Source organism: Bos grunniens, chromosome 18 (genome assembly GCF_055505025.1).
Source record: "Bos grunniens cultivar Pamir isolate PY7600 chromosome 18, Bosgru_T2T1.0, whole genome shotgun sequence".
NCBI lineage: Eukaryota > Metazoa > Chordata > Mammalia > Artiodactyla > Bovidae > Bos > Bos grunniens.
Genome location: NC_141182.1, coordinates 25,036,854 through 25,106,289, shown reverse-complemented (window position 1 = coordinate 25,106,289; position 69,436 = coordinate 25,036,854). Strand labels below are relative to the sequence as shown.

General features: G+C 51.3%; 2 protein-coding genes and 1 long non-coding RNA gene across 17 annotated transcripts; all 3 read right to left on the bottom strand.

The window, feature by feature from the left end:
* Window positions 1-3,905: 3,905 nt before the first annotated feature.
* HERPUD1 (homocysteine inducible ER protein with ubiquitin like domain 1) lies at window positions 3,906-15,051 on the bottom strand. Of its 3 annotated transcripts, none has more exons than XM_086350777.1 (8): window positions 13,605-15,051; window positions 11,866-11,943; window positions 11,702-11,776; window positions 10,637-10,767; window positions 7,788-7,910; window positions 6,890-7,240; window positions 5,483-5,588; window positions 3,906-4,671 (listed from the first exon to the last, which is right to left on the bottom strand). In XM_086350777.1, exons 1-8 carry the CDS (start codon window positions 13,647-13,649, stop codon window positions 4,507-4,509), a joined length of 1,074 nt encoding a protein of 357 aa, XP_086206903.1. In that variant the 5' UTR covers window positions 13,650-15,051; the 3' UTR covers window positions 3,906-4,506. The 3 variants fall into 3 exon arrangements, with proteins under 3 accessions (XP_086206903.1, XP_086206902.1, XP_086206904.1); XM_086350776.1 differs by having other exon boundaries at window positions 14,830-15,051; XM_086350778.1 differs by lacking the exon at window positions 3,906-4,671 and having other exon boundaries at window positions 7,044-7,240; window positions 14,830-15,051.
* A 3,906-nt stretch (window positions 15,052-18,957) lies between these two features.
* On the bottom strand, window positions 18,958-19,424 carry LOC147353276 (uncharacterized). Its single transcript, XR_015145499.1, has 2 exons — window positions 19,344-19,424; window positions 18,958-19,175 (listed from the first exon to the last, which is right to left on the bottom strand). It is a non-coding gene; the product is annotated as an uncharacterized LOC147353276 (long non-coding RNA).
* Window positions 19,425-26,978: 7,554 nt separating this feature from the next.
* SLC12A3 (solute carrier family 12 member 3) lies at window positions 26,979-67,097 on the bottom strand. Of its 13 annotated transcripts, none has more exons than XM_086350750.1 (27): window positions 66,771-67,097; window positions 66,176-66,322; window positions 64,701-64,776; window positions 63,952-64,047; window positions 63,511-63,650; window positions 63,011-63,121; window positions 61,875-61,986; window positions 60,954-61,084; window positions 55,865-55,949; window positions 54,743-54,897; window positions 54,354-54,461; window positions 53,801-53,924; window positions 52,164-52,265; window positions 51,106-51,261; window positions 50,344-50,443; window positions 48,854-48,965; window positions 48,179-48,319; window positions 47,058-47,164; window positions 45,190-45,272; window positions 44,054-44,131; window positions 43,318-43,419; window positions 41,101-41,212; window positions 38,340-38,426; window positions 35,272-35,407; window positions 33,782-33,849; window positions 28,744-28,843; window positions 26,979-28,125 (listed from the first exon to the last, which is right to left on the bottom strand). In XM_086350750.1, the coding sequence occupies exons 1-27, from the start codon at window positions 67,050-67,052 to the stop codon at window positions 27,895-27,897; spliced, it is 3,282 nt and encodes a 1,093-aa protein (XP_086206876.1). In that variant the 5' UTR covers window positions 67,053-67,097; the 3' UTR covers window positions 26,979-27,894. The 13 variants fall into 13 exon arrangements, with proteins under 13 accessions (XP_086206876.1, XP_086206878.1, XP_086206879.1 ...); XM_086350752.1 differs by having other exon boundaries at window positions 44,054-44,110; XM_086350753.1 differs by having other exon boundaries at window positions 44,054-44,107.
* Between the last annotated feature and the right edge of the window lie 2,339 nt (window positions 67,098-69,436).

Here is a 69,436-nt window from a genome sequence, read left to right as displayed (position 1 = left end):
AGAATCTCTGCTTAATGGGAGGGAGGTGGGAGGGGGGTTCAGGATGGGGAACACATGTACACCCATGGCTGATTCATGTCAATGTATGGCAAAAACCACTACAATATTGTGAAGTAATTAAGCTCCAATTAAAAAAAAAAAAAGAATCTGTACTCAGCGGGCTGTTAGTAAATCCAGCCTGGGCTTCCCTGGTGGCTCAGTGGCAAAGAGTCTGCCTGCCAAGGCAGGGGACATAGGTTTGATCCCTGGTGTGGGAAGACCCCATATGCCACAGGGCAACTACTGAGCCCGCAAGCCTAGAGCCTGGGCTCTACAGTAAGAGAAGCCACCACAATGGGGAGCCTCAGCACTGCAGCTGCAGGGTAGCCCCCACTCACCGCAACCAGAGAAAGCCCGCAGCAACGAAGAACGAGCATAGCCAAAAATAAACTTAAAAAAATTAACAAAAAATAAATCCATCCTGATCCAACTTGCTGTTGCTTCCACCACTAGCCCACACCCATTAATAATACCCATTCTCACCCCACCCTGGAATTGGCCGTATAAGTCGGAAAAATCATGCAGTTCTTTAGGTGTGCCACACAAAGCTGTTCACTTCTTGAGACCTGCTGGGACTTGAGTCTGATAGTAGATGTAGAAGCAAAGGGAGGTGAGGGAGGTGTAGGTCTTGAGAAGACTCAGCCGCTTCTCTCAAAGGAACGCCCTCAGGGAGGCCGTTACAGTTTCTTCACCTAAAGGGTTAACTCCCTTAGAAATGGGTGAGAGAGCTTCTTCTGACAAAGATGACTTGGACCCTTTCTCTATTAGCCAGACCATAGATCCGCTTGGCTTCTGATCCCCTCCCTAGCCATCTAGAGTATTTACCTCCATTGCTCATTATGGATGTATAACGTCACTTCTCACCAAGCACCTGTTTGCTGCATAGAATGCCAAACAAATTGTCCATTAACAGTAACTTAACTGCATTTCCCAGAGAAGGCAATGGCACCCCACTCCAGTACTCTTGCCTGGAAAATCCCATGGATGGAGGAGCCTAGAAGGCTGCAGTCCATGGGGTCGCTGAGGGTCGAACATGACTGAGCAACTTCACTTTCACTTTTCACTTTCATGCATTGGAGAAGGAAATGGCAACCCACTCCAGTGTTCTTGCCTGGAGAATCCCAGGGACGGAGGAGCCTGGTGGGCTGCCGTCTGTGGGGTGGCACAGAGTCGGACACGACTGAAGCGACTTAGCAGCAGCAGCAACTGGATTTCCTCAGCCGTGGCACATTTTTCAGTCCTGGGCAGGTCCACAGAAGGGAGAGGCCACAGACCACACACCCTCCTTCGAATGCACATCAGTATGTTAAATGCCCTAGGAGCCCTGCAGTGAAGGAACCCACCAGCTTGTGTCGACTTGCGGCTTCCAGGTTTACCCGGCTGTGAGATCATTTTCCTGAGGCCTCCCAGGTGGCTCAGTGGTCAAGAATCCACCTGCCAACGCAGGAGACGCCAGTTCAATCCCTGGGTGGTAAAGATCCCCCAGAGAAGGAAATGGCAATCCACTCCAGCCTTCCTGTCTGGAAAATCCCTTGGACAGAGGAGCCTGGTGGGCACAGTCCATGGGGTTGCAAAGACTTGGACACAACTGAGCGACTGAGGACGAGCTCATTTTCTGGAATGTTCCTTCTATAGAACTGGGGTTCAAGAAAACACACCCTGGAAAAGACACACTTAAAAAGCAATGACGGCCTGAGCTAACATTTGGGGATTTTTTTGGTTTATGCTTTCAGCTTTTTAATTGCTACTTAACAACAGAGACTCAAACCAACAATTTCCAAAGTATTAACAGTGGTATGCAGTACATTCTTGTGAGTGCACATTTAGTAACTGTCGTAGAAACAGTTCTGCCATATCTCACACCCATCAGAAGTCTTTAAACCTTGACTCTTGTCTGAAGGCTCCTCTCTTAATGTGGTTAGGGACAATCTGAACCCTTGTCAGCTGTCCTTAGGAGCACCTTCCTGGAACTATTCTGGGCCTGTGGAATCCAGAGTTTAACTGATGCAACAGGACACCACAGGGAGAGTGAGTGGCCTCACCACTTCAAAAGCAGGAGCCCAGCACTGCCAGCTGCCTGGGGTTCCGGGCGTCTTTTCCAAGCGATGCTGCTCCTGCTCCATAAGACGATAGGCTTCTCCACTCGGGATTTTTAAAATGACCTCGTATCAACTCTTAATGACCGCTTTGATCAATGGCCAAGTACGCCAGGATCCAGCTCCATGGTGGGAGGGAGCCTCACCTCTGCGCTCTCGTTTCGGCGGGGACCCCTCTCTGCAGCTCCTCAGTGTCCTCCCATCACCCACTTCTCACTCGTAAAACGACAGAACCTCCAGTCTTGAGTTGCTTCTTCCTTCAAGCAAATATTGCCTTTGTAACTCGTTAATCATCGGTGGCTTCTGACTGGTCAGTCCTCTGGTTCCAGAGGTCTGGTGTTATTTCAAACTCTATGCTATTTTATTTTACTCCTTACATGATTATCTTGGTTAGCTTTTTAAAGCACAGTCATAGATAAAATTGGAGTCCTTTCCAGGTGGTGATAGTGGTTAAGAATCCACCTGCCAGTGTAGGAGACACCAGTTCGAACCCTGGGTTGGGAAGATCCCATGGACAGAAGAGCCTGATGGGCTACAGTCAATGGGTTGCAAAGAGTCAGACACGACTTAGTGACTGACCATGCGTGCTCACACACAAACACATACATAAAACAGCTTTGCCTCTACCCAGCATCTGGCTATGAATTGTTCAGGGAATGTTTACTGGATGTCAATGATGTTTCCAGTCATCATTGTAAACAGTGATGTTTACATGAACATGACCAAGACTTCCCTAGTGGCGCAGTGGATAAGAATCTGCCTGTCAGTGCACGGGACACAGGTTTGATGCCTGATCTGGGAAGGTTCCACATGCCACGGAGCAACTAAGCCCATGAACCACAACTACTGAGCCTGTGAGCTGCACTTACTGAAACCCGAAAGCTCTAGGGCCCATGAGTCGCAACTGCCGAGGCTGCATGCTGCAATTACTAAAGCCTGCGAGCCTAGAGCCTGCGCGCCACGAGAGAAGCCACCTCAGAAGAAGCCTCGCACCGCAGCGAAGAGCAGCCCCGCGAGCCTAGAGCCTGCGCGCCACGAGAGAAGCCACCTCAGAAGAAGCCTCGCACCGCAGCGAAGAGCAGCCCCGCGAGCCTAGAGCCTGCGCTCCACGAGAGAAGCCACCTCAGGAAGAAGCCTCGCACCGCAGCGAAGAGCAGCCCCGCGAGCCTAGAGCCTGCGCGCCACGAGAGAAGCCACCTCAGGAAGAAGCCTCGCACCACAGCGAAGAGCAGCCCCGCTGCCGCAGCCAGAGAAAGCCTGTGCAAAAAAAAGCGACAAAGATCTAGTTCAGCCGTAAATAAATGATCGTGACCATGACACAAGAAGCTGATTTACTTTGCTGAAAACAACAGTCCCAGGCCTTTAGCATTCTACTTACAGCATCATTCATGTGAAAAATACACAGCACTTTACTTTTCAGATTAGTCTCAAAAATACTACTTAAAGTCCAAGAGTAAAGCTCAGCATGACATGTGAGCAGGTGAAAAGTACTTAAAGCCACTAACTTTAAATCAGGGGAATTTAATGCTGATGGGTTACAATATAAGCCAATATTATTTAAATCAGGAAATGGGGAGTGCAGGGCAAACACAAGCATAATCTCAGTAAGTTGAAACTTCCATGGCTTTACCTTATCTTCTTAATCAGTACAAGCGGTCCTCTTATAAAAAGAAGCAAAATATTCAGTTACTCAAAAATCGGCAGCTCAACTGCTGACCACCCAGTGACGACAGGCAGAGAGTAAACAACTAAGATGACAGGAGTCTCTGCCAGGGTCATTCATAGTAAAACTTTATTGAACAGAAAATCCAGCAAAGGTTTTCACCTCTGCAAAGCTCCTCTTGGTTTAAAGTAAAGCACTGCATTTTAAAAAGCAATTATACATAAGTCTTTCCTAGAAAAGTCCTGCTAAAACATGTCTAGCAATTTCATTGATTATATAAAGTAGTACACTTAGTGTAATTTAAACATTCCAACAGGAATCAAATCGTACCAGCAGAACCGTTTCTGCGTCTATGACATCTATGTACAAACACTCATGCAGACACACACATCTGGAAAAGTTCCTCAGGCATAAACATGCGAAACTAACGCCTTCTACTTACAATGCCTATTAAACTACAACAGTATATATTAAAGCTCTTCAGAATAAAGACATGAGAAGCCTGTAGGCATTTTTTGTTCATCAATTTGTATCATGGCTTCATGTCTTACTTTCCGCTTTTGCGTAATCACAAAAGCATATCATCCTCTCTGTAGATTCTTATACTATTTCTGTGCCACTGCCACGTCCAGGTAAGGAAATCGAGCCAGAATCAGATGACCCAGTCCACTCCTGTCAAAGCCTCCAGCAGCCAGAGGGGAAACGCCGTCAGTTTGCTATGGCTGGAGGGCCCTCTGGAAGGAGAGAGGCAAAGAAAGTCTTGAAGACAAGCCAGGCTGTGCTCATAAATGAAGGGCTGGTCTGCTCGTCACCCCGTACATCCCTGTCTGGAGGGAGGTGGCTGGGATCTTCACTTTCAGGATCAGGGCCCCCCTGTAGGGAATAAACCACAAGGAGAAAACAATTAGGACTGTGACAAGCACCCAATAACATTAGTCGAGGGCAGAGTGACTCCCTGCGTCCCCGCCCATAAGCCAATCGATGCAGGCACAACCCCGGGGATGATGTCCCACGCTGGACGGAGCTCCTCCTCCAGCCTCCACAGCACAACTGTGCTGAACACTCTCATGGTTTTCAGTATCCCTGGCCACAGTATCAAATGAAGTAACTAGATCTTCAACTATTATTAAGTTAGTAATCAAGCTTGACACTTCATTAAACATGGATATTTTTCTAATTTTGGCAGTGTTCCGAGTTAAAAAAAAAAAAAAAAAAGCAACTAAAACTGGATTCTAAAAACAGATACTACAGTGGTACTTTATATTAAAAAGAATCTCCTTTAGGATTGTGCATTAAATTGCCTTATAGAAATCCTATTTCTGTATGTTACTTTCCAAGAAATCTATTCTGTGAGAGACAGGCATATGTTCCCAACTCTTAATTAGAATAACTCTCCATTAGCAGTTTCCATGGTATAATACATTGTTACTGAGCATGAACACTCAAAATAGTGAGCTTCAAAAACCATTTACATATGCCAAAATGCAAATTGCCACATAACAAAAATACCTGACAGATTTTGTGACAGTGTTTTAAAAATAGCTACTGCTCTAAGAATAAATTTGAAAAAATCTTGAAATATTTAGTCTAATAAAATGGAAAAACCACAAGGTATTTAGAGATGAAGGACTCCAGGGCCTGGCTCTTCACACCGGGCTCGGTGGGCTCCATGGGAGCTCCATACCTGGAAGTTATTGTTGGGGTCTTGATTCACAGCCTCCTGAGGACCACCATCATTCGGGAAGTTCTGAACTGGCCTCTGCCGAAATGGAAACCACCCGACGTGATGCCTTCGAAGGAAGCACATTAAGTCCATCTTAGTGAACAGAGTGAGATGTACTCAAGAATTTAAGGGCCCTCTTGATGAGATGAAGTCCCCCTCGCTCCCCTCCTCTCATCAGAACAGGACCCGATTAGAAGCTTGCAACCAGACCCATCTGCAGACACATTCTAGCAGGCCAGGTGGGATGTGAGGTGCTTGATGGTCACTATGGAAACTATGCCTTTTTCATCATCGTGTGCCCAGCAGCATAAAGAGCACTTGGCACACAGTGTGTGCACGATACATACTTGCTCACCTGAACCAAACCTTACACTTGAAAACTTGAACAGAGAGGAAAAGAGGAAATACACACACAGCTGTGACTATATGTCATAACATACTAATAAGACCGAGATTTAGTCACCTAAATATATGATTCTACAGACTATAGAATTCAAAAAATTACCTAAAAGTTTTATCTGGAAAATCCACTTAAATCCAAGTATTGAAGCAAACATGACAAAATATTAACCATGATTAATACTGGGTGTGAGTACTGAATGCATTTTTCTAAATATTTCTTTTTTAAGATTTTCAAAAACTAAAACAATCCATTTTTCCTATAGAGGAAAAATGTCTTCATTCGGTTTCGCCACAAGTAAGGCTGTATCACTCCAGGCCAGGGCTTCCCCACTTTGGCACTGCCGATGTCCCAGGCTGGGTGTTTACTGAGGGGCTGAACCGTGTACTGCAGTAGTTTAGCAGCTATCAACTAGATGCTGGTAGACCACCTCCCCCCATCATCCCCGCTGTGAGAGTGAATAACGTCCCCAAACACTGCCAAATGTCTTGAGGGTAAGGGTTAGGGTTAGAGGGAGATGTAAAACCATTCTGGTTGAGAACTAGCACCATGGATACAGCCAAACATCAGGCCGGCAACAGTTCCCTGACCCTTTAAGACTATGCCACAGCCAGTGGCCTTCATCCTAGAAGGCAGCTGTAGCCTGGTAAAAGAGAAATATGTTCTTATTCAACACAGACACAATTTTTCTTTCCATGCCTCCGTATGGAAAGAAGCCTGGCAGGTAGCTTAACTAGAGGAAAAGAAGAGAATGTTGTTCTTGTATCAACATAGATGTAATTGTATTGTCGGCAATACACAACCAAGCCATCGATTCTTTACACTGAAAATGCCAGAATGACTTATTAAATATACCTCCTTAAATATTGACTGAAACTGCTCAGAAGAGGAAAGTCTGTACTTGGTTTGAGTCACCACATAGTGTAATTTGTAGTAGAGAGGGAATAAAAGCGAAATCATCTGCTTACAGGTACATAACCACGGTGGCCCCCATGACCATGAGGAATCGGCTCAGGGAGGAGTAGAAGTAGAGGATACTGAGAAACACGGAAAACGTAGCGGCTGAGTAGGTCCAATCCAACCAATCTCGATTTATCTCATCATCTTCTTCCACAATGGGGCCTCCTTGAGCATTCATCCGCAGATTCTGATTGGCCCCAGGGTTAACCACCACTTGTGGAGCAGCGTTCTGATTGGCGGGCTGGTTTTCAGCTGGAAACTGGTTGTGGATTGGGGCTGGAGTAGGTGCAGTGACCACAGGTATCTCTTGCGCACTTGGTGCGGGGACAAAAGCCCCTGATGCAGCAGTGGCTGCTAAGCTAAGGTAAAAACAACAGAGGCAGATACTGTTGAGACCAAGGCATCCTGAAGGCTGGTTCTCATCATCTCATTTACATCTTTTACTATTAAGAATTATAAGTAGGGATATACAAATGACAATTTTTAACTTAGCGAAGAACTTCTTTACTAGCAGTCATATTTTTAAAAGCTTTTCTGCTCCTAAGGGAAGCCACTTGGTAAATTTCATCTGGAATTAAACACCAAGGCTACCATAAAAGTACAGAGTAAAATAGTAAATTAAAAATTTCAAAAACCATTAAAGATACCACAAATTGAAAAGGAAGGAACATATTCTACATAAAGTCATCAAACCATGGATCACACACAAGCACACCTGTGTCAATACACAAGTTAGTAGTTACCATTTACACTGTTCTGCCCACAGAACCAGACACAATAGGACTTTGCAGATAATAATGAAAATACACTCATTCCTCCACTTCTAGCTTTACAGGACACATGGACGAGAGCTCCTTCCATTCCCGGGAGCCCTGGCCACACCCAGCACGGCGGGGAAACACTCACTACTGCATGTAGTACTGCCGCGCGTACATCTGCTGGAACCAGGACAGCTGCAGCCACCCGTAGGTTGTGTAACCCGAGAAACCAGGCCCCAGGCCTTGGAACGCCGGCTGGGCTGCTTCAGGCCTATGAAAGATGTTAAAAAATGCTCGTTTTGAGTTGGCTTAGTATGAATCAATGAAAACCAAGTTTAAATCACAATCAGGAATTCAAAACAGAAGGAGACAGAAGACTGGGCTTTGTGACAGTTACACGTAATTTCTGGGCGAGGCACCAGTGCAACACGATCACAGAAGGTACTGACGAAGCCCTCCTGCCACGGTCTGGATCCCATGGGAAAACAAGGGCCCTCGCCCAGCACCAGGGTCTCATGTCATCGCCCTGACGTACAACCAAGCCGGACCTTTTCAGTCTGAGTGGATCCCCACCCTTATTTTAGACTTGTGGAATCTCACTGGAGGTCTGCTGCTGCTGCTGCTAAGTCGCTTCAGTCGTGTCCGACTCTGTGCCACCCCACAGACGGCAGCCCACCAGGCTCCTCTGTCCCTGGGATTCTCCAAGCAAGAACACTGGAGTGGGTTGCCATTTCCTTCTCCAATGCATGCACACATGCAAATTTGCTTCAGTTGTGTCTGACTCTGTGCGACCCCATGGACAGCAGCCCACCAGGCTCCTCTGTCCACAGGATTCTCCAGGCAAGAATACTGGAGTGGGTTGCCATTTCTTTCTCCCACTGAAGGTCTAAACCCCACTATTCATCCTTCAGGGAGCAGCTCAAAAAAGTCACATCTCTCCAAAGCCTTTTCTGCAGGAAATACTCCCCTTCTCCTAACACCATTTCTCTCCCAACCCTAGATCTGCGATATAAAGGGGGCAGAGTTACGTGCACCATCACCCAGCCACGCTTACTGACCACTTGTGCCCTGTGAGGCCACCAGGCTGCTATCTCACTGGATCCCCAACGAGTCTGTGGAGCTCTCCAGCCACGCCATTTACAGAGGGAAGCCAGAGGACAGCTCAGGGAGGACAAAGGATCTAGATGAGGCGGCCGAACTCCTAAGTAGTAGGGCTGGATCTAAGCCCTGTTTATGTGACACCGAACTCATGCTTTTGTCATTTAGCACAGCCTGGGGCAGGGTGTGTGTGGGAGTCATCTTCCGCCTGTGAGCCCTACACAGTGAACTCCTTTGGCATCACATCACAAAATACAAACTACCAGACCTGCAGAAGACCAGGAGTAGTTGTGTGGTCATCTGTGCGGTCATCTCATATCCTTAAACAAAGGTGCAGGCACCATCTGTCCAGTAAGTATGTGTTGGATGAAATCGACAAGTTTTATGACGGTGAAATTCACAGAGATATGAGCCTCAATTTTCAAATCATACAGTCAAAGAGATGCAGTTTTAAGAGCATCTATCCAATAATGGATTCAATTATCCAACTTGTTCACTGACAACAGTATTTTAACCAAATTCCATACCCAGAGTACTTTTAAAATTGTATTCTAACACAAGTATGTCATGTACGATACTGTTTTTAATTATTTAAAGATTCAAGGTTCTAATGTATAATGCAGGGAACTATACTCAATATCCTGTGATAAACCATAGAAAATAAAAATTAAAAAAGAATGTATCTATGTGTATAACTGCGTCACTTTGCCATACAGCACAGATTGGTACAACTCTGCAAGACGACTATGAGTTCATGCTCAGTCACGTCCAACTCTTTGCTATGCTATGGACTGTAGCCCTTGGGGCTCCTCTGTCCATGGGATTTTCCAGGCAAAAATACTGGAGTGGGTTGTCATTTTCTCCTCCAGGGGATCTTCCCAATTCAGGGATCGAACCTGGATCTCCTGCACTGGCAGGTGGATTCTTTACCACTGAGCCACCTGGGAAGCCCCATGTCAATAAAAATTGCAAAAAGATACAGTGTGCGTATAGAAATGACAAAATAAAGTATTTTTGTTAGCTCTGATGAGGACACTCCAGATACACAAGGTAACTACAAGGTTTTTAGAGTTATATCCTGAAGTATATGGGGATGAACTGACAATGTCTGAGAATTATTTTTAAATACCTCAGGATAAAGGAAAGGAGGAATAGATAAGGCAAGTATGGCAAAACATTTTAATCATTACATGAAGATTCATTATACAGTTCCCTCTACTTTCATGTATATCTGAAATTTCCATTAAGAAAAAAACCAACACTTCATTCCTCAAACGCCCGACTAGCAACAATCAGGTATGGAAAACTAAGAAACAGAAGGCAGGGGACTCAGAGAGTAAGAGAATTTCAACTCATAATTAATAAACTGTTTTTTTCCCATAGGACCTTTCCTAAAAAGGTGTTCTAAGGGCTATGAAATACAAACAGCACATCATTTAGACACTTCTGGCTTTGGCTCTAAAGAAAAGCTCTAATTGCACCCCCTCTTCGAGCTCCACCAACACAGTTCCTGGCAGAGCATTTCTCAAATGATACCTTCACCTTTTGTCACCCACTGTTACGACAGACAAAGCACAGAGCCACTCAGCAAAGCGGCTGCACAGTGCTGACAACAGCTGTTCCCGCACAGCAGCACCGACTCCACCGTGAGGTCAGTGCCGTGCCAGGCACACCCCCGCAAGAGAAGGAATGCCCAGATCTGCATGATGTGGCTCTCTACTTTTTAGATGTTCCTAAAAGGCCATATATGAAGTTAAATACATAAGAGATCTTTAAAGTGAAGCCCTTATAAAGCAAAACTGTGTCCCTTTTAAAGTTCCATGACTCACAGTACAAACACAGCTTATTCGCAAGTTGATGCAACTGATGCACCTTCATGTTCTTTATGACAACACTCACCTTGAGATGCTCTCCCATCCAGAGGGAGAAGGGTTCCGAAGAACCTCCCGCTGCCTTAAACCATCGCTTGAGGAATCCCCAGGGGACTGTCCCTGATTAAGACCAGTGGGCTGCTCTGTGGATTCAGCAACCTAAGTGCAACGTGAACACAAGAACAAAAGGCCTGATGCAACTGTCTGAAATCAAGCTTCAAGGCTTCTTTCCCTGTGAATGGCTTATGCCTCAACCCTGACCTCTGAACTTGACAAAATCAAATAGACTGCAATGTTACATAAAGATATTCTGAAATTTTCTCAACACAGTATCAATACAGAGATACTAAATCTATACTTTTTTCCTGGAGTAGCTATGCTGTAGTTTCACTAAAATCTTCCAATGAAGTTATCATTGCTGAGAAAGCAATAGCTTCCTATTAATGCTCTATTCATCTTATGGTGTTAAATTTACTAAATCAAGAAATTAAATTTGACTGATAAGGCTTATAAATACAACACAGACCTGAAGTATTTCTTTTAGTATATTCAGATGTTTCAGGATGTACTGCTGTAATGCAAATTTACAGTGTATCACCACATTAGAATATTAATAGAGTATATTTGAACTAACACTGTGAAATGAAAAACAAGGGACTTTAACCATTTAACATGAGTCTTTATAAAGACTGTGGTCTTTTCCTATCCCAACAAATGAAAATTTCCAAGGAAATAGTCACTTTTTTACTCTATAAATATGAATGGTTCCTTAGAAGAAATTTATTATGTGCTAAATTCATGACTGCCTTGCTAGTTTGGCGAACTGGACACCAAGCCACTATAGGTCAAACTGTGTCCCAGAAAAGAGTATACTGCAGAACTCCACTTTTCCACTACAAGACTAATAGAACAGTCTACTTCTATTACAGTAAACTCTCATTTGTATTGATAACAGTTTATTCCTGATTCTCACTGGGGAAGAGACAAAAAGAGATAAAAAGGCTCGCTTATGAGTTTAACCCAACTTCCTTTATTCTCCCTTGACAGTCTGAATGACACAAACTGCCATGCAGTCATGAAAAAGCAGACATACCTTGGCACCGGCTTTGGGCATTTTTGAAGTACTCTTCACATTGCACACCAGATGCATAACATGCCGTTTTTCCTGCTGAAAGTAATAAGGAAGTACTTTAGGACTTGAATTCAACCCGGTTAGTGCTTAAAAACATTCAAAAAGTTAATAATATTAAGTGATACCTTTGGAAGCAAGTCCCTGAGACACTGGTGATCCAACAACAGCTTCCCGGAATAAATTAACCTCTGGTCCTCTGGACGCTTATGGAAAGAAAGAGTAGCACAGGTCAGCACTTAGCCCTGCAAGTTCCCAAACAGAAGACATGGTTTTATACCAATATTTAAATTTTTTCCCCCAGCATCATAGGAGTACATTTTTCCAAAGGCCCCATATACTTTTATTTAGAAAATTCTCAATAAACTGATTTCTAACATGCAAACAAATTTAGGATGGCAAACTACATCCGGTCCACAAAGCCTATGGCAACCTACGTAACTTCTTAACTCCTAGGGAGACCGCTTTCTGCCACAAAAAGCACCAATCTGGAGTTCCTACAGCAACCGACTTCAAAACCTCCTTTGGTCTTAGAGAAGTCAAAGTTAGCCTTCACTAAAACCACAGAACACTGTCCCAAGATAACATGAAGCAGTTATAAACTTAAGTCCTCCAAGAGACTTTTCCCAACATACAAACGCAGCTAGAGAGGGGATGCTGTGGCAACACTCCACACAACCCTGTGAGATATTTAGTATGCCTATTTTAACATGGGTTAGATCTCTGGGTCAGGAAGACCCAATCCAGTATTCTTCCCTGGAGAATTCCACGGACAAGAGGAGCCTGGCAGGCTACAGTCCATAGGGTAGCAACGAGTCGGACATGACTGAAGCACCTTAACAAGCAATTCTAAGGGGGGGGCAGGGGGGAGTCTAAAATTCACTGGTCCAAGGTCACCTGCTGCTAAAGTCAAGATCCCTAACCCTCTTCTCCATTCCAGTGATTTTAAAACCACAGTGGTGCCACACACTTTTATACAGATCTCACTTTTAAAATCTATTTTTAATTCCCTTTAAAACTGGACTTAAAGGCTTCAAACGATATACACCAAAGTCAGTACACTGGAGTGCACCACCAACTTCTTAACCTACTCTTGCCAGAATAACCAACTATGCAAAATTTGGAATAAATCCATTCCTGTGAAGTAGCCAGAGATACAAAGCAAGCTGTTTAAAACAAAACAATAACAGTATCTATTTATCTGTGTAAATCAGGATTTTTTTTGACACTGGGCAAGTATAACAAACTACAGAAATATACTGAATGTTGGATTCACCATCATTCTCACCAACTGAACTTTTTAAGTAAACGCTATACGCTTGGATTTGTAAGTGTTATTGCATAAGTGGGATCCTGCATTATTAAAGCGTTCCACACTAGGAAAGGTGTGAAAACCACAGGTGCCTGTGATTTGAGGCCTGTTAAAGGCCTGAACTGACACTGGTGTCTTTACCCAGAATGCTGATTTGAAGAAAAATATATTAAGCAAACCACTATCAAAAGTAAGGCTTCTCACATTACAAAGCAAACAACGAGTATGCTTCAGCCATAATTTTTAAACACAAATTTACATACCCCAGAGACCTTTTACTTACAACTTGAGGTCCTCAGACTTAATAAGAGTGATGCTCCTCACCCCGGGAAGCCCTAAAGGAAAGCTCTCTTCCAAAACACCGCCTTTCACCAAATGATGCAACAAGAGCCTACACCTGCCTCGCCAATTTGTGTACCTAATAGCCATTCTCACAGCAGCTTAACACCTGGTTTCTTGGAAGCAACTATGGTGACCTTGCAAACAGTGCCAGAATGAAGAGCTTCTTAAACAAATAAGTAAATTTCAAAAGAACGGCTCAGGAGGGACACTCACACTTCCACCTTCTTGACAACACGGAGCAAAAACAACCTGACCCATGAGCCGTGGCACGTTGTAACGCTTCAGATCAGATCAGATCAGTTGCTCAGTCGCGTCCGACTCTTTGCGACCCCATGAATCGCAGCACGCCAGATAAGGAGGCACAATTTCACAATCTCGTCCTGACGTGATGCCCTCTCCTGTTTGATGGAGGCGAATTACAGCCGTGGGCAGCAAAGAACACTGCTGACACTTACATAATATTAGAGTAGAAAGTAAATACAGGAAGGTCCAGTTCATGGCTTCCATCACGTGGTAGGGAGGGAGGGCTGTCGCTAAGGGTGATGTTGACAGATGTGTCAACCAAAACAAAGCAAGGAAATCTCTGTAATTGTGGGACCAGTCTTTAAAACCCAGACTCGGGGAGGTTCCTTCCACCTATTTGCGTTCTAAGTCACTCTTTACCAGAAAGCGCACGAGGCTCCTCCCTGGGACTAGGCAGAGGCTGCGGAGTCCAGCTCACAGGGAGGGGCCCCCGTGGCGGAAGGTGGACGGGGAGGGGAATAGCCACGTCCTTGCTTCTGGGTGTGGGGCCTTAGGTACACACGGCCCGGCGTTCACCATGCTTCTCTATAGCCACTGACCTAGGCTTAGCCCCTGCACTCTCCTCTCCGCAATGAGAGGCCACATCAGAAAACTCATTCTGCAGCCTTCACGTTTTCTTATTTCCTTATTTCTTTCTAATTTAATCGGATACGATCCTAAGCAGGAACACGTCGCTCTGACGTTTGGGGAAAACTGAGGTTTGGAGGATGAAATTATTCACCCAAGGTCAAACTGCTGTTTCAGAGGCTTGGCTAAGGCTGGAAACCAGATCTAGGGGACGAGAAGGAGTCTGGAGAGGTATACGGCAGAGTTTGGGGGCCTAGAAGGCGACGTGACAGGGGAAGGCGCCCCGTCAGGAAGGCGGGGCGATGGCGGCCTAGAAGGAGGAAGTGACAGTCACGGGGCCAGGTCAAGGGACGCCTACGGCGGCAGGGCACTAAAAGGGGGAGACCACAGGCCTGGGAAACTGGATTTGGGGGGAGCAGCCATTGGAGGCCGGCCGGCGAAGGGAAAGGGTACGGGGAGAGGGGAGGTGGACATGGCCTCTCTAGGGGGGAGGGGCGCGAAGAGCGCTGCGAGGATGACAGCCGGGGTTGAGGGATGCTGGCAGCGGGAGTCGGGGCCCCCCTCTCACCGGGCGCTCGGGGTAGACGCGGCTCAGATGGGCCTTGAGGCGGCCCACGCTCCAGCTGCGGTCGGCGCTCAGCTCCAAGTCTCGGTGGCGCTGGTTGGGGCTCTTCACCAGGAGCGTGACGGGCTCGGGCTCAGGCTCCATGTCGGCGGCACCCCCAGACAGCAGGGAGGAAGCGTCCCAGCCGCCAGCAACCCCCGCAACGACGGTTCCAGTCTCCGGGGCGCGCGCCCCCGCCTCCCGCACCTTTTATAGACACCCCGCGCCCAGACTCTGCGGACAGAACCCTTTGTGGCTGTCGCCCATTGGCTGACGCAGAGGCCCCTGCCCTAACGTGGCCCAATCGGCGCCCAGCTCCGTAGGCGGAAGGGCGGGCCAAGGCCCGTGGACTCGGGCTGATGCAACCCGCCGCGGTGGCGTCACCCGGAGTCGCGGCTGCGGCTGGGGACCCCGGGTTCGGAGACCATGCTGGGGTGCGTGCTCCCCGCGCGGGGCGCCTCAGCCCTGAGGACACTGGCTTGCTCCGTGGCTCGGGTTACTCAAGGCCGTTTAGGGAGGGTCGTCCCTGCAGACTCCCGGTTTGGCGGCCCCTGCAAATTGTTTCCTCACAAAGCAGCACCCCCGCCCCTTTGCCCCCAGTCCCACTTACTCTTTCCCTTCCCAGGGGTGGCCCGAGACGTCAGGCCCCCAGGGCAGGCCGAGCCACCCCGACCCTTGCCGCGGCTCAAAGAACTGCTGGGCGAACCCAGTTTGCAGCGCCCTAGGAGGGCCAGGAAGAAGGGCGGATCCTTCCTGGGTTAAGGATACAGGAATCTGAGCCCATGTGGCCTGTTCATCTGTGACCTCAGTCTTGAAAGTTACACCCCTAATGTGGGACATCATACTAATGAGTGGCAGGCAGGGCATAGTCCTGGTTAAGCTGGGGGCTGTTCGAAAAAGTCCTCAGTCTATAGGATACTAACATATGCTTCCTTGAAACGGTCTGAGGAGGGAAGGCAGGATTCTGTTATCCTAAAAAGTGACCTCAAAGACCTTGCTGCTGTAGACCCTCCCTCTCTCTGTAGGAAAAAAGGTCTTGAAAAAATAAAACTGCCATTGTGCTTAGCCCATCCTTGTTCCAATCTTGTTGGGCTATCTGTTTTGCCAGGTGTCAGAAGTTTGGCAAGGGCAAGAGAGGAACAGGAGGAACCTGGTCTGGTTGGCGGATGTAGTGCCGGGTGGGTGCAGTGCCACAAACGGGGTGGCTTAAAGGACAGAAATGCATTAAGTGTCTCACAGCTCTAGAGGCTAGAAGTCTGAGATCAAGGTGTTGGGCAGGGTTCGCTCTTCTGAAGGCAATATGGGAGAATCTCTTCCCTGCCGGCAATCGCTGGCATTTGTTGGGGTGATGCTGCATCCTCGCCATTTCTGCCTTCATGGTCACCATGTGTCATTCCTCCCCCCGCCCCCAGTGTTCATGCCCTCACATCATTTTCTTTATGCATGTCTCTGTGTCCCAGTTGCCCCCTCTTTTTTATAAGGACACCAGCCATATGGGATTAGGGTTTTACCCTAATGACCTCATTTTAATTGATCATCTGCAAAGACCCCATTTCCAAATACAATAACATACATGGGGTGCGGGTGGCGGGTGATGAAAGTGAAAGTTACTCAGTTGTGTCTGACTCTTGGAGACCCCATGGACTATACAGTCCATGGAATTCTCCAGGTCAGAATACTGAAATGGGTAGCCTTTCTCTTCTCCAGGGGATCTTCCTAATCCAGGGATCGAACCCAGGTCTCCCACACTGCAGGCGGATTCTTTACCAGCTGAGCCACAAGGGAAGCCCAAGAGTACTGGAGTGGGTAGCCTATCCCTTTTCCAGCAGATCTTCCTGACTCAGGAATCAAACTGGGGTCTCCTACATTGCATGCGGGGATTCTTTACCAACTGCGCTATCAGGGAATTGGAGGACGCTGTTCGATGCATAACAATCAGCCTTAATGTAACACAGAACAGGGGTGGTTTCCATTTCAGCAGTCTTTGTACCAAGAAGGGAAGTGGAAGGCTTTGGAGATTATTGGCCCCATGCTGAACTTCCTGTGATTGGTTTTTGTCAGCTGAGAAGGGCTCAGTCCCTTTTTCATCCAGGCAGGCTTCACCCGTGTGACACCTGTTGGGCCCTGCTCTTGGTTTAATGTCCTTCTGAAAATATTGAATAAATTTTGAAGTCCTGCATTTTCATTTTTCACCCGGTCTCACAAATTATGTAGCTGGCCCTGTTTTTCATACATCAGGATGGAAAAAAATGACTGGTTATGATCTGGTAGTCTTGCAACTAGTGAGAAGCTGACCAGTGAGGCCAGACCAGATAAGACAAGCAGAGGCCTTGGAGGAGGCAGCCAGGCAGAAGATAACAGCTTCATTGGGTAATTAATGATGCCACATAACGTGGTTTCCTGTAGCCGACAGTGAGAAGAAGCAGGTCCCCTTAAAACGGCACATCCATTTTCACTCAGTAGAAAGAAAGTAAAGGGGCGTGTTTTTTCCTAGGGAAAAGGCAAGTGGATTTCTTGATTCCCTGTTGAGTTCTCTCTCTGAGACAACAACTTGTAAAGGACTTCTGTGATTCTGCCTGTAGCACAGAATTGTTCCTCATGTGCATGGAGGATTGGGTCTAGGACTTCCCCCACCCCATAGAAAAATCCTTTGCTGCTCTAGTCTCTTCTATAAAATGGTGTAGTATTTGCATATAACCAATGCAACATCCTCCCATATATATTTTTTCTAAAAACCTTTTGGCCATGAGGCACATAGTTCCTGACCAGGGATCAAGCCTGCAAAATTTGGAGCCTTAACCACTGGACCACCAGGGAAGTCCCATTCTCTCAATATATTTTGAATCATATCTAGATTACTTATGATACCAAATACAATGTAAATGCTATGTAAATAACTGTTAATACAATTTAAATGCTATGTAAATAGTTGCCAGAGTGGGGGCAAATTAAGTTTTGCTTTTTGGAACTTTTTGGAACTTTTTTCTTCAGAATATTTTCCATCCGTGGTTGGTTGAATTGGTGGATGTGGAACCCGTGGATACAGATGGGCAACAATATTTATAAAGACATTAAATTCAGGTCAACATGCTGGGAATAGAAAGATAAACATGAAGTGACCCTAATCTCAGTGACCTTAGAAATATAATGAGCATGATAAGACAGTGTAAAAACAGAAATAAAAGTCAACCTAAAAGTCTCACACATTGCTGAAGGACTTATGTTACACTGAGGGATTACACAGAGGAAGAAGGAGAGGGGGAGACGGAAACCTGGATAGAGAGGAGGAATTTGACCTGAATTTTGAAGGATGAGTGGGATTTGAGTAAAAATAATAATGACAGGGACTTCCCTCGTGGTCCAGTAGTTAAGAATCTGTCTTGCAATGTATGGGACGTGGGTTAGATCACAGGGAGGAGAACTAAGATCCCACATGCTGTGGAGCAACTAAGCCTTAGGAACCTGTTAGGTTCCTGTGCCACAGCTATTGAGTCTACACGACACAACTAGAGAATCCATGCTCAAGGAAAGATTCTACATGCTGCAACTAAGACCTGACACAGCCACATAATAAAGATTTTTAAAATACAATGTCAGCAATTACTGATTAAGCCCAATAGGGGATTTATACACAATTTGTATGGGCAAGTAAAAGTCAGTAGTTCAACTGATGGATGAAGAGCCAAAGTGCCTATTTCAAACCCAACTTACGTCGCTTATGAGCTATGTGACCTTAGGCAAGTTACTCAACCTCCCTTTTCCTAATTGTCCTCATCTGTAAAATAGGAAGAATAATAGTGTCTCTTTCACAGAGTTGTTGTGATATTTAAATGATATAACATTGATAAGATCTTGGGAAAGAGCCAGACACTTAGCAAGTGCTCAGTTAATATTAGCTAATAATATTCAGGGAACTGCAACAAGTCCAGTCTACAGGTTTCTAAGCCTGATTGCGAAACTGAATCATCCAAGGAGCTCTTTTTTTTTTTAAGTGAAGACTCTTACAACACCAAGTATTGAAAAAATATGGAGCAATAAGAACTCTCATACATGGCTGGTAGGAGTATAAAATTATACAGTCCTTGTGAAAAATCAGTGGCAGCCACCAGGGAATTTCCCCAGAGTTTATTTTAAAATAATAATGATGATGATGTCAGCAAGAGGTAAGACTGGAAAGAATTCTTGGGACCAGCTCAGGGAAGACTGTATGTTCATCCTTGAGAGCTGGTTTTATTTTGTGGGCAGTAAGGTTTTTGAGGAGTAGAAGGCACATGACCAGAATCATGTGTGGATCCGCATCATGAGGAAGGCTGGGTTTGAGAAGAAGAGAAATCACCGCTAGTATAGAGTTAAAAAGGAAATGTGAAAAAAGATGCGGGGGAAAAAGACATAGCAGCAATAAGGTAGGAGGGAAAGAGGCTTGGGAACAAAGATGGGTTCATGAACAGAGCTACTGGCTAAGACAGGGGAGTGCTTACCAGGTGCTGGATACACAGCTTCCAGAACTTTGCATTTGATCCTCACAGCAACCTAATGAAGTAGAATGCTTTTGTTATTGCTATCTCACAGCTAGGGAAATGGAGGCACGGGGAGTTTAAATAACTTGATTGCGTGTATGTCTGCTAAGCTGCTTCAGTTGTGTCCGTCTCTTTGTGACGCTATGGACTGACTCTAGCCTGCCAGGCTCCTCTGTCCATGAGATTCTCCAGACAAATACTGGAGTGACTTGCTATGCCCTCTTCCAGGGGAATCTTCCCAACCTAGGGATCGAACCCAAGTCTCATCTCTCCTGCATTGCCAAGCGGGTTCTTTACCACCAGTGCCACCTGGGAAGCCCAGTTAACTGCATGAAAGTGAAAGTTGCCCAGTCGAGTCCGACTCTTTGTGATCCCATGGACTATCCAGTCCATGGAATTTTCTAGACCAGAATAAAACCCAGGTCTCCCACATGGCAGGCAGATTCTTTACCAGCTGAGCTACAAGGCAAGTCCAAGAATACTGGAGTGGGTAGCCTTTCCCTTCTCCAGCGGATCTTCCCCACCCAGGAATTGAACCGGGGTCTCCTGCATTGCAGGTGAATTCTTTACCAACTGAGGTATCAGGGAAGCTAATCTGAGATTTCACAAGGTTTAAAAATGTACCTGGGGTTAATTCACTTGATAAGCTAAACAGAGAATTTTCACATGACCCAGCAATTCCATTCCTAGGGATATATCCAAAGTAGTTGAAATCAGGAATTTAAACAAAAACTTGTCCATAAATATTCACAGTAGCTCCAGCTTCATGACTGTCCTGGCTGCTTGGGTTTGGCTTCAGGGCAAACAGCACTCAGGTAGGCCCTGCCCTCCAGGCCTGCATCCCAGGCAGGATCATGGCTGAACTCTGGGGTCCAGGCAACGTCAGAAGCCCACAGTTCCTCATCACAGCTACCAGTCCAGCCCTCTTCTAAATATTCTGATTGTAGTTCAGCATTTTGCTTTAAAAAGAAAAGGAAAAAACAGTGTTTATTCATCTTAAGTTTTATAGTGCCTCATCTTAAGTTTTATAACACTCAGGCCTCCAGACCCCAATTTTTTATGGGTTTTTTCATAAATAAACCGAGAAGGCAGTGGCACTCCACTCCAGTGCTCTTGCCTGGAAAATCCCATGGATGGAGGAGCCCGGAGGGCTGCAGTCCAAGGGTTCGCTGGGAGTCGGACACGACTGAGCGACTTCACTTTCACTTTTCACTTTCATGCATTGGAGAAGGAAATGGCAACCCACTCCAGTGTTCTTGCCTGGAGAATCCCAGGGACGGGGAAGCCTGGTAGGCTGCCGTCTGTGGGGTCACAGAGAGTCGGACACGACTGAAGTGACTTAGCAAAGCATTCATAAATAAAAAAATCTTTCCTATACTCCAAGTAGAATTTCGACTGTGTGTTAGTTTCTTTCTTTTTTCTCTAGCAAAACCTCCAGCTTCCCCAGGCTGGTTTCAGACTAGATCTAGCACTTAAGCAAAGATGTATAAGATCACAGAGATAGCAATGTTCTTGTTATAATGGTGGGACTTATTACTCTCCTCCATGAATTTTCTTGCTCGGCCCTCCCTTTGAACTCTGGGCTTCTCCTTTCCCAGCCCATAACAAACATCTCTGTTCATTCCTCTTAACTGCTTATCTCTCCCCTGGTCTGGCCACCTTTTCCTGCCCCAGGCCTAAGTCAATCACTCAGATCAGCAAGATTTTACCTGTGGGTCTGGTTCTTTATAAACAGGCTCTGGCTCTCTCCCCATGCACCTTGCCCCAATTCCCAAAACCTCCTCAGGTTAATCAACCCTACCTTTCTCTAAGACAAGACTTTTGAACATTTCCCATTGAAGGCAGCCCTTCTCCCATCTCCCCCTCCCCAGTGCTTCTTCTAAGCTGGTGTGCATCTTAGCAGCTTCTCTCTTCTCATGAGAAGGTTTCAGTTCAGTTCAGTTTAGTCGCTCAGTCGTGTCCGACTCTTTGCAACCCCATGAATCGCAGCACGCCAGGCCTCCCTGTCCATCACCAGCTCCCGGAGTTCACCCAGACTCACGTCCATCAAGTCAGTGATGCCATCCAGCCATCTCATCCTCTGTCATCCCCTTCTCCTCCTGCCCCCAATCCCTCCCAGCATCAGAGTCTTTTCCAATGAGTCAACTCTTCGCATGAGGTGGCCAAAGTACTGAAATCCCAGGGCTGATGAGAAGGTTTACCTGACTGCAATTACAGTCTTTTGACGTCTAGAAGTCTCTTCCAAGGTTACAAACTTCCTTTACATCCTTTGCTTTGCCCATCTCTCTCTCTCTCTCTCTTTTTTTTTTTTTGGCTGCATGGCATGCGAGATCTTAGTTCTCTGACCAGGGATCGAACCCAGGTCTCCTGCATTGGGAAAGTGGAGTTGTAACCACTGGACCGACAGGGAAGTCCCGTCCTTTGCCCATCATAATGGTTCTAGCTTCCTGATCACACTCCCTTTCATTCATATCCACTTACTTCTATCTCTGCTCTATTCTGTTCCCACTGCCCATTGGACATGATCCATTCATTCATTCATTCACTTGCCAAACATTTACTGAGTGCCCTCCCTGTGCTAAGCTCTGTGTTGGATGCTGGGAAGCAAAGATGAGTCAGATGTGGTCACCATCAGGGCTGAAGAGCACTCACTCAGCCATCTCAGTGGTTAAGATATTCAAATACCCCCATGCCAGCCAGTAAACATGCCATGAATACCCTCCAGCTGCTCTGGTCCTCAAAGTCTTCCTGCCACCCAGTGACTAAAAGGTTCATGCCAATTGCCACCTTCACAGAGCTCACAGTCAAATGACAGACACCCTAGATTTTGCTCCAACACCTCCTGCAGAATCTCACACCTTGAAATGCACACATACGGATCACAAACTCCCCCACATTCTTCTCCATCTCTCTCTCCCACTCCCCCTGAGCATCTTTTTTGTCCTCCTGCTACCAGCCCCTCAAGCGTTCTCAAATCTTGCGGCTCACTTCCAGTCTCTCCATCCACTTTGGAGCTCACGTACTTTGGTCATTCTTGGATTTTTCGCACCTTGGCCTTCCATCCTTCTTGCTTGGCCCATCCCATCACTGGAGAACATGTCCCTAATTATTCATTCTGCACATTTGTTTTATGACCTGGTGCTTAGAAGCCTTGGCAGAGACTGGCACAAGGGCAAGTGTCCTGGGAATTTTGCACCCTTGAGATGGCAGACAATAGCTATGCCTTCCTTGTTGTTCAACTCTTTGCATGCCATGTCCAACTCTTTGCGACCCATGGACTGCAGCACACCAGGCTTCTGTCCTTCACCATCTCCCAGAGTTTGCTCAAATGCCTTCTGTGCTGCTTAGCAAAATTCCCCCCACATTTTGTTGATTCTCCATTACTACCTTTTCATCACTCTCTTCCTTGCATGTTAAATCTTCCCCCTCTGACCTATATTTCTCTCATTCCCACCCATGACAGAGACATTTATTGCCCAATGAATACTTCTATGGTCCTCCCCGTTTTCCAGCACTCTTGCAGCAAGGTGGTGCCATGTGAATTATTTGGCTCATGGACTTTGAGTGGAAGCAACAGGTCACTTCTGAGCAGAAGCATTTGAAAGCCAGTGCACCACCCTCCTGCTCTCTTCCCCTTCCTCAGTGAGTTGGAAGCTACTGGCTGAAGTGGTTGCCTCCCAAGATGGGAATAATCACTGGGACTTGAGGTGGACAAGAGGGCTTACCCAGCATAGGAATATTTGCAAGAGAGATTGATCTTTATCATATAAGCTGCTAACATTTAGAGGGTAATTTATGACTGCAGCAGAATCTAGCATTATCCTGACTGACACACCCCCTAAGACAACAACAATCTCTGCTTCTCCTCCAAGGTCCACCTTATTTTTCCTCACCGTATTGTTGTTTTTCTCCCCATTGCTGGGTCACTCAAGCACAGGTCTATATGTATATCTGCTGCTTTCCTTCCCCCTCCACCAACTGTTCCTCAGTCTGGGGTCCCTGACCCACCACCTTACTGAATTATTCTAAGGCTCCTAGTGATGCCCAGAACTGCAATTCAGCAGTGACTTTACATCTGGCAATTGGGTAACATGAGAGCCGACAGTTCTGTGCTTCTTGGACCCTGGTGCCTTCTGAGGCTCTTGGTTACTGGGGTTTTCCTCCTGCCCCACCAATGGTCTTTTCCGAAAATTTTTTATTGGAGTTTAGCTGATTCACAATGTTGTGTTAGCTTCAGGTGTGCAGCAAAGTGACTCAGTCATACTTGTATGTGTATCCAGTCTTTTTTTAAGATTTTTTTCCCCATATAGGCCATTACAGAGTATTGGGTAGAGTTCCCTGTGCTATACAGTAGGCTCTTGTTATCTAATATATATATATATATGTGTGTGTGTGTATATGTTAATCCCATTCTCCCAATTTACCCTGCCCCTCTTTATCCTCTGGTAACGATGAGTTTGTTTTCTATGTTTGTGACTCTACTTCTGTTTTGGAAGTTCATTTGTACCTTTTTTTTAAAAAAATATTCCATTTATGTGATATCATATGCATATAATATTTGTCTTTCTGTGTCTGACTTACTTCACTCAGTGTGACAATCACTATGTTGCTGCAAATGGCATTATTTTGTTCCTTTTTTATGACTGAGTAATATTCCCCCACTAATGATCTTTTCTAGGCTGCTTTGTTGGCTGCCTCTTCTTCCTGCCCCTAAATGGAGCCCTTCTGAGGTCCAGCCTCTAGCCCTCTCCATTCCCTTCACACTCTTTCTTGGTGATCTCACTCAAGCTATGACTTTGATTTCCTGTCCATGAGTGTGACTCCCAAATCTACTTATGGTCTCTGCTTTCAGAGTTTCAGGCTGAAACAGTGGACACCATGAGCTCTTCCTGAGCTCCAGGACCACATTTCTGACCCCTGGGGTGTCTTCGAAACCAAACCCACCTACTTGCTCATTTCCTCCAGCAGGAAGCCTGATCCCTTATCCTCCATGTGACACAGTTTGTTCTTACAGCGGCACAGGCTCAACTTCTGGGGCCCTGTTCCGTCTACACGTACATCCAGGCCATTCTCAGTTCTGGAAGATGCCATTTCTTCCTCCTCTTTCCCCTGCCCTTTGTCAATCTGAAGACTGTTGAGGCTTGCTAGCTTGCTTTGGCAGTTCTGCATATCGTCCTCTCTGGGCACCCTGCCTTCTCTCCTCCAGCCTCCTCTATCTCCTGTCTGGCCAAACTTCCTCAGGCTCAGGCTTCCTTTACCCTCAGTGGCTCCCTAGTGCCTTTGAATCAGTTCTGAGCTCCTCAGCCTCCCCATGGGGGCCTTGCACTTGAAGACCTTCTCTATCTTATTTTCTCCCAGTTCACAACTCTCTTAAACCAGGAAGAATGGTTTATTTCTTGTTCTCCAAACATACCTAGTTTGGAGAATTACAAAAGCGAGTCACATAGGAGAGTCACAAAAGAAAATGCTCTAAAGACGCAAAAGAGGGAGCAAAGACTAAAGTGGAGGATGGAGGGAATTATTATTTTTTATTATTTATTTATTTGGCTGTACCGGGTCTTAGTTGCAGCATGCGGGACCGTCAGTTTTGTTGTGGCACGTGGGATCTTTAGCTATGCCATGTGAGATCTTTAGTTGCAGCGTGTGAGATTTTTTTTTTTAGTTTCAGCACGGGAGATCTAGTTGCCTGACCAGGGGTCCAACGGGGAGCCGCTGCCTTGGGAGCATGGAGTCTGAATAGTCCCTGGGAAGTTCCCTCCACTCTCCACCTTAGTCTTTACTCTCTCTTTTCCCTCTTTTGCATCCTTAGAACATTTTCTTTTGTAACTCTCCTATAAGCTGGAGCAGAAAACACTTATCTTTTCTTGCTACTGTCTTTTAACCGTATGACATTCTGCTGTTTTGCCTCCCAGCCAGGTGGTTTTTCTTAACACTAGACCACATGGTATTTTTAGAAACTGTGTTTGTTATGGCTCCCTTTCAGGCAGGGGCACTCATGTCACGCTTGTGCTTTCGGTCATAAGTTTGACCCTCATTTCAAGTGGGCAATTACCAACAAAGCTGGTGGCTGGACTTTCCTGGGCCCCGTTTCTGTGAACACTTCGAAAGTGGCTGGTACTTTTTTTTTTTTTTTCCTGCTCTCCTGAGCTATACACAGCTACAAGCAAAACCTGGCTGCTTTGCATGTACTTGGGGACCTCTCAGCCAGGTGGTGGTTCAGGAACGTTCCAGCTAGTCTCATCTGTGTGAAACCCACCTCGCCCTCCAAGCCACACTATAGGCCAGGTAGGTGTGTAAAAGGGAATTCAGTCCAGACGGGGCTTTCCATGTTCTTGTGAGACCCACAGCTCTCTGCCTGAGAGGGGAGCTCAGAGAGCCTATCTTACATCAGAGCCACAAGTCTGGGCAGGAACTGAAAGAGGACATGAAATCTGGAGGCTGAAATGCCAGGGGGGAAGTCAGGAGCTATCTGAGCAGTGGATCCTGGGGGAGGTAAGTGAGGAGTTCCTTCTGCAGTGGCAGGGTGGCTGCTGGCAGTGTTGGGCTCCAGCTCTGATGACCACCTCTCTGTGGTTTCCCGGGCACAGTGCCAGGCTGGACTCCTCACTGACGTGGAGCATCTTATCATCCAGACACAGACACACACACAGCGGACCAAAGTCTCTTCATCTCTCAGTGCTTCACATGCCCAGCGATGACTTGGTGGTGGTGGGGGGTGTCTTCACAGCCTCTGAGCACACAGTAGGGCCGGAAGTGGTGTGCCACAGTGGGGGTGGGGGTACTGAGGAATGTGTTCTCCACCCCACCTGGTGCCCCTCACTTCCATAACACTAATCAACCACACTGGGGACTTCCCTGATGGTACGGTGGCTAAGAACCCGCCTGCCAGTGCAGGAGACACAGGTTCCATCCCTGATCCGGGAAGATTGCACATGCCTTGGAGCAACTAAGCCCCTGCGCCCTCTAGAGCCCTCGAGCCACAGCAAGAGGAGCCACCACAAAGAAAAGCCCGAGCACTGCAGCGAAGAGTAGCCCCCGCTCACCACAAGCAGAGAAAGCCGGCACAGCAACGAAGACCCTGCACAGCCCAAAGAAATACACACGTAATTAAAAAAAAACAACACGTGGGCCAAACCAGTCAGCAGCAGGCCAGTTGGCTGGTGACAGCTGCCTCAGTCCCATTCTCTCATTTCACAGACTGCGGCTCAGAGAGGGTAAGGGGCCATATCTGAGGTCATAGTCAGTTTTGGGGGGAACACAGAAACTCAAGTCCAGGTTCCTTGGTGGCCACGCTCTGGCTCTTTCCACTCAATCTCTCTGCCCGTTGGTTTGAGGCACGATTGAAATTCCTGGGAGGCTTTTTAAAAGATTAAAGAAGACAGGCTCTCTGTGCATCTTCAAGCACATGTAAGAGAAGCAAAGGGAAAAGTAAGTGACCCCTGTAAACATCCATGTGGAAATCCGGCCCTGTGACCTATGGGACCAGTGGAAGCACAGAGAAAAGTTTAATCCAGGGTCGAAAAAACAATACAGCTAATTTTTCCAAAACACTCAGCGGAGCTGAGAAACAGCCTGTTCCAAAACAAATAAATTCTGTTGACTGAGTAAATGTATTTTTTATTCATTTCATTGTTTTTGACCTCACTGTTAACTCAAGACTTTTTTTTTTTAAACAAAGCTATTATCATTGTTCAAAATTTAGATTCCAACATGGTGGAGTGTTTTATTTAAGTTCCCAAAGTCAAAGCATTCTCTGTTCTTGGATCAGAGTCTCCTTGAGGTCAGAAGAGGGAGCAACCATTTGCCAGGAAGTGGTTTTCCATGTGGCTCTAGAAAGGCTTTGCCTAATCTGGAGTGGGAGTTGGTCCCAGTCCACTGAATGGCTCAAAGGCAGCCCCCTCTCCCTCCTTCAAGTGCTCGGCCAGGAGCTCTGTCTTTCTCAGCAAAGGATAAAGATTGTTTTGTCACACTTTTGTTTCATTGTATTTGTTCCAAGTTTCAATGTCAAATAGATTTCTTACTGTGGGTTGCCATCTAGAAAAGTTTGAAAGTCTCAGTTTACCAAAGAACCAACCAAAACACTTCAGACACATTATTGAAAGTGAAGGAAGTGAGAGGCAGTTAAATAAATTTGCGTTATTATGGAGGCTCAAGGAGCCCTGTATTCCTCCTGCAAGGGTTGCAGGTGCATGTGGGGTGCCCACTCGCCTGACATTGGTATGGGGAGGCGTGTTTAGGGGGTGCTCCCAGGAAAGGTCTGTAGAAACCGCCAAGATACACATCCAGAAGTCTGTCTCAAATTTGTACACAAATCAAAGACTGAAATCTTAATTTGTTGTAATCAAGAGCAAAAGAAAACTTAAAAGGGATATGGACCCGCCAGATAGAGCAGACAACTCTATCTGCTACTTCTTGAGCCCATAAAAACAAAACCCAGAGCACAAGTCCAATGGGAGTGGGGTCCAGCCGATGTTTGAAAATCTACCAACTTCTTCCATCAGATCATCAGATACTACATGTGACAGGGTATGCCTTCTGTGCCCGTGGACAGGTAGGCATCCCCTGCGCTCAGGCTTTGGGCAGGTGCAGCCAAGCCCGAAGTTACTGGCAGTAAAAGGTGAGCACGTTCTCCTGGTTTCCTCGGATCAGGATGACTGGAGGTCTGAGGTCCTGGGACAGCGTCTCCAGCCAGGCCATGTAGAGTGAGCTCGGGCACTTCCCCTTCCTCCCTATGGGCAGGGTGCTGTGGGGCAGGAAGAAGCAGCAGATGGGAAATTAACCAGGGGCCTTCCCCATGAGGCCCAGCTCCCGGTCTGCTTCCTGAACAGCATCTCTGTTTGTTGGCCCCTTCAGTGCTCCTTCTTCCCAGCCACCCTAAGAATGACCTGTGGCTCTTCTTGAAAGCATGACTTGAAATGTAACTTCACCCACAAAGCATTTCTAAACAAAGCCATGGCTTGTGAGGCCCCTGTGATCCTGGCCCCACCAGCCTCCACAACCTCCCCTCCCACTGCCCTCAGGCTCCCTCACACCCACACAGCCACAGAGGCTTCCTTTCCACTCCTGAAATAAACGGCCGGCTTGTTCCTGCCCCGGGGCCTTGGCACATGACATTCTTTCCACCCAGATGGCAGAGCCAGCTCCCAGCTCTTCAGCTTGGCTCCCTCGGGTCTTGGCCCAAGTGCACCTCCTTCTCGGATCACCCTCTTCAATCCCATCTCCCCCTCTTTATCATGTCACCCTGTTTCATTATCTTTGTAACACTTCACACTTGCAAATCCTCTTTTCATTTATTTGTTGTCTGTCTCCCTCCGCTAGAATGTTTGTTCACGCATGGGCAGGTGGGGTCTGTCTTATTCACCTGTATGGAGAACAGTCTGAGGCTCACGGCGAGGCTCACGGATCCCACTCCTGCAGCCACTCGGATCACGCCAGCCTCGCCTCTCCAGCCACACCCCTGCCTGCAGCCACAGCAAAGTGATACGTTCATGGGTTTCAGCCGAGTGGCCTAGTCCTGGCTCCTGCCACATATGTAAGGCCTTGGGAGCAGGACTCTGCAGTCTCCCTGAACTGCCTTGTCTGAACTGCTATGCTAAGCAAATAACCACATACCCTCGGAAGGCTCTTCAGCCACATTTTCATGGCTATTTCAGGAAGCGACTTTTCCACCATCTTGAGATTCCAAAGACACCTGGTGATGACTGCCACCGCCCTGCTTGCGGCTCTTGCGGGAAGGCGGCATCATACCGATCCCGCTGGCGGTGCACAAAGCTGGGGCACCAGCCTGTTACATGGGCCTGAACCTTGTTTGTTTTCCCAAAGTACACCCACAGGTACTGTTTCATCTGAACCTCAAAACTACCCGGGGGAAAAGCTGGGGGAACCGGCCAGACAGGAGGATGCTGTGCAATGCTGGGCTTCAGAGGCTGGCTCTGGGTCAGAGAAGCTGCTAGAGTCGTGGCTTGCCGCTTCCTCAGCCATGTGGCTGTGACAAAAGGCTCATTGACCCTAAGCCTCAGTTTTTGTTTTCCCAAAGTGAACACACATGATTCTGTCATAGGCTTATGAGTTCCAAAGAAGCCCCAGGTCGTGAAGGGTACTGCACAAAAGCACTGGCGTAGAGTGAGCACTTTGTGACATCAGCAGTATTGTCACCACTTATTACCATTTGCCAGCTCGAGATGACCCAGCGGGTGAGTGGCAGAGCTGGGACATGACCCAAGGTCTTGGGATCTTCCCATCCCCATGATCCCAGCTCACTGCAACCCCTCCTCTGCTGAGAATCGACGTCCCCAAACAGCTGTCCCTTTTTTTAAAATTCCCTTCTCAAAGCTTCTTTTGGGACAAACAGTATCCTCCCTTATAAAGCAAGGTCCCCAGGATCAGGGAACACCATGGGAACAAGCACATTCCATGAAGCCAGTGTCACCTTAGTTAATAGACTGAGTTTGTGTTTTTCTGGTACCTTTCCCAGGAAAAGGGAAGTGGAAATATTGAAACCAAACTTTCCTGATTTGACAGTCACACTAAAGGCTGGAAATGCCCACTGGTAACTACTCATCGGAAAAGACCCTGATGCTGGGAAAGATTGAAGGTGGGAGGAGAAGGGGACGACAGAGGATGAGATGGCTGGATGGCATCACTGACTCAATGGACATGAGTTTAAGTAGACTCCAGGAGTTGGTGATGGACAGGGAGGCCTGGCGTGCTACAGTCCATGGGGTCACAAAGAGTCGGACACGACTGAGCGACTGAACAGAACTACTGGTATTATACGTTCTTTTCAGGGACTGCAATTAGAAATGTCTAAGGCTTGGGGGCCTAGTAACTGCAGTATCCAGGGCAGGGGACCTCCATCACTCCTGCTGTGGCTTTTCAAGCCCCAACATGAAGTTCCCTCTCAGAGCAGAGCCTGCCCATCTGTCTGCCTGTCCAAAGGACAGACTCCCTTGGCACTCTCCCCCAGTGCCAGCGAATGACACGCTCTGTTTCTGCCCACAGGATGTGTGTGGTGTAAGCTACTAATCTTTTGAAATCAAGCTGCTCCAGAACAAAGGAGCTTTTTGCTCAGAACTGCTTCGCTTAGTCACAAGGAAAGGCAGCCTTGGATCTAACCTAGATGCAGAAAGATAACCGAGCTTCAGAACCGGCGTCTGGGGCTTCAAACCCTAGTCACCACCTGGCAGATTCTGAATCTCTCTGAGACTCAGCTTCCTCGTCTCCTAAGGGTGTGTGCTGTGGTGGGGATGGGGGTAAAACAGAGTCACTTCATAGAGTTCTGAAAATTAATAAGGCCCAGTGGATTTAGGAGTTTGGGATTAGCAGATGCAGACCATTATGTGTAGGCTGGACAAACAGCAAGGCCTTACTCTGTAGCACAGGGAACTATATTCAGTTCCCTCAGATAAACCATAACGGAAAAGAATGTGAAACAGAATGTATATATATGTCTCACTGAATCACTTTGCTATACACCAGAAATTAACATAGCATTATAAATCAACTATACTTTAATAAAATAAATTTTTAAAAAAGTTAGGACTGCCCTTGTGGTCCAGTGGTTAATACTCCATGCTCCCAATGCAAGGGGCACAGATTGAATCCCTGGTGGTAAACTAAGATTTCACATGCTGCTCGGTATAGCCAAAAAATAAATGAAAAAAAAAATTTTTTTTATTAATAAACCCCAATGCCTTGAGTGTCACAGAGGCTCAATCAATAAAATGCACTTTGATTGCTATTATTCTATTACTATTTGTCTTTGGTGACTTCCAGGTGCCACTAGTGGTAAAGAACTTGCCTGCCAAACAGGAGACACAGGAAGTACGGGTTTGATCCCTGGGTCTGGAAGATGCCCTGGAGTAGGAAACGGCAACCCGCTCCAGTATTTTTGCCTGGAACATTTCATGGACAGAGGAGCCAGTGGGCTACAGTTCATAGGGTTGCAAAGAGTCGGACACAACTGAAGCAACTTAGCACACACGCATTTAGCTTTGAGGAGGGAGTGTTTATAAGAAAAAAGAGGGGTCTAGACCCAAAAGTTATGCCAGAAATATGTGCTTAGTGTGGTCAAGGTTGTTGGGCTAGTTACAAGGCTGGTTTATTAGTGTGCAGTTTAAGCTGAGCTCAAACAAGGACTGTTAATCAGATAAACCACTGATTAGTAGACAGCAAACAAGCCAGTTCTGCCTCAAAGCTGCTCTAGAAAACAGCCCCATGTGTGCTCTCTGATGTGCTAGAAAATGTGATTTTTGTCATTTCCTGGAGGCTTGGGAGGATTTTCTCATTCTTGGGATTTCTGGGAAATGTGGGCTCCTGGGCTCAACCCCAGACCCTGATCTAGAAGGAATTGAGGAATTTGCTGTTTTCCACACCTCCCCGCCCCCTCAATGGTTGAAGCAGGGGACCCTCAGGGTGAACTTTTAAAGGCATGTCTCCGGGTTGGAGGAGCAGAGCAGCTGCTCCCCGTGGTGCTGGCTGGACAGCCAGGGCCCTTTCAGGCAACTGTGGCAGACGCCCTGGGGTGCACCTGTGTGCCGCTCTCTCCTCTCCCGTTTATTTGTATCAGCTAATCCCAGAAAGGCTGGGGGTGGGGATGGGTTTCCCCTGTGAGATCCAGAAGGTGGGGGAGTGGGAGGGGAGAGGTGACAGCAGGTGGTCCCTCCCCAGATGAAATTCCTCCTCTTATGGCCTGAGTCTGACTCATTTTAGTGGCAAACTTAGGGTCATAGAATGTTAGAGTGAAAGAGAATCTTGGAAATAATTAATTTAACTCTTCTCTATAATCAGGGAGGGACTTCCTAGATGGTCTAGGGGTTAAGAATCCACCCTGCAGTGCAGAGGACATGGGTTCTATCCCTGGTCAGGGAACTAAGAGCCCACACGTCTCTGGGCAACTAAGCCCAAGAGCCACGACTACAAGTCTGGGGGTCTTAACTAGAAGAGAAACTACAGAGCCCACGCGCCCTAGAGCCCATGCACCACAACTAGAGAGAAGCCCGCACGCCACGATGGAGAACCTGGGTGCTGCAAGTGAGACTCGATGCAGCCCCAAAAATAAACATTCAAAAAAAATGTATAATCAGGGAAGCTGAGGCTCAGAGAAGGAGAGTTACTGGCCCAAGGCCACACAGTGGGCTAATGGCAGAGACAAAATGCAAATCTGCTTCTCTGAACAGAGGTGGCACTCAGGAAGAGGTGCTTTGGCACACCTATGCCCCAGATGGCACATCCCAAGTACCACACCCAGGGAAAGTCGGGGAGCCATCCCAGGATGAAGCCGCTGTCACCGTCTTACTTGCTGACCCGGCCCACAACCAGGCTAACCTGGCCCTAGAAACGTTCTCTGAAAGATATTGGCCAGCGGCTTGGAGATCAACTTGCTTCCCTTACTCTACGGTCCCCACACCAAAGGAAACATGGAGCACTTTCTTTGTAGAAAAGATTATCTCCCCATGAGCCCCAGAAAGAACGGCTCCAGGCAGAGCCAGCTTCGGGGGCAGCCACCTGTGTGGTCATGAAGCCCCGCACTGAGACGGGTCCCAGGCTGGGTTTCACGCTCTGCTGTTACCATTCTGACGTTCTTAATCGCCTTTGAACAAAGGGCCCCACATTCTCACTGCGCACAGCCTCACAAATTGTGTGCTCCATCCTGGTCTCAGGGTGTGAACAAACAGGTTCGGCGGCTTTCCCCGCTGTCCTGTGGAGTCTGCGGTAGCTCGCCCCAGGAAATGTCAGGGGCTCCTCTGGGCAGAGGGCTGCATTCCCTCTGAGCCGGCCTGTCCCTGGGAGAGGGGGCTGGGCGCCTGGCTGGCCGTGTTCTGCCTCTTGGCCTCCATGAGACTGTCCGCACCACTGTCACCTTCCCCTCTTCTTCCACTTATTCAGCCTGGGTCAACGGCCAGCCGAGGCGGCTCCTAACCAGACAGGGCCAGCAGCGAGAGAGGCTGGAGCAGCCCCGGCCAGGGCAGGGTTCTGATTCCACTGCCCAGACCTGGCACCAACATCAACTGGGGGTGGCTGGTGACCAAAGAGAGCTGGCCAAACAACTAGGAATCGATTTTCTTCCAGAACAAACTGGGTCCCCTTTGCCAAGCTGAGTTTGGCAGGAAAAAGCAATGGACAGGGGAAAGCAGGGGTGGGGGGAGTCGGTGAGGCTTGGGACATAGGGACCCAAGACCTCGGCCAGCTGGTGCGCTGGCGTGGGGCGTGGGGCGTGGGGCATGGGGTGGATGCAGGCCCGGTCAAGGAGTAAGAAGCCACCCAGATTGTGTTTCTATGGGCCTGGGGCCCTTCATCCTCACAGAGGAAGGCTCGGGTCCTCAGCCAGTGACCAGCCCTCTAAAGCTGACACTCTGGCCTGGGCATCAGGCTTCTCCAGCACACAGGTCACTACTTACATGACAACCAGAGCAGCATCTCGGGAATAATCCAGCAGAATCTCGTTCAGCCTCACCTGCCGCAGGGACTGGGCAAGGAAAAGCCATGTGGTCATTTCCCACATCCCCTGAGCGATCCCCGCCAAGCCCAAGTCCACGTTCTTGAACATCTCAAACTGGGTGTGTGAATTGTCCCCCCTAAATTATGGTAGATTCTCCCACCTCCAAGAAGGTGACTGAAAGCCAAGCTTACCTCCTGGAGGAGCCCCTGGGGTGTTTTCTTCCTGACCTTATTATTGTGGGATTGTGGTGGCAAAGAGCACCTCCCGTGGGGTGGGGAGGGCTGGGTTCACATCTCAGCTCTAAGAGTTTCCGACATCGAGCAGGGACCTTGCCTCCCTGAGCTTCAGTGTCCTCAGCTGTGAAATGGGTGCAACAGTGCCCTCCCCGGGGAGTCTGGGGAAGCCTGAGTGAGATGATGCACACAAAAGCTCCAGGGGAAGCACTTGCTAAGGTGCACTCAGCAATGGTGATGGCTCGATCTCCCCTGCGACAGAGTAGGCAGGAGCCTTCTGTGGACACGACACATTACTCAGCCTTTTCTCAGGACTGGGTGACTCTGGAAGGCTCAGGGGCCAGGTCAGGGAACTCCCCAAAGCTCAGGTGGGGCTGAGCTGAGGGCGGACTCCCTCCTCCTCTCCAAGGCTTGTCTCTGAATTGTTCGGAAGTGGTGGACACTCAGGGTCTGATTGTGGATACCCCATTGGAGAGAAAGGAAAACTGAGGGCAAGTGAGTTCACCCAGATCTCACATGGGCAGCATTTGGGTGGAATCACTCTGTGTTGTGGGTTGCAGGATGTTTAGCAGCATCCCAGGCCGATACTCGCTAAGTGACAGTGGCCATTCCTGCTGGCAGGTGACAGCCAAAACTGTCCCCAGAAATCAGCAAATGTCTCCTGAGTCCTCAGAACTACCACCATGGAACTCACAGGGAGCAGAACTGCTCTCCCCACCTTAAAATGGGCATGGCAGCCCCCACTCTCCTTTAGGCCTGAGCAGAGTCCTGAAGATGCTGCCTGGGAAGGGCGTGGGGTCCATAGCCTAGGGGAGAAGCTCAGGCAGCTTTATGGGCCCACAAAGGACAAGCTCTACCTTGACCTTCACCATCTGCCTCATGAATTCCTTCCTGCAGGCATGGAAGAACAGGGGAAGAGAGGGAGAAGGACCCCAGGCAGTCCATTGCCATGGCCAGGGAGACTCAAAATGGACCGAGGGACCAGGTTCCCACACCAAGGATGGCTCTGAGATCAACCCCTGGGTCACTCGTCAGCCTGAGCGTGTGTGGCTTGAGGACACCTCAGAGGCTTGGTGCAGGGAGACTAGAGTTGAGGGTCAGGGGAAGGGGTTCAGGAAGCCCAGGACAGATGGGGGCACAGGCCCTGACCCAGGGGAGCACCTCGGTCAGGAGCACCCCCACCCCCACCCCAGCAAGGCCCTTCTTTCTCCCGCACCTTGATTCTATTCTTGTTAATCTCCTCATCCGAGATCTTCCAGGGGCAGTCCCGCCTCATCTCAGTGACCGTGGCCTCGTCCTTGAAGCCATCATTCAGGCGGAAGGGTGCAATCATGTCCTCAAAGCGCTTGATGCTGGGGGCAAAAGAGCCAGTGAGACTGGGCAAGGTGCCCATGTCCAGGGGAACGGGGTCCTCAGAGGGAGATGGAGGTGGGGGCCGTGGGGACATACATTTCAGGCTGAAACCCTTTCTGATGCTGCTGTTTACACCAAGCAGCCTGTGTTGAATTCAGCCTTGACAGCTGCGTCTGACTTTGAACAGGACTTCCACAAGTGGTCCGTGAAGCCTGACTGGGATCCATCTCCACCCCCTGACCACTCCCGCCCCAGGGTGTTTACCGAGCACTGCTCTGTGCTATACAGCAGTGCACAAACCAGACAACATCCCCAGGCTGCACAGAGCTCGTGGTCTGCTGGGCGACAAATAAGCAGGTGGATACAGATCAGAAGACTTATGAAAGCATACGCTGAGTCCTGGGATGGGAAATACTTGGGCAGAAAGTCCTCTCTGGACCCGAGGATGCCCGTCTTTCCGAAGCTAGCTATGCACAAGGCAGGGGGTGTTGGAGCAAACAGAATGGAAGGTGCAAAGGCCCCGAGGCAGAAGTGTACTTGGGCTGCTTGAGGAGCAACAGAGAAGCCTGTGTGGATGGAGCAAGGTGAGTGCAGGCGTGAATGGGATGCCCTCAGGCAAGTCAGGGAAAGGAGGCAGCACCAGCAAAGGAAGCTGAAAGAAGGATCCCTGAAGTGGGAGGGATCCAGGAGAGGGCAGCATCTTGGATCCAAAGGGGCTGTTTCAAGAAGGACCGCTGTGTCAAATGCAGCTGTGAGGCAGAGAACGAGGAGGACAGCCGCGGGCTCTGCAGACCTGGTGGTGCAGAGGTCACGGCCCAAGCTGGAGAGAAGGATTTCAGCGGAGCTGCAGGAGGGCAGCCAGACTGGAGTGAGCTGGAGAATGAGGGAAGGGTGGGAGGAAGCAGCCACAAAGAGGGTAGCATCACTTTGGAGAAGGTTGGCTGTGCAAGGGAGGAGAGAAATGGTCCAGGAGGTGAAGGCAGATGCAAGAGGAAAGATGGGGTTTAAAGACAAGATGGGCTGGGGGGTTCTGCATGTGGCTCCCACTGTCCTCTCCATGGGGGAAGGTCTCCCCCTCCCATCTCTGTTCACGGCCATTCTCAAGGCTCTGCTCCTCCACTAGCAGAGATGGCCCTGTTCTCCTTTGCATCTGCGTCCATCTCTGCACCATTCTGATGCTTCTTGACATCCTCCCTGTACCTCAGCCAAGGTAAACCATGCAGGGCAGGGCTGCAATTTACTCACCTCTGCCCCTGTCGCTCAAGCACAGCCCTGAGAGAATGGGGGAGTCAGTATATCCATCACTGTTAACTAGTTCCTTCCTTCAAAAAAATATTTATTTATTTGGCTACTCTGGGTCTTAGTGGCAGCATGAGGGATTTTTAGTTATGGCCTGGGCGCTCTTACTTGCAGCATGTGGGATCTAGTGCCCTGACCAGGGATTGATCCCAGACCCCCTGCACTGAGAGCTCGGAGTCTTAGCCACTGGCCCACTAGGGAAGTCCCCTTTCTTTTCTTCTTGATGTCCTTCCTTCTCCAGGTAGACAAGGGCTAAAGAGGTCAGGACAGACCTTACTTTACTGAGAAGACAGAGTGCTGGAAAACCTCACTTCGACAGATTTACATAAGGCAATCCTATCATAAATGTCTTCTTTTAAGAATGTGCAACTGAATCATTAGGAAAGTAACTTATTCCTTCTGGCCCCACAATTGAGCCCTGCTACAAATTCACACAGGAGTTTGCTTCAAGTCTGCCCACTTGCCATTGCATGGGTGAGCAGGGGAGCGGTTGCCCAGACCATTCGACATCTTCTACTCCCCAGGTGCCAGTGAGTTAACATAACATCAGGGGCTGCAGCTGCCATGCTTCTGCCTCAGGGCCTGGGGAACTTCCGTTCTGTTTGCTCCAGTGCCCCTCAGCCCCATGGTGGGGACGTGCCTCTGCCGTGGCCTCTGCAGAAGGAGCATCCTTCCAGTGGTGTATTTCGGGGCATATGATCCTGCCACTCGTGGCCATGGCCAACTGGACTAAAGGTGGCCAAGAAATAGACCTTCCGGTGACCTTTACCTCGGCTTGGCAGGAAGCAATGAGCTGGGATGGTCACAGTCCCTTTTTCAGACACTTAATTTAAGCAATGTCCGGAGAAGGAAGGAAGCAGTCTGTAGCAGAGTTAGGACTATAGGGAAAGGTAGAGATACAGAAAGAGCTCAGAAGCTACAAGCGGGCAGAAGCCACAAATCCAGCCTTGACTGATCATTGACTCTAGGCAGGGCGCCCTGTTAAGCATGTTACATGGATCGCCTGAGACTGTGGTTCTCAAAGTGAGGTGCCTGCATCAGCACAGGAGAGCTTGTTAGAAGTGCACATTTTCAGGCCTCACCCCAGACCTAGAGACTCAGAATCTTGAGGCTGGGCCCCAGAGTTGTGTGTTCACAAACCCTACAGGTGATGCTGATGTTTGAGAACCACTCCTTTATGAAAACGATACAGGGGTTGGAGAAAATTTAGAAAATCAGAGTAGATAAATCAGCCTTTCATGAGTAGCCAGCAGCCTGAGCTTGAGAGGTGTGAAGCTGGAGACTTTCTCAGCCCCAGGGTGTGCGGGGTGGGTGGGAGGCCCCTGGCAGATGAAACACCAGCTCTGCTCTAGGAGCAGAATGGCCATGAAGAGCTTCAAAAACACTGGGTCTGTGAAAAGCATGAGTGGGAACTTTCATTGACCTTCAGCCCAGGTATTTTTCTGGCAAAGACCACAGCTCTGATATGCAAAGGACCACGGGGCAAGGGGAAAAAAACTCAAACAAAAATTAACAGCTGCAAACTCTTTCTTTCCATGAGCCCAGTGTAGGCAGGGGCAGGTGAACCGGGTTGCCCTTGGTTTACCAAAGGGCCAACCCTTCTCCCTGGAACCCCCAACACAGAAAACTCACTGCTCGGCCCGTGGCTTCTGGTTGATGTCGGGAAGGACGTGAACTTCGTGGAATCCCAACCGGAACTTGCTCAGCAGAGAAATGATCCTGGAAGACAGAGGTTTTTTTTTTAACGCATTCATTCCTTCAGTGAGTTTTCACTGAGCACCTGTGGAGGATATGTATGTTAGTTGCTCAGTCGTGTTTGACTGTTTGTGACCCCACGGATTGTAGCCCACTAGGCTCCACGGGACTCCCCCAGCAAGCATACTGGAGTGGGCTGCCATTTCCTTCTTTAGGGTATCTTCCCAACCCAGGGATTGAGCCTGGGTCTCCTGCATTGCAGGCGGATGCTTTACCATGTGAGCCACTAGGGAAGATATAGCAGCGAACAAAACAAACTCTTGCCCTTGGGGATTTCACATTCTAGCCGACGAGGGAGGCAGACAGTAAGTGAATATTGATAAAGCAGGTCAGATGATGACAAGTGACAGGACAAAGGAACTGTCCTTAAGTCTCAGGTGGCCATCTCTGGGCTAGAGCACCTCACATTCTAACGTCTGCGCACCTGCTTGGGAGCTTGTTACGACGCAGGTTCTGACCCCAGCTGGCCTGGGTTGGGACCTGGGATTCTGCATTTCCTTTTTTTTTAATCTTTATTTTAAGATTTATTTATTTACTTTTGGCTGAGCTGGGTCTTTGTTGCTGCATGTGGGATCTTTCTGGACCAGGGATCGAACCCGTGGCCCCTGCATTGGCAAGTGGATTCCTAACCACTGAACCACCAGGGAAGCCTGGGATTCTGCATTTCTAAGAAGCTCCAAGTTGATGTGGGACTGCTGGTTCACTGGCCACACTTTGAGAAAAGAGGGTGTAAGGAATGGGAGGTGAACGGTAGGAAATTCCTCAGGGTGGCTGAGGGAGCAGGTAACACATATGAGCTGAGTACAGAACCAGGAGTGGCAAGCCAGATAGCCCTGACTTTGTGTCCACAAGGAGGAAACGGCAACTGTGGTCTGAAGCAGTCAGGGGAGGCTTCACAGAGGAGGTGGTAATCTGGCTGGATGGTGAACAGTGGGTAAGACTGTTATAGACTAAAGAGGGTGGATAAGGGTGTTCACACCGGAACCACACAAGGAGGCTTCTAAATGGTACTTGTGCCTCGGCCCTAGCCCGCCCATTCCATCAGAATCCCTGGGCAGGACACGGTGTTGGTGACCAGGACTAGCCGGTGGGGAGTGAGCACCCCAGGAGGAGAGTCCAAATAAGCAAAGACATGGGGGTGCAGGGGATGGGGTGGGAGCAGCGAGGGGCTGCCTGGGACGGTGTGGAGCATGCCAGGGAACAAAAAGGAGACAAACTGCCAGCACTGGTCCCGGAACTTGGGAGTGAACTTAGGAAAGCACAGCTGGGGGCAGCACAGGGGTGGCCTGGGGTCACAAGGAAGGCAGAGGACTTGGGCTGGTCCAGAGTCAGCTGGGAGGAGAGGAGATTTCACAACCTTTGCTTGCAAGACATCCTGTGACCCCACAGTGCCGTGGCCTCGATCTGAACCAACAACCCCTGAGCCCAGCTTTGAGTGGGAGCTGGAACAGGAAGCCAAGAGGGCAAAGCAGCCTTTGCGGTGTGTTTATCTTCTGGAAAGGAGCACAGAGAAGCAGATGTTGCGTTTCCCAGGCAACGTTCTCCTCCGCATTGAGGAGAAGGGCCCTCCAGTGGAGAAGCTCTCAATGGGGGTGAGGGCAATAAGATGGGGTTGCTAGTCACCCTTAACTCATGCAGCAGGGGTCATGGGGATGTATGAGGTACTGGCATAGGACTAGGGTGGCACAGGCCATGGAGTCCTGTCCCTGGGTGTCACAGCAGGCACTCAAGGCTGTGCAGGGTTTTCTCTCTGGCTAATTAACTGCACGGTTTGGGGCAAGCCACCCACCCCATCCTCCCCAGCCTGCCCACACCCTCCAGCAGTCCTCGGTCCTATGGCCTTCGACTTCACTTGACCTTGCTCTAAAGCAACAGGGGCCCAAATCTAGCCCACGTGTGCCACCTGCCCGACTCCTGCCACCTCCACACCTGTGTACGTGCCCGACTGTTTACTTCCGTCTCAGCTTAAGTCAACTCACATTCTCACTTACATATGTCTTGAAAGGAAATGGCTTCACAATTTAATCAGCAAATCAGCAACCCTTGCCAGAAAGATGAGGCCAATAAAACCAGTAAACCAACATCACTCAGTTCTGGCAGATGCCATCACCTGCCCAGCACTTGAACCAGGCCGACTTCCTCTTGTTTAGACAGAGAATCAGCCATGGAGTTGGAGAATGGAGTCTCTTCTCACCAAGAGATTCCAGGGGATTTGCTGCCCTTCATCCTGGCCACTTAAGTCACCTCTGGCCTCACCAGGGGTGGCACCTGAAGCTTGGGAGTTGGGGGGTGCGGGGGCTTGGGTGGGGAGTGGGGGACGTTGCCCCGAAGGATTCTAAGCTCTGCCCTCATTTCTGAGGGGCAGGGCCTTCTCCATCCTTCATTTCACTGCAAATCTCCTGGAGATTTGTGGATGTAAAAGTTACCAGCCCTCCCTGCCATGGCCAGGACTAGGACATGTGTATCTTATTAAAGGGGACAGGACACCAAAACCGCTTCTGAAATGGAGAGAAACCTCCTCCTGTCCTAAACTCTCTCACCGCTGCTGTGACCCGAGAGCCCTGAGGGGTGGAATGGGGAGTAGGGGCAGGTGTGGGCAGGCACGGGTAGCCCCGGATGGTCGGCGCTCCCCACTTACGCCTTTCTCTCCTGGTCCATCCTGTTGATCTGGCCCCCCACGAACACGCGGATCCTGCATTTGCTCCATCTCTTCTTGCGGCCGAGGAGATAGGGGATGAGGAGGGTGAGGCCTGGCAAGGAGGGTGCCGTGAGTTAAGAGAAAGATGCTCTCAGGATACAGCCTTGTCTGGGTCCCGCTCCACTCTGCCTCTAGCAACCCCATCCCTTCTCTTGACCTCAGTGTACTCATCTCTATAGTGAGTTTGCCAGGTGAAACCAGGGTGAGACAAGGGCTCTGTGGGCTGGGGTTTACTTGAATGGCATGATGCTTTTATTTATTTTTTAAAAATCTGGGGGGCTTCCCTGGTGGCTCAGTGGTAAAGGATCTGCCTGCCAATGCAGGAGACACGGGTTTGATCCCTGATCCAGGGAGATCCCACAGGCCTTGGAGCAATAAAGCCCGTGTGCCACAACTATTGAGCCTGTGCTCTAGAGCCCGGGAGCTTCACTACTGAGGTTGCATACCCTAGAGCCACTGCTCCGCAACAAGAGAAGCCACCACGATGAGAAGCCTGCACACCACAAGAGAGTGGCCCCTGCTCGCCACAACTAGAGAAAGACCCACACAGCAACAAAGACCCAGCATAGCCAAAAATAAAAATGCTGCTGCTGCTGCTGCTAAGTCGCTTCAGTCGTGTCCGACTCTTCGAGACCCCATGGACTGCAGCCCATCAGGCTCCTCCATCCATGGGATTTTCCAGGCAAGAGTACTGGAGTGGGGTGCCATTGCCTTCTCCGAAAAATAAAAATAAATTAAAAAAAATTATTTTGGCCTTTCAGGATCTTATTTCCCAGAATCAGGGATCCAACCTGCGCCCCCTGAAGTGAAAGTGCCCACCAGGGAATTCCTGTGCACAAGGCTTTTAAATATGTGAGCCAGCATTTAGGGGGGCGGATTTAAACGAAGATCATGGCATCCGGTCCCACCACTTCATGGGAAATAGATGGGGAAACAGTGGAAACAGTGTTAGACTTTATTTTTCTGGGCTCCAAAATCACTGCAGATGGTGACTGCAGCCATGAAATTAAAAGACGCTTATTCCTTGGAAGGAAAGTTATGACCAACCTAGATAGCATATTCAAAAGCAGAGACATTACTTTGCCAACAAAGGTTCGTCTAATCAAGGCTATGGTTTTTCCTGTGGTTATGTATGGATGTGAGAGTTGGACTGTGAAGAAGGCTGAGTGCCGAAGAATTGATGCTTTTGAAGTGTGGTGTTGGAGAAGACTCTTGAGAGTCCCTTGGACTGCAAGGAGATCCAACCAGTCCATTCTGAAGGAGATCAGCCCTGGGATTTCTTTGGAAGGAATGATGCTAAAGCTGAAACTCCAGTACTTTGGCCACCTCATGCAAAGAGTTGACTCATTGGAAAAGACTCTGATGCTGGGAGGGATTGGGGGCAGGAGGAGAAGGGGACGACAGAGGATGAGATGGCTGGATGGCATCACTGATTCAATGGATGTGAGTCTCAGTGAACTCTGGGAGTTGGTGATGGACAGGGAGGCCTGGCGTGCTGCGATTCATGGGGTCGCAAAGAGTCGGACACAACTGAGCGACTGATCTGATCTGATTTCACATGCAAATCTAGATCGCTGTCATTTATCACTGTATGATCCACACATGACTTCTCCACTCTGTGCCTCAGTTTCCTTATTTGTAAAGGGAGTTAATAATCATTTTCACCTGGGGACTGCATTAGGTTAACCTATGTAAACCCTTGGTATCAAGCATATAGTAAATGCTCAGAATATCTTCTCTGTATCTAGGACTCTATCAAGGGTGGGAACAATAAAACTGAGAGTCACAAGAAAATCAAGAGAGCGTGTTTTTCTTTGGTAAGTGATGAATATGCCTACAGCTTTGCTGCGCTCCAGCTCATGTCTCCCACTTACATCACGTGCCCGTGACCCCGACGGCCTGTCCAGTCTGAAGTCCCTCCTCACGCTGACCTCACCTGCTCCTTTAAGTCCCTCATTTTACAGCTGAACACAGAGGGCCAAAGAAGGGACCTGGCCAGGCTCCCGTGAGGCCAGTGGTGGGCCCAGGGGCCCCATTCCTTTTAGCTGGGCCCCGAGGTCCCACCAGTGGCCTTGTCAGCGGCCAGCGAGGGAGGCCGAGAGTGGAGGTCATGGAAGGGAGGCAGCCAGGGGAGAGCCGGCATCCTGGGGCACTGACCTCCATCGTCGAACAGCCAGTAGATGTCGATGGTCTTCTTGCCCTGCTCCGACTGGAAGACTGTGCTGGCCTGCTCCTCCTGCACCAAGGCCTCGGGGTCCACTGCAGGAGCAGAGGGGCAGGTCAGGTGGGTGCGGAGCACAGGGAAAGGCCTGAGGCTGTCTGGGAACACAGCATGGGCTTGTGCACATGGTGGCTGGAAGCCCTTGCTGTGCGCATGCGCTGGGGACGCCCTCCTATGGGAGACTCCCGGGGCAGGGACCCCGGAAGAGCAGTGCTGGGATGTGCCCCTCCTCTGCTCCCAGCTTCTCTCTCCCTGGATTCTGGTTGGCTCCGGGGGTGGGACCATTCTCTTAAAAACTCCCCTGTGCCCCTCACAAATGCCCACAGGACACTCCCAGCCCCTGCACTGTTTCCCTGCTTCCCAGAGTGTTGTTGCCCCTCTGCATCGGAGCATGGCCAGGGGGCCCTTGGAGGGGCAGGACTTGGGCCCCAGAGCCTACTGGATGGTGTCCCACGATGCCTGGACTCTGAATTCTCCAGCAGGGCTGGAAATCTTTATCTTGCCCCTAGCCCCACTGCCCTACCAACTCCCTGTGACCCAATCCTAGGGGTTTCAGGTCACTGCCAAAAACAAAAATCTCCTGCCCTCGGCTGAGTTCCCCCGTGGCCCATCACTCAGTGCTCCCCAGGGTGAGAGCTCCCTGTGCCTCTGAGTTGGGGTGGGGGGACTGACCTGTGCCGGAGACAGACAGGTGGGCCCCGCCGGCCCTGGCTTCCTTGCTATCCTCTGCTGGATCAAACATAGGGTTAACTGAAAAAGAGGGGGAGCTTTGTACCCAGGCTTCTCTGGGGGCCCTCTTACCCTGGGGGAAGGTCCTGACTCTGCAGCTTCCACTGATCTGGTCTCTACCTCCCTGCACACTCCATGCACCCCCCACCAGCTTCCTGTCTGCTCAAACAAGGCATGCTCCTTCCCACCAGGTCTCAGCAGTGGGTGGGTGGCCTCAGAGCCAAGCGCCCTTTTTCCCCAGCCCTCTCCTTCTAGAAATAAGCGCCCTCCTCAGAGAGGCCCTCCTGCCCGCATTCCCCTCCATGTGGGCTTCCTCAGGACACCTCATGAGCTATCACTGCCTGCAATGAGTCCTGGGTCCACTGCGTTTCCCCCAGAATGTCAGCTCCTCCAGGGCAGACTTGGTTTTGTTCCCTGCTGCACGCCCAGCACCTAAAGCCACCTTGGTCAGGAGTGTGGCTGCTGCTCTGCAAATTCTGGTTGTGTAAATATTCATTGAACTACCAGCTGCCAGGCACACCCTCAGCCCATCGGTGACCTGGGTGAACAAGACCCAGGCTGGCCTGCAGCATCCGCTCCTCTCAGCATCACACCCCCCACCCCCATTGTCTTTATATGTGTTATTTCTATCACGCTTCTAAAAATAACGAGTTCAGATCTGTTTACATGTGGCCTTAAATGTAGCACATCTCCCTACTCTATCCCCAGCTTTCATGGCCTCTCTGTGTGTGTTTTCATGCTCTGGAGTCTTCACGTGGCTCTTCTCCCCGTCTTTTTCTCTCTCCTGTCTTAGTTCCTCTTTATCCCATCTGGTTACAAATGTTCCCATGGTGATTCGGGGAGCTGTGGTCCAGTCAAGCAAGGCCTTGAACTAGTCACATCCCCTTTCAGGACCTCAGTTTCTCCTTTTAGAAATCTGATGATTTCCATCAAAAACTGACTTTCTAGGAGTCTGTGACCTTTTATTCCTTACTAATTTCCCCCTGTCCTCCCTGAACCACTTGGAAAAAAAAATGGGTTCTAGAGCTTCCTGGGATCCTGTTGTCTTTGACAGGGGTGTCAAGAAGGGGGGTACTCACTGTGCGCCTGCATCACCTCTGAGATGTTGAGGCCCTCACGCATCCTCATGACACAGACACCGTAGTTGAGATCAAAAGCGTCGCTGGAGAGAGAGGTCATGGGGTCAACCTGCTCTCGGCCCCGCCCCCAGCCCCCAGCCCCCAGGAGGCCTGTCTAGAGCTGACCCTGCCTCCCACCATACCCTTCTCCTCTCTGGGCCTCAGTCTCCCATCTGTTTAACGTGCAGGCAGGACCGGAGAGGTGGCCAGGACCCCTCTAGCTCTACTGTCTGAGGCACTGTGGATCCTGCAGACCCTCTTGGGGGAAACTGAGTCGGGCCAGTCTCGGAACCAGCCCTGTCCTCCTGATTGTTGCTGTTGCTCAGTTGCTAAGTAGTGTCTGACTGTCGACCCCATGGACTAGACTGTAGCATGCCAGGCCTCCCTGTCCTTCACTATCTCCCGGAGTTTACTCAAACTCGTGTCTATTGAGTCGGTGATGCCATCCAGCCATCTCATCCTCTGTCACCCCCTTCTCTTCCTGCCTTCAATCTTTCCCAGCATCAGGGTCTTTTCCAATGAGTCAGTTCTTCACATCAGGTGGCCATAGTATTAGAGTTTCAGCTTCAGCATCAGTCCTTCCAGTGAATATTCGGGGTTGATTTCCTTTAGGATTAACTGGTTTGATCTCCTTGCAGTCCAAGGGACTCTCAAGAGTCTTCTCCAGCACCACAGTTTGAAAGCATCACACGTGGCTCATCTTCACATCTCTACCAACAGAGGTGGGGATGGGAATTGCTACTCCCATTTGACAGATGCAAAATCTAAGTTTTAGGGAGTAACTTGTCTATGACCACACGCTAAGGAAGTGGCCAGTTCAGATCGGCCTCACTCATGAAGACAGCAGTGGGCTGTCTGTATGGTATGTCTGGAAGACTCCCACCCCACAAGTATATTAACTGCCTGGTTGACAGGGTGCCCAAGAGCCCACCATCAGGGCTAATCTACTAGGCTAAGCACTGCCCTCTCTGAACTCTAATCACAAGTCTCTGGGACAGGGCCCTTTAGGCTTCAGCAGTTTGGAGTTTTGGCATATTGAAGCCACTATGTAGGGGTTCCTACAGAGTGGGTATGTACTGCCTCCTGTTGTGATTTTGCTAGAGGCAGTGAGATGCACTGCTCAGTCATACAGCTGGTTCCCAGCAGACCTGGAAGCCAGGCCCAGGTCCCCAACACTCAGCCTCATGCTTGTTAAATGCCCCAGCACACTGCCTCTCCATACCCCATCAAGGCAGAAAAGCAGCTCAGGCAGGCATTTTCTGGACTTTGCACAGCAAGAAATGAAAGAGAACGGGTTTGGAGTTAACCCTGAAATCCCAGGGAGTTTATCCCCTGGTCCCATTCCCCAGCTTGTCGCCTCCTCGGAGGCCTGGTTTCAGTGGTACCACCTCACAGCTTGAGAGCTGGGTATTTGCAGGTCTTCTGCAGCCCCCAGGTAAGCACACGATTTTCACCTAAAAACTCACATTTTTGACTTTCTGAAAAACTAGAAGACCTGGCAACACTGGGTCCTCATTTCTGCCTGGCACAATTAGCTGGAGCCAGGGAACACCTGTTCCTTTCCGTTTGCCACAGTCCCCACTGTTCCCTGATGCCCCACACCTGGCCCACTTCACTGTTACTTACCTGTTCTCTGCCAATCTGGGTGCCTATGACCCACGGGACAGGGTGGGGGACCCTCCGTCTGTCTTTTCTTCCTCAGCTTTGAACCAGTGGACTCAGCTTCTTATAGCGCCCACTGCTTCCCCTCTCCTTCCCAAGGCCCAGGAAACGCCAAAGGCCCAAGTCAAGAGGCCTCAGGCCCTGCCCCGCCTGGTGACCTCACTCACTGCAGGATGCCAATGTAGTCTTCCACCGTGGCTGGGTGAGCCGACTGCCAGTTCTTCTTGAATCCGATCACCAGAATGTTGGGCTTCATCCTCCCGAGACCTGCGGCCTGCCACAGGGTGGGGATGTGGTGACGGGTCAGGCCTCTGTTCTGTGACTAGGGTGGAACTTGGTCTCAGCCCAGTTTCCCTCTCCGCCATGGAGTGGGGGCTCAGGAGAAATATCTCCCAGTTCAAGGTCCTCGTTGCCTGGATACACCCATGAGAAAGGTGAAGCTATAGCCAGAGTTATTCCCTGAGGCATCTGCAAGCAGGGCTAACAGCTGGACTGTCCCATTAGTTCTGGATTATCCCAGCTACTATTTATTTATGGAATTATTTCCTGTAACAGGGCACTTGAATTTGGATGTCAAGCTTAGAGTACTCCTGGGTCACCTAATCCATACATCTTTTATATTTCTCTTTTTTTAATGTTAAATTTTTTTTTTAATTTTTGAGGTAAAGTTTACATAACATAAAATCAACCATTTAAAAGTGTATAATTCAGTGGCATTTAATACATTTAAAATATCACACAATCATAACTTCTACCTCTGCTCCAAGTAGTTTTATAATCCCAATAGGAGAGCTTGTCTGCTCTTTTTTAATCTTGAGAAATACTGGAAACTATTGAAAAGGAGTCCCCTATGTTGACTCAGAATTAACAACTGTTATTTTATCCATGCATCCCACTTTACAAATAAGAACACTGAGCAATAAAAGGAATTGCCTGAATGGAATGTTCTAGAACTTGACCCGAGTGGTGGTTTCATAGCACTGAGTGGTGTCTGCATTTGTAAACATATATCAAACTCTACACTATTTCACTTTGCTGTCTGTAGATTATATCATTAAAAAGTCCCCAAACCACAAAATGTGTCAGCAGCTCCCACCGGTCTCCAAGGCAGTGTCCCCGGGGTCCTGGGCACTTGGAGAAGGTGCCCTGAATCAGCACATCCAGAGAGGGGGAGGAAGGTGAGACTCCCATTGCAGCAAAAGGGGCTTAAACTAGCCCACCGGGGCATCCCACTTCCAGGTTGCCAAGCAAGTAGTAAGGCCTCTGGGGAAGCCCCAGGCCCACCCACCTGCATGAGAACCTGGACACCGCTGCGGAGGTCCTCGGCGAGCACGTCGGAGTAGAAGGCTTTGATCTTCCTCTTGTTCAGCCACTTGGTGTGCCCGTTGGCGATGAGCCGGAGCTCAGGCATCCTCTGTTTGCGGGGGCCCTGTGGGTGGCAGGGACACATGACCTCAGGGGTGGCCTTTACCCTCTGACCTGAGACACAGTTCCTCTCTTGCCCTGGAGGTTGTCCCCTGGGCTCACTGCTGGTTTCCTTTACAGAATTAGGGGAAAAAAAGAGGAGGAGGAGGGCTTCCCTGTGGCTCAGCTGGTAAAGAATCTGCCTGCAATGAGGGAGACCTGGGTTCGATTCCTGGGTTGGGGAGATTCCCTGGAGAAGAGGAAGGCTACCCACTCCAGTATTCTGGCCTGAAGAATATAGTCCATAGGGTCGCAAAGAGTCAGACACACGAGGACTGAGCGGGAAGGCCAGGAGGAAGATGGAGGGAGCAGGTGAGGGGCTGGGCAGTGGGGAGAAGCCAGTGACAGGGACAGGGAAGGGGAGAGAGCCTGTCCAGGCTCCACAGCCCCTCCTTCAGCCCCTACCTCACCCTACCCCACGCCCACCCTTGGGGGTGGACCCGGTGCCCAAAGGCTCCTCCAGGAACACAGCCCCACCCTCCCTGCAGGGGACACTCACCATGAGCACATGGCCACAGATCATCAGGCTGAGGTTCCGGGTGAAGGTGCCCACGAAGTCCACCAGGGCCGGGCGGAAGTTGGGGGGCCCCGTGAGCACCAGGCACTGGGGGCTGAGGAGGGGAAGGGAAAGAGCAATTAGGACAGAGTTGGGGGTGTGGATGCCAAATAGAGTTGCTCCAGGCATTGTCCCATCTCCAGGACTCCCTTCCTAAGCAGAGGAACCAGCCCGTGGTCCTCCCATCCATGAGTCCTTTCCAGCTCTCTCTGTGGCCAGCCACCACACTGGGTGTTCCTTGTCCCTCCTGTTCAGGCCACCACAAGCTCCCCTGGGGCGAACCTCCCTCCTGCTGCTCCACCTAGTGTCCCTGCTCCGCCCAGCACAGCATGGTGTGAGCAGAATCAAGACTGCGAGTAGGGAGGCCCCTCACTCATGAGATCACTGTGTTACTGGGTAGAAGAGGCAGCCAAGGCTCACAGTCAAGGGTCACTACCAGACTCAGTTGGAACCAGACAAAACTGGCCATTCACCAGCTGTGTGAGTTGGGGCCCATCACTTAACCTCTCCTTGCTTCAGTGTTCTCATCTGTGAATGGGGTTAGCAGTTTCATATACCTCAGAGGGTTGTGCCGACGCTGTGTAGGTCACCTAGCATAGGATTGACACCTAGATACGTCCGATCATTAACATTGTGATCTGTTGGGAAAGGGATTCTGGAGGTACAATTTCCCTCACTTAGGAGGGGAATCAGCTTTGAAGAGTACTTGGGAGAGGCTCAGCACAGTCAGCCTCACAAATTATAACATCAGAGCACCCTTACAAACACAGGTGGCACTTAGAATCTGTAGGTTCTACATCTGCAGGTTCAACCAAGTGTGGCGGGGACTTCCCTGGCGGCCCAGTGGCTAAGACTCTGCACTCCTAATGCAGGGGGCCCGGGTCCACCCCTGGTTGAAGAACTAGATACCACATGCTGCAACTAAAGATTCTGCACACTGAAACAAAGATCAAAGATCCCACGTGCTGCAAATAAGACCCAGCGTGGCCAGAAAATATTTTTTAAAAAATCAAGCATGGAGATTGAATCTGGATGTGGGACAGTGGACAGCAAGGGCCAAACGTACTAGGCTTTCTACGTAAGGGACCTCAGCACCTGAGGATGTTGGTATCTGGGCAGGGGATGGGAGGTGGGGCTGGATCCAGGCCCCGGTGGACACGGAGGGATGTCCGTGTTGTCTGTTTTTATCGCGCAGAGCATATTCCACTGTGGAACTTAGGTACAGAGAGGCCACTAGACTTGCTTGGGCCCCACTGGGCAGCATCTACTCTGGTCTCCTGACTGCTGGGCGATGCTTCCCGACCCTGCTCCCTCTCCGAGAAGGGGCCGTGCCCATCCTGGGTCTGCTGGTCAGGTGTCAGGTCTTGGCTGGGGATCTCCAGAGCAGGGTCAGAGCCAGCCCTGCACCCCAGGCACCCCGAGCCCGTGCTCACCGGTAGTTCTTGATGTGGTCCTCCACCTCATTGAGACCCACAGAGTAGCTCAGGGCCAGGTTGTAGGAGCCCGCCTGTACCGAGGAGCCCCAGTTCACCTCTGAGGTTAGAAGTCACGGGAGAAACCAGACATTAAGTACAAGGGAGGGAATGTTGACCTTTAGGAAGCAAACACTCATGGGAGCAGTTGACAGCCTGTAGTTCTGTTCCTAACCTTTGCACTTACAATATGGCTACACGCTCAAACATTATACATTACATCAAGCTATTGAACTCTACAAACTAGTCTCCTCCTTTGACAAACAGACCTTCACAATGACCTGGAAGGCCAAGTTCAACTTGAAAGTTCTAGGCTTTCCTGGAGTTCTTTATCTCACTCTGAGAGTGCTGTCTCCTGGGATCTTTGCCTGCCTGCGTGTAGACACCCCTGCCCCTGTGTCCAGGCTCTGACTGCCTGCCTTTCTATCAGGCAGCCCCTGGTCTGGTACGCACACCAGCAGGCCAGCCACTCTCCGGAGGTTGGACCTGAGCAGGCAATTCCAGGTCCTGGGTGTCCAGCAGGGGGTGGTGTGGGCTCTGAGTGGGCACACTCCCTGGGGGCTCCTCACCCCATGGGGAGGGATGAGGCTGGAGGACCAGAGGGAGCCCTTGGGAGCACAGACTCTGAGACAGGCCCTCTGGCTGAGCTGATGGGCAGGCTGGCTCAGCAGCCTCAGGGCGAGAAGGGGACGCCTGACCCCCAGGGCCGCCTGAGACACACACCTGGCTTCTTGTAGATCACATAGAGCAGGAGGAAGAGGACCACGCCGATGGCGATGAGGGCCGCCCACCAGGTGAGGAGGAACATGATGACCACGGAGATGATCGCCCCAAACAGCGCTGCCCACTTGCTGTAGTATCGGAACGAGGGTCTCCACCCTGGTGGGGGGCACAGGGCTCGGGGGTACACTCAACACTCTGGAGTCTCCCTCTGAGCCAGCACAGCTGGGCAGGGTCGGGGTGGCAATGCCCATAGTGCCCAGAGCCGGGGTCCCAGCCTTTGCCCACCCATCTTGCTTCCTGGGATTGGGCTTGGAAGCACTGATAGAGCCACACGCCTGCTTTGGTTGGCACCCTCCCACGTGAACAGGCTGTACCAAAGGACAGGCATCCGGCTCTGGCCAAATATGGCCACAGGACACCCAGCGTCAGCAACACTGCTGGCTTCCGGGGCTCGCACAGAGCCAAGGGGGTGAATGGAGGGGAAGGAGTTAATTCTGCAAGGCCCATATCTGCAGCTGTGCCAGGGCCACCACTAGTGAAAGCCACCCCACGGCACAACTCCAGGGCACCGTGGTCCACGGTCTAGGGAAAAGGTGGCTCAGGGACCAGCTTATTAGCAGTTTCAGGCCAATTGGAAAAAGTCTTCCTGGAAGACTCTTTGCTGCCATCTGCCAGAAAGTATTCATAATAAACATATAAATCTATGATGTCGTGAGTGGCGCCCCCTGGAGTTGGGCAAGTGCAACCTGCAGCCTCTCTGGTGATTTTCTTCCCTCTCTTGGGAACCAGGTTCCTGACTCCCTTAAATCTGGGGGAGGAAGGCAAGAGAAAAGTCTCTGCACGCTGTAAACAGTGTATGAATCCATGCAGAATGTATGTACATTGTAAGTGCCTGATAAAGGATAGCTGTTATTATTATTATTGGAAAGTTACCTTTAATTGACTTCAGTTTGACAGATGACCTTGGTCTTCCCACCTGCATCCATGTCTTCCACGCCCCCTCTCCATACCCCAGCCCCAAGTGTCACTTCCCATGGAGAGATGAGGGCCTTGCTTACCAGGAGAGTTGGTGATGGAGGCATGGAAGCAGCTGAAGTTGATGAGGGCGTAGGAGCACAGGAAGAAATTGGAGATGATGGGGGCGATGGTGTTGAGCTCAGCTTCAGGGACCCAAGGGAGAGAGGAGACAGTCTGTTGGGCAGCTCCATCACAGAGTCCCCAGAATCCTCCCTCTCAGGGTAAGGGAATGCCAGATGGGCCACCAAGGCTCAGTCTCAGCTTTCTCATCTGTGAAAGGGGCCCATCATTTTGTGAATCTCAAAGCCCATTGTTTCGTAACAATGGAGGATGGAGAGGAATGCAAGGGTGGATCCTGTCAGGCTACAGGATGACCCAGGACAGTGACTGTCACTTCTTTTGTGACCACAAATTGTAATAAGAAATACATCTTACAACGCAACCCAAGACACATGCCATCTGTTATCTGAAACCTTGGGGCCATATCACAGTTCCATCTGCAGTGGAAGCCTGCTCAAGACCTGACTCCTGCCCTTCCCTGTCTGGCGAGCCCCCTGCCCTGGCACCCTGGCACACTTCTGCACATGAATCCTTGTCTCAGGGCCTGCTTCTGCACGATCCCCTAACAAGACAAGCGCCTCTGTGTGCCGGGTCTTCTGCACACAAGTCCATTGAATCAGCACAAGAACCTGACCAGGAACATCTGAGATCACTGTCCTCCGTCTGAGGTCCAGTCAGAACCACCCAGATGAAAGGACATCAGATTGGAGGAGGGGGTGGACCGCAGGGTGAGCAGGAAACAAGCAACAACATCCGGGACCCCGGACCTGACCAGGTGTTTCCAGCCCTGGGTGTGGCCCTCCTGCCTCTTCATCTGGTGTAAGACCCAGTCTGGAACGTTTCCCTCGAATGGAAGTGGGGGTAGATCACTAGGCTATGTCTCCTGGGTTGGCGGTGCCGGCCTAAGTCGCAGGGATTCAGCTGTGGCAGGAAAGTGCCCCCCAGCCAGGGGAGGTTAACCAGTCACTGACCCTGGCCCCATTCCTGCATCGGGAAGAGGGTCAGGGGTCTTCATGGCCACTGCTTTTGCTTGGTCGGGTCACCTCTCTCCTGGCAAGTTCTGCCTTGTTGGCTAAACTTCAGAAAGTACTGGGGAGTGGGCACACATGAGCGTATGCATATATGAATGCGTGTGTGTGTGTGTACATACGTGGTCTCTTCCTGCCCATCAGCGACACACCCTCTACGCATTGTTGCTCCCATTTTGCAGACAAAGAAACCGAGGCTCTGGGAGGTGAAGTACCTTCTCCAAGGTCACTCACCTGGCACATGGCAAAGCCAGGATAGAGGTCAGTCTAGCTAACTGATTAACTGGGCTCTTTCTCCAAGGGCATCCCCTGTCTCAGACCCCAAGGGACCCAGTAGCTCAAGGTCTGAGAAATGAGGCTGGTGTAGCTTCTGCACCTACAGAGATAGTGACCCAGCTGCTTGTATCAGCTCCCGAGGAGCAATCAGTCGCTTGCCCTGTGCTCCCAGTGTTTCCTGGGGGCTGGTTCAGACCTGGGGAGGGAGGGCCCAGACGCTAGCACACAGGAGGGCAGAACCAGGGAAAGCAGGTTGGGCCCTGCCCTGTGGCCAGCCGGAGAGGTGGCGGCCCTGCGTGCCCTCGGCCACTCACCGATGATGATGAAGGCCACAGCGATGGCATAGGCCAGCAGGTAGCCGCGCACCGGCTCGTTGTTCTTGCCATAGCCTTTGCCGAAGAAGCCAATGAGCGGGTACAGCTGGTCCAGGCACAGGCACTGTGGGCACAGGGCGACACGCTCACCCCTGGCCGGGACCTGCCCGTCCCCTCCCCTGCGGCCACCTGGACCCCAGCCCCTGCTTGCTCTCTCCGTGACCTCAGCAGGGCACTTCCTGGCTTCTGTCTCTGTGAAAGCAGGGGATATCCCGCCCTCTCCACTTCACCACGAAGACTGAAAGGGGGCTGATCACATCGGAGGGAGACTGGGAGGGTGGGCTGCAGACGGGGTGCCAGACTGTGCAGGGAGGGTGCGGGATGGGAAAGGTGGGTGTTCTTCAAAGCTCAGTGCAGCAAGGGGGCTGCTTCCTGCAAGCCTTTGGTTTCCCAGCTCCTTTCCTTCCCATCTAGACACGAGGTCACATGACTCCTCCGGCCTCTGGAGGTCACCTGGCCTCTCAGACTCTCCCGCCCCCTCCTGAGGCCTCACCTGGAAGACTTTGGCGGCAGAGACGAGACAGGCCAGGGCAGAGGAAAGGGTGGCCCCAAAGATGCCAGCTGTGATCAGGGGTGCGAAGCCTGACACCATGCTCATAGTCTGCGGGGACATGGGGTTCAGACCTCCGAGGTGAGGGGTGGGCCCAGAGCCCCCACCCGGGTCACCCCAGTCCCCATGGCAAGCAGGGGCTCCGTCTGGAAGCTTCCACCTGAGCCTGCAACCCTCACTGGGGACCCAGTGCCTGCGGGGGCAGGAACTGGGCCCGGAGCCCCTATCTGAAGCTCTTTCCCCAACCTTGAGCCATCCCCCCAAGCCTTGTCTTCTCCAGCCCGTTCCAGCCTCCACCCGGCCCTCCTGGCGTCCGGTGGGGCTGCGCGTGCCTGGTAGTAGTTGATGAGGCCGTAGCGGCAGCTGCGCTGCTGGGCGCACTCGGTGAAGTTCCAGCCGTAGCCACAGGCCAGCCCCTCGCAGGCGCCTGAGCCGGGGGTCACCGTGTCATTCAGCCCCCCAGAGGCATCTCGAACCACACAGGAGCCTGGGGAGGAAGGAGGGTGTGGGGAGGTCTCCCTCCCTTCCTCCCTCCTCCCCTGCCACCCGGAAAATGCCGGTCACTTCTGCAGAGGGCGAGATGCTGCTGCTGGGCCAGCTCTTCCTTTACTTTGTAATAATGATAATCATTTTAGCTCTATGTGGGAGCACTTTCGACATGCCAGGCCCTGTGTTAAGCATGTTAAACACTCCTGGGAAGCAGGTATTTCTATTATTTTTGTTGTTGTTGCTATTCTATAGAGGCACAAGGAGCCTAAGTGACCCGAGGTCACAGTGTCCTCCTTATGAGGGAGACCTGACTCTCAGGCCCCGAGTGGCTATGACTGGGCCACGTCCCTTGGCCATCTGTGAGCAGCTCACCTCGCACGGTGGTACTGAGAGCAAGAGCGTGTGTGAGGGTCTCAGTGAGAGGCGAGTGTCAACAGCCCAGGCCTGGGTCCAAAGCCCACCTCTACCACTCAGGCTGTGTGACCTTCGGCGGGTCACTTGACCTCTCTGAGCCCTTGCTTTCTCCTCCATCAAAAGGCAGAAATGACCAGTGCCTGGATTAAATGTAATAAGGCATGTAAAGGACTGAGCACGTGATAATAAGTCAGTTGCTAGAATAATCTTCCTCATTCTCAGCATCACTATTTTCACTATTATTCCTAGAGTTGGAGCTTGATTTTTCTTTTCTTTTTTTTTTTGGAGCTTGATTTTTCCTACAGGATTTTACACCCTTGAATCTGTAACCTGAGGTTTGAAGGGATCAGAGGAGCCTCGTCTGACCCCACATCTCCACCACAAACTACCTCCCACCATAAAGATGTTCTGGTTGCCACCATGGTGCCCCCCACAAAATAAAATCCACGGCTCCACTTCCTGGTGTTGCCATGCCTTCCCGGCGCGGCCCTCCCTGTTAGAGAGCCGACTGCACCCTGTGGCCCCTCCAGTGCTCTGGGCTGTCAGCTTACCGATGGTGGCCGAGATGGCCAGGTAGGAGACAGTGGTCCAGAAAATGGCCATGAGTGTTCCCTTGGGGATGGCTACTGCAGGGTCCTGGAGGAGAGAGGGAGGGAGAGGGGGGTCAGGCAGCCCCACCCAGGCCCTGCCCTTGTCAGGCTGAGGGTGGGGCCACCACCCCTGGCCCCTCACAGCCCTTTCCCAAGGGGCATCTAGAGATTGAGCACCCACAGAGGAGGACGGGAAAGAAAGAGGGTGGCGGCTGAGACCACACCCAGGGCCCTGGGAGCCAGAGGCAGGGAGAGGAACTCCTAGCAGTTCCTCTGGTCCCTGAGGACACCTGGCCAGTGCTTGCCCTGGGGGCGGCGAGGGGGAGGGCTCCGGAATCAGCTTGTGTGCGTGCATGAGTGCTCAGCTCTGTTTGACTCTGTGCGACCCCATGGAATTCTCCAGGCAAGAATACTGGAGTGGGTTGCCATTTTCTTCTCCAGGGGATCTTTCTGAGCCAGGGATCGAGCTCATGGCTCCCTCGTCTCCTCACTGGCAGGCAGATTTCTTATGACTGAGCCACCTGGGAAGCCCCCTGAGCCATCCTGCCTGCGGTCAGATTCAGATGATCACTGGGCAGCCTGCCTGTCCTCCCAGGCCTCGGCCCCTCCAGCCTCACAGGGATGCTGGCGAAACAAACCCATCCTTGTCAAGCTCCTAGACCAGGACCCAACTCATCAGTTGGGTTTGCTGCGTGTAATCCCCATTATGTGTCAAGTGATTTGTTTGATTACATAGCCAGGAATATATAGACCAGGCCCCAGCTTCCTCCTTCCTCTCAGAAGAAGAACTCTGCTGGTGCTTTCCTGGCAGCAACAGCAGACGTTCACAGCCACATCACGTGCTTCTCTCTTCCAGGCGCTTCTTCAAGCACAACTTCCTGAGAGGCGGCTGGTGGGGAAACTGAGGCCAGGGAGCCAGGAGGAGGGCCCAGTTTGCAGAGCCTTAAGCAGCTCAGCCCTGACATGTCGAGGTCCATAGCCTCAGGCCCACCCCCAGGCGGCACTGGTCCTGGGTGGAAGGATATAGGCTGGGGGTTTTACAGCAGGTTTCTGGTCTAGGTATAGACCCCAGCCTGGAGGGGAAGGCCACGTCAGCCATGGGAAGTCAACCTGCCCGCCTTCCCTGGGCCATTCTGCTCGCCACTCAGCTGGCAGATGCAGAAAGCATCAGAGGTGACAAAACTTGGAGGGACCGTGACACTGTTCAAGTTCATGGACAAGTCAAAACAAAGCTGGCCATGGTCTAGCTCTCTGCCTCAAACACCGGGGGCCTGAGGTGGAACCCGTGGTCACTCTGTGATGACGAGGCCCTGAGGCCTGGCCCAAGGGAGGAGGTACAGTGGGATCTTGCCCACACAGGGCAGATGGTGTGCCCACCACAGGGAGGACCACAGTGCACTGGGGAGCAAGGTGAGGAGACGCTGCCAGAACCCCAGAAGGCCTCATGGTGGAGGGTCGACTGAGGGCACTCTGAAGGCGCTGGGTGGGGAGGAAGGGGGTGGCAGGCCAGAGAGAAGTGGGAGCAGAGGTGCCGAGCTGAGGGAGGCTGGAGTCTCTGGAGCATCCTAGCTCTGAGGTCTCTGCTCTGCAGCTGTGGTCCAGCCAGCCCTGCCCTGAGAACCAGGAGGGCTCGCTAGGTCAAGCACACAGGGTCCCTGGGCCCAAGGCCAACAGACCAGGTCAACGTCCCATCTCACCTATGATGGGATGAATAGTGTCTCCAAAAATTCACATTTATCTAGAACCTTAGAATAGGGCCTTATGTGGAAATAGCATCTTTGCAAATGCAATTAGTTAAGATGAGGTCATACGGGATGAGGTGGGTCCTCCGTCCAATGACCTGGTCCTTGTAAGAGGAGGAGAGATCACAGAGACATGCAGAGGAAAGAAGGCCACTTGAGGACAGAGGCTGAGACTGGAGGGAGGCAGCTACAAGCTGAGGAGCCCTGGGATTGTTGGAAGCCTCTAGAAGCTGGGAAAGATTAAAGGCAGGAGGAGAAGTGGTCAAAGGACGAGATGGTTGGATGGCATCCCCGACTCAATGGACATGAGTTTGAGCAAAGTCCAGGAGATGGTGAAGAACAGGGAAGCCTGGTGTGCTGCCGTCCATGGGGTCGCAAAGAGTCGGACATGACTGAACGACTGAACAACAAAAGAAGTTGGAAGAGGCAGGGAAGGATTCTTCCCTAGAGCCTTCAGAGGAGCACAGACTCTACAGACACCTTTGTTTGGACTTTTGGCTCCTAGAACTGTGTGAGAATAAATTTTCCCTGTCATCAGTCACCAAGTGGGTGGTAATGCATTATAGCACCCATGGGAAGTGAATACACGAGGCCTCCATCCCGCCCTCACATCTTGGTCTGAAGTCTCAGAGCCCAGCTCACAGGTCAGGAGTATCTGGGTCCACATCCTGCCTAGCTCTCGCTGGCTGTGCACCTTAAGACCAGTCCCTTACCCTCTCTGGGCCTCAGCAGCCTCCCTACTCACCTGTGAAATGAGAGTAGGCTGGCACATAGCAAGTGCACAAGCCAGCTCACCAATGTGAGCGGTGAGGTGTGAGCTGTGTGGTCACACCGCCTGGCACAGATCCCACGGCAGTCACTAGGAAGTCCCTTGTCTCGGTCCCCATCTCCCCATCAGAAAATTGACTTCATAATAACGCTTTCCTTGGCTTTAGCACAGGGTGGTTGTGAAAAGGAGACCTCCCTGATACTGTGGTCATGAGACTGCTCTGTAAGTGCTAAAGGGTTGGGGGATGCACAGGGTGAATGGAGACAATGACATCTTTGTCATCACCCCTTTAGGGCTCGGCTCCCATGTCACCTTCTCAGGGCTCTCTGGCCACCTTAGTCCCACCGCCGCCCCAGGGATTCCCTCCCTGCTTCTCTGCTTGCTTTCTCTCCCCATCACTCAGCCACCATCAGGCAAACTACACGTTTCACTTATTTATTTGCCGATTGTCTCCCCACGAGGCATGTGAGCTCTGTGAGGGTGGGAGTCTGTGTGTTTTGTTTACTGCTGTTTACTTCCTGTCCACAAGACACTGGCATCAAACCAGGGGCTCAAAAAATACTGGGTGAGTGATGAAGTTGTGATGAAGTTGAGCCTTCGGTATTCTAGAAACTTGGCATTCCAGCTCCTCTGCCCTCTGTGTGCAGGGCCCTGGGCAAGCCCCCGAGCCTCTCAGAGCTGGGTCTGCTCCTCTGTAACGTGGGGACAGTGAAGCTAGAAGACTATGGTGGCACCAAGGGTATTATTTGTAAAGCAGGAGGCACCCGGACTTCCCCGGTGGTCCAGTGGCTAAGACTCCGAGCTCCTAATGCAGGGGGCCTGGAATTGATCCCTGGTCAGGGATCTAGATCCCACGTGCCTCAGCTAAGGCCTGGAACAGCCAAATAAATAAATTAATTTAAAAAAAAAAAAAAGGAAGGAGGCATTGTGCTGGCCACAAAATGACACTGACCTTGACAACTGGCCCTTGGCACTTCCTCTGGGCTAGGCACCGTGCTAGCAGATTATGTAAATTAGCACGCTGAACCCTTCCTGCTCTGTGAAGACATGGCTGTGTGAGTCCCATTTTACAGCTGGGGAAGCTGAGGCCCAGAGAGGTTTTTAAGGGACTTGCATAAAGTCCCCACGAACAGGACTACTCTTTGCTGAGGACGTGCTGTCCCAAGGAATGGGCAAGGGGCCAGAGCCAGGAGGAAAGGGCCCCTTTAGGGCGCGAAGGCATTTAAGACAGAAGAAGGTACCCCTACCACCCCTAGCTCCGAAACAGCTGCTGGGCCCTGATGACTGCACACTGGGCTGGTCAGTAATCTAAGAAGCTTGATGAAGCATCTAGATAAATCCCCAGGCTGCGATTTCTACGACAGGGCTGGGAGAGGGAACCAGGCCACTGAGCACATGCCTGCGCTCTGCCAGGAGCTCAGGACAGGCAGACCAAGCCCCTGCTGGCCGCTGCCCAGAGAAGCGAGGGAAATGGCAAACACAGCCTCCCTCTGAATTCCAGAGCCAGGCTGCATTCGAGAATGCCTCCAACGCACGATTCTTAATTCATTCAAGAACGTGATCAGGGAGCACTTTCAAGCAGACCTGGAGGTGGAGGGTAAGGGTTCCCAGCACAGAGCCAGGCTCCTCTCTCTTCATCCCCACGTGTGTACCAGCTCCTTGGTTAACCCCTGCTGGAGAGGGCTCCGCCGGCACCAGCTTCACCTCCACCCAGAAGTGTTGCTGGAGCTCCTGCCACCTCAGCCCGCACGTCTCCCCCACTTTATTACATACTCAACTTCTGCTCTTACACTTCCCGTTTGCCATATCCCACCACTATCCACTCGACAAACAGGCACCAGGCACCTAGTGCTCGCCAGACTCGCAGCTGGGAATGGGGACACAGAGCGAACCCTCAGCTCTCCAGATGCGGGGGGGACAGAGACGTAAGTGGCCTGGCACCCCTACCCTAGGGGAACTGTGACGCTGACAACAGGGCAGGGAGAGATGTCAGGATGGAGGTGTTAATCTGCAGGAGGGACAGATCTTTGCAAGGTGAAGAAACGAAGAGGGGGAGCCCCAGGTGGAGAGCACAGCAGAGGCAGCGGTGGGGAGGAGGAACAGGGGAACGGGGGCAAAGCAGTAGATCCTGAGGGCTGGGCAGGGGTCACGGAAACAGCAAAAGTTCCTCTGGGGCTGGGGCCTCCCAGCCCAAGACAAGGAGCCTGCCCGATCAGGATGGTGGAGGGCCCGGGGAGGCTGTGCCTGATTCTGTCTGAGTGTTGGAAGGTCAAGCTGGCTCAGTCTTCCCCTTAGGCTGGGAGTGCCAGGGTCAATGGAGGAGACCAGCCCATTTTGGGGGTGGCATTCAAGGCCTAGAGCGTTGTGGTGCCAGTAAACCTCCTTGGAATTGAATGGCCTGAATGGGATGGATTTGGGCTGGTCTGGATTGAGTTGAGCTGAAGTTTAAAAGCTCTGGCCCTGGGGGCTCAGTGCCCAGCCCAGTAGGACATCCTGGGAGGAAGGAGCAGGAAGTGGGAGAGATGGACATCCTGCTCACCTTGAGGTCCCCAGAGATGTTGGCTCCTGCCAGGATACCTGTGGCCGAGGGGAAGAAGATGGAAAACATCCCGAAGAAGCTGCCGTCCATGCCTCTCCATTCAGGCACCAAGTTTTGGACAAAAATGTCCGCTGGAAAAATGAGGCCTGAGTCAGGGCCTCCTGGAAGGTCCGGCACCGCTTGCTGGGCCCAGCCAGGCAGGCAGGGGGCTCCCATGGCAGCTCGTGCCTCCCCGTGTAACTGAGCAGGATCCTACGAGGCCTTCCCAGAATAGACCCCTGCCCATGTCCTCTGCCTGCCTTTTGTCTGGTAGGGAGAAAACTTTAGTCAAAGACGAAATTTAATCAGAGAACTGAGAAGATGTAGAGAGAACGGAAAACAGTCAAGTAAGACAAAATAATAATAATTTAGCCATTAAACAAAGTACCTCCTCTTTTGCCACAAGGGCTGTAGATAATATTCTGAGCCAAATCCTTTCCAACTGTTCTGCAGCCACTGACACCCCCACCAGGTGGGAGAAGTTAACTGCATGCTGCCCACAAGTACGTAGACCCCAGACCAGCTGGAACCAGAAGGTTGATGATGCTGACTCCCGACCCACCTCACCACCAGCCAATCAGGAGAAGGTCCTCGAGCTGGTTACACCCCCACAGCCCCCTCCCTCTCCCTGTCTTTATAAACCTTTCCCTGAAAGCCTTCAGGGAGTTTGGGTCTTTTAAGCATTAGCTGTCTTGAACTCTGCTTGGTGCCCTGCAATGAACATTGCACTTTCCATCACCACAACCAGTAGATGGGGTTTACTGCACACAGGCAAGTGGACACAAATTTGGCAAGGTAACAGAGCCCTCAGAATGGGCCAGATAGGTGGGGCAGACTGTCTCTATCTCCAGAGCCACAGGCGGGGCTCCAACCCACATGTACCTCGGTAGCTGAAGAAGCCTTTGGAGGCCTTCTCCTCGGATGGGGGGATCAGTGTCCCCACCAGATAGTTGGCGAACGAGACCATGATGACGAGGAAGAAGAGCACCTGGGCCTGGGGGGAGAGGAGCCTGGAGGTCAGACAGCCTGGCCCTGCCTGTTCAGGGAGCCCCAGCAGGGAAGAGCTTGCCCAGGTCCCTCACTCTCTCATTCATTCAACACCTATTATGCTGCAGCCAAGCTCCTGTCTTGCAGACAAATAAGGAAGGTGAATCTAGTGAATGAACGGGGGTGTTACGGGGACTGGGTTGGGGCTCCTTTAGCAGGGTGGCCTGGGAAGATGTCTTCAGGTTCCTAGAGGAGGAGGGTGAGGGAGCAGCAGCATGACAGGGGCATTAGCTTGCTGCGTTCAAGGAACTGGGAGAAGATGTGGAGTTGGAGGTCAGAGGGTGAAGGTGAGGAGGGGATACAGGGCCATGCTCGCCAAGCCTGCCGCTGAGGCCTGACTTCTCTCCCCTTGTTTCATGCTGAACCTCTGATCTGGGGCTGGGCCCAGGTTCAGAGGATGCTCACATTTCCCTAGGCCCTGTTACAGTAAGGTGTGGCCATGGACTGCGTTCCGGCCAATGGGATATGAGCAGAAGGAATATGTATAACTGCCAGGCTGGGCCGGAAAAGTAAAGGGAGGGAGGACAGGGATTTTCTCCTTTTCACCCCCTTTCCCCTTCCTGGGGCTTCCCTGGTGGCGCAGTGGGAAAAAATCTGCCTGCCAATGCAGGAGACAGAAGATTTCATCCCTGGGCTGGGAAGATCCCCTGGAGGAGGAAATGGCTGCTGGCTGGGCTGTGGCCATGGAAGTGGGGGCTGTCACGGGCCAGGCAGATGAAGGCCGCACCCCAGGGGTGGAGAGGCCACAGGATGGAAGGAGCCTGGGTACCCCCCACACACCCTGCGGCCACACACACCCGAGAGAGAAACAAACAACTCTGGCTTGAGGCTCCCTTCCTTGGGGTCTCTGTCACCCGGCAGAGCTCAGGACCCGGCTGATACACACAAGAGATGGAAGCAGGAGCAGGCCCCAGGACTCCGGCTTCTGCACTTGACCTTGCCCAGCCCCCTCTCCAACCTCCTGCCCTCACCTTGGACTCCCACTCCATGCCAGCAAGGGAGATGGCCAGCAGAACAGTGACGGTGACCACGCCGATGATGCGGATGTCATTGGTGGGGTCCACGATGGGCGAGCCATACTCCTGGGGGAGGGGACAGGCCAGGCTGCGTGCTGTCTCCACACACCCCACCCCTCCAGGCTCCTCCACCTTGATTTACCTCATTTATGGGTGTCTGCTTACAGGAACACACACACTCAACCCCCTTCCCTGCCAACAGGCCCTCCATAGCAACTGCTGCATGGGCCTGGCAATTTGGCCCTAAAGGCAACACGCACCCTGGAAGGTGGTTTCTGGGAATAGTCTTTATTTGCTGAGATCATCATAGTCACCTGCAGTTGTCAGACTGTGGCTTTGGTCCCTGATGGGAAAGCTGGGCAGAGAGAGGCAGGAAGGCCTGGCACAGATGGGGTGGGGGAGGATGCGGCAGGCCACCTGAGCTCCCTCTGCCCAGGCTCCCGCCCCTGCCTCACCTGGAGCAGGTCCCGCACAGTCTCTGCAAAGCCCACGGTGTGCATGGCCACGCCCACGGCATTGGCGAAAGCAAAAATGAGGCCAATGGAGCCGCCTAGCTCTGGGCCAAGACTCCGGGAGATGAGGAAGTAGGTGCCACCTGTAGGGGACAGAGTCAGGAGCCACGACACAAGAGGAATTGTCTGGCTGGGATGGACTTGGGGTAGGCAGAGCTGAGGCTGGGAGGAGGTGAGCATGGGACCCAGTGGTCCATGGGGGAGGAAAGACCCAAGGCCACCCCGTGGGTGTGGAGAGACTGCCCAAAGCGTACATCTGCAACCAGAAGAAGCATTCCCCGTTTGGGCCGGGGTGGAGGGTAGGGAGTGGTTCAGAGATCTGCCCCCGGGGTGAAGACTCAGGGTCCTACCAGAGGAGGATCTGGGGGCTGGGGTGGGGCCTACCTGACTTGACCTTGCCGTTGGTGGAGATGGCGGAGATGGAGAGGCCCGTGATGGAGGTCACGGTGACCGAGAGCAGGATGATGATCCAGGTCAGGACTGTGGGGGCGGGGATGTGATTGCCCCAAAACTCAGTCAGAGCATTTCCAGAATGAGAAGCCTGAGTCAGCCAACCGATTCACCACGGGACTTAAGTTACTTTCCTTCTCTGAGTTTCAGTGTTCTCATCTGAAAAACGGGTCTCTGTCTACCTCATGGTATATTCTGAAGAGCCAGGGAGTTGATAAGCCAACGTGTAAAGGATCTTAAGATATGGATGGGGAAGTATTTTTTTTTTTAATAATAAATAATAGTTACCTCTTGCTGAGCACCTCTGGGTGCCAAACCCTCTGCCGTTTTACGCACATCAGAGGAACAGTTATTGCCACAATTTGCTAATGAGGAAACTAAGGCTCAGAGAGGTTAAATGCTTGTCCAAGGTCACACAGCATGCTACAGAACCAGCAGCTGCTCTGTCCTTAGTGAGAGGTCCTAACCCAGAAGCTCTGTGGGAGAAATTTGGCTCCAAGAGGTTGACTTCCTGAGGGCAAACTGAGCCAGGGAGAGCCCCCAGGCCTGCCGACCCACATGCAGTGCTCCTCGACCGCACTGCCCTGACCTCAGCCACTGCAGGGCCCCGGGGGGCTCCATAACCCGAGTTCAAGCCTGGGAGGACCAGGCCCCTTCCCCCGCATGCCAGAGGCAGCACTTACCAATGCCGGCCTGGGCGGTAATCCAGGGGAGCCGCAGATACAGAATCACACCCCAGATATTGAGCATGCAGCGGATCTGGGAGGAGAGGGGCGTCAGAGGCCACCTGGGGGCCGGGTACCCCAAGATCAAACACATACATCCCTGTCCCCAGTCATGGCCGGGCATCAAGCACCTAGGGGACACCTGGGCTCTTTCTTTGCTTCACCCACTTGAGCGGGTACCCACTTCAGTGCCTCTCTGGTTCTATGGGGCAGGGAGGGGAGGGGTACCCAGAGACCCACCTGTCCCTCCCACCACTCTCCTGCCCTCCTTCCATCGAGGCCTGAGGATGGGCGGCAAGTCTAACACCCGTCACCCCGCCCCAAGCCCAGGGTCCTGTGTCTGCCAGCCCCAGTCATGGCCCAGTGGCCAGCTGTTGGCCCACAGCCTGGCATTTAGGGAGAACTAGGCAAATGCCAGCTGAGCTGATGCCCCACATACAAGCAGAAGTCATGGCTCAGGTTGCTGTGATGTCAGCTTCCAAATTTAAAGCCAAGCTGGAGACCACAGCTGAGGCTGGAATTCCCACATGGGAGGGAGGTGGTGGTCTTTGGAGTGGGACAGGTGGCAATTACAAGTTCTGGAGATTTCTTTTTTCTTTTAGTCTTTAAAATTTTTAAATTTAATTTAAAAAAATTGAGGTATAGTTGATTTACAATATTGTATTACTTTCACATGTACAACAGAGTGATCCAAAATTTTAGGCCAGGAGATGGCGAAGGCCTGCATATGTGCTGAGGTACTGAATGGGGCCCACACAAGGCTCTGAGCACCAAGGGAGGGAAGGAGGCCAGACGCTGGATCTAGGGGGAGGGGTGACCATTCAGATGGAGAAAGGCACAGCCTGCAGAGAGTTGAAAGAGTTAAGGTCAGAACCCAGGCCTCCTGCCTCCCAGAGTGGGACTAAAGCTTTCTCCTAGACCTCATGTGACCCCCTCTGTAAAGTCCCATAAAGTCTTTCAAAGCCAAATTCATTAGATTGTTTGCTGTCTCAGTGGGACCTAACACGGCAAACCATCTCCTCATCGTGGAGAATGAGAGAACAGTTGTGGAGTTGTGTGTTAGGTGCTGCCCTCTCGTGGCTCTTAGGGGGAAAAAGTTTCTCCCAATAACTCCAAGGCAGGCATTGATTCATGCACTTTATATCTAATAATTTGTTTAATGCTGATCATTTCATAGATGAAGAAAGAGAGGCATGGACAGGTCACACGATGAGTGGAGCAGTCAAACAGAGATCCACCCCAGGGCCAGGCCTCAGTCTCGGGGGGTAAATGGAGGTCAGGAAACAAAAAGGGAGAGAAAATCTGAGATTGCTTTGCAGATGGGGAAACTGGGTCGTGGGTCTGCCTTGACCACTGCCTAATGAGAGTCAGAGCTGAGCTTGAATGGAGCTCTGTCTCCCCAACCCCCATCCCTGGACGTTCCATCCACTCACCATCACCCCTTTGACCCAGCCAAAGCGCACGGGCTCCTCAGGGTTCTTCTCACCGTTGATACCTGCCTCATCCTCCACCAGCCCATCAGTCATCTCATGGCTGGGCCGGCTGTCAAAGGCAAGGGCATGCAGGTGGCTGCCTTCCTGCTGGGAGCCCAGAGACCACGGGTCAGGCAGGCTGGGGTCAGGACAATCCAGCTCCCTAGCTCCTCCACCATTCAGCCTCCGAGGAAGCACACCTAGTAAGCCCCCTCTCTGCTGCAGACCCTCCCTACCCCTCTTTCCTCATCTCCTTTAGGTGTGTGAAACCTCTCTAAACTACTGGGAACTCATTACTTCTCTGGGAAACCCTAGATTGCTTGACTGGGTTGCCAAAGACTGGGCAATAAACATTACAACATGTGCCCAGAGGCTTACAGCTCCCATGCCCACATTTCACATGGGCCTCTCAGCCCACGAGGAAGACCGTTCTTGTCTTCCATGGAGACCCCTCTGTGTCCCCATGACACAGATGACAGAGCTGAGGCTTAGAGAGGTTAGGTAACCGGTCGAGGTCACACAGCAGGAAGGTCTGCTCCTCTGGGATGGTGTTTACCTTAAGGAAGGAGTGCAGGTCGGCCAGCGTGGGCCGGACCTTTCGGGGCTCACCAGGCAGGGCGCTGTTGGCATAGTGCTCGTAGGCGGGCACCACATCGATAGTGTTGTAGCCAAAGGTGCGATTGTAGAAGGTATTGCCGTGGGTCAGGTGGCTGGGGTGGCTGCTGTCATAGGCGGCCGGTGGGGGGGGTTCTTCGCCCCCCAGCAATGTGCTGATGGTGAAGCGCCCACTGCACAGAGCAGGGTCCCTGGGCGCCTCCGACACTGGCAGCTCTGCCATCGTGGGCTCTGGGCGTCAGGGGAGGGGTCCAGGGTCGACGAGGACACACAGGGTGGCTTTATAGGCTGGGTCCACAGCAGGGAGGAGACGGGGAGGTTGGCCCAAACCGCCCACAGCTGGTCAGCAAGGTCCCTGGACAGGGTGGGAGGCAGAGCACGTGCCCATTGCTGTCCTGCCCACCATCTGATCACAGAGATAGAAACTGGCCTTGGACTGGAAGCCGGGGCTGGCGAAGCCCCTGGGTCCTAGGGAGGCTCTCCTGAGTCTGGGGGCAGCAGACATCTGCAGCTGAATCCCAGGAAGGAGTGGACCCATAGGGACACTATGAGGGACCCCAGAGACAGCCTGATGACCCTCAGAAACTTGTGTCAGTTTTATTTACTTAGCATTTTGAATAGCTGAGTGGTGTGACATTTAAAACTGTGTGTGTGTGCTCACTCAGTCGTGTCCAACTCTTTGCGACCCCTTGGCCTATAGCCCACTAGGCTCCTCTCTTTATGGGATTTTCCAGGCAAGAATACTAGAATGGGTTGCCATTTCCTACTTGAGGGGATTCCCAACCCAGGGATCAAACCTCCATCTCTTGAATCTGCATTGGCAGGCAGAGTCCTTACTGCTGTGCCACCTGCAAAGCCCCATTTAAAACAATACACACACACATATATAAAAGGTTAGTTTCTCTTACTCAGACCCAAGTCTAATACGTCCTCCCAGAGGTTATCTCAGAACGTTTACGCCCTTAGGTACCAGCAGCCCTAAGCAGAGTTCAGCAGGTCCCAGGTGTGATCTGCAGTTACCAGGGGACCAATGAGCCCCTGGGGCTTGTGGCTGCAAGACTCGTGGACACCGACCCCACGCACACCGCTTATAGGGCCACTGGGGTATGGAGCCCAAGGAGCCAGCCCTCACCCCTTACCCAAGAGCAACCAGCTCCCACGGCAGGCAGCGGGCCAGGCAGGCTTGTTTTGCCAGCATTCCTGAGGTCAACCTTTGAATGCACAGTGGCCATGAGGGCATCAGTCTGGTCACCAGAGACACAAGAAGCCAAGGCAGGGTGGGGAGCTGAACTTTGAGTCATAGAGGATGAAACAGAAGTAGCTCAGGGTTTGAAGAGATGAGTTAGTGTGGTGGATGATGCTCTGCCAGAAAAGGACATCCCCCAGCTGCTGGGAGGAGTCTCGGCATCTGCCCCTATGGGAATAGCCTTGCCTATGGCTAAACTCCCCCGTGGAGCTCTCCTCCAATGATGGGTGTGGGATGCAGAGGCCTGGTGCCCTGCCCCCGGCTGCAAAGGCCCACCCCAGCTCCAGAGGTCCCTGGGGTCAGCTGAGGCTTTGTCTCCACAGCAGCCCGTGGCTCCCTTTGCTTCTGTCCTGCTGCCTGTCTCCTCCCCACGCCAGCTGCCAGCGGGGTGAAGGCTCCGTGGTGAGGACTCCAGGGCCAGGACTCCGGGTCAGTTTTCCACCTTCCCTGCAGCCCCCACCCGACCCGCTAATTCCTCCTTCCCTCCCATAGGGCCTCAGGGCAGCGCTTACAGATCTTATCGGCCTCTCCATCAAGACAGGCTGATTAAACTGCCACTTGACTGGTGAAAATCACAGCTGCCCAACACCCCCTCACACTGTCCCCGGAGCAGCTGTGGAAAATTCCTGATTAAGATCTCAGGAGAGGAAGTGGCCGGATTCCAGCAGCACCGGGGGCCCATGCCGAGTGAGGGGCCACCGCTTTGCTGGGTGACCTTGAGAAAACCACTTCCTCTCCCCTTCGCCATTCCCAGGCCTGGGTCAGCTGCGAGGTTCCTCCCAGCACTGGAAGCATTTGCTGTTTCAAGAAGCCTTCCCCATTGCCCTCCCCCATCCCTACATCTCTCTAGGGTGGGGTGGGATTTAAGCAGGACCCCCCGAAAGGCGTATCAGTCGGAGAATTGAAGGGACTGTCGGAACTCTGTGTCCCAAGTCACAGACCCCCCACCCACCCACCAAGAAGGGGGCTTCCTACCCTTGAGTGGGCATCTATCACTTTGAGAAATGTTCACAGGGGCACTCTTCTTGATGGGGGCACAGCATGGTCACACACGACTCCTGCCTTCCAGGGTTCTGAGACCTGGGAGAGGGAGTCACAGGACCCCTGAGCAAAGCCCTGGGATGTGGCCGCGGGGGCCGTCAGGCTCCCTTCTCAGTCGTCAGTTGATCCGGGGCTCTGAGCAGGTTGCCTGGTCTTGTTGAACCTTTGCCATCAGTAGCCACGTGGAAGCGACACCCACGCCAGTGCGGCTCTCACTCACCCAAGGGCCCCTGTCCTCTCCTGCTTCTCGGAGGAGGGAGAATGGGGCAACAAAGGAACAGGAAAGACCCACTGCTGGGAAACTCCCTGGGCACAGGGGG

Excerpts from the sequence above, each read along its gene's own strand:
- SLC12A3 (XM_086350750.1), bottom strand. The coding sequence starts at position 67,052 with ATGGCAGAGCTGCCAGTGTCGGAGGCGCCCAGGGACCCTGCTCTGTGC. Across the intron at positions 51,262-52,163 it reads CTCCATCACCAACTCTCCTG|GGTGGAGACCCTCGTTCCGA; the intron begins GTAAGCAAGGCC and ends GCCCCCCACCAG. Across the intron at positions 43,420-44,053 it reads CCTGTCTGTCTCCGGCACAG|TGGACCCCGAGGCCTTGGTG; the intron begins GTCAGTCCCCCC and ends CTGCTCCTGCAG.
- HERPUD1 (XM_086350776.1), bottom strand. The coding sequence starts at position 14,970 with ATGGAGCCTGAGCCCGAGCCCGTCACGCTCCTGGTGAAGAGCCCCAAC. Across the intron at positions 11,777-11,865 it reads TCAGGGACTTGCTTCCAAAG|CAGGAAAAACGGCATGTTAT; the intron begins GTATCACTTAAT and ends TATTACTTTCAG. Across the intron at positions 5,589-6,889 it reads GCCACCGTGGTTATGTACCT|GCATCACGTCGGGTGGTTTC; the intron begins GTAAGCAGATGA and ends CTTCCTTCGAAG.